This window comes from Sceloporus undulatus, chromosome 3 (genome assembly GCF_019175285.1).
Source record: "Sceloporus undulatus isolate JIND9_A2432 ecotype Alabama chromosome 3, SceUnd_v1.1, whole genome shotgun sequence".
Taxonomy (NCBI): domain Eukaryota; kingdom Metazoa; phylum Chordata; class Lepidosauria; order Squamata; family Phrynosomatidae; genus Sceloporus; species Sceloporus undulatus.
The window spans coordinates 196,460,924-196,528,289 of record NC_056524.1 but is presented as its reverse complement, the minus strand read 5'-3'; the positions used below and the strand labels follow the sequence as shown (position 1 = coordinate 196,528,289).

The window sequence follows — 67,366 nt, the reverse complement described above, 5'->3', positions numbered from 1 at the left end:
TCACTCCCAAGCCTTCTTAGGAATTCCCCCCTTCCTCCTTTTCCTTGCCCCCTCCAACCCCTCCCAAACCCCTCGCCCCCTCTTTTTTCCAGGTATGTCTCAACTTAGGAGGGATTTATGGGACAGATCCAAAGCCTTTTTTCTATTCTAATGGGGGCAAAGCCTTGAGAAGCCCTGGACCCCTGAGAAGAAGAGGAGGGGGCTTAGAGAGAGGAAGAAAGAGAAAAAGAAGATGAGGGGGGGAAGAAAGGAAGAAAAAGGAGAGGAGGAAGAGGAGGGGAAGAGGAGGAGAAGAAAAAAACAGAACAATAATAAGAGAAGGAGGGGAAAGAGAAAGAGAAAGAGGGGAAGAACAAAAAGCAACTTGCCTGCAAAGCCCTCTCCGCTTGGAAATTTGGAGCATGCCCAAATAAGGAAGCAGAGGGCTGGCCAATAGAGGCAGGGCAGTGCAGCAGACCCCGCCCCTGCTGGTTTCAGTCCTCCTGCTGCTGCTCCAGGCATGTTTCACAAGCAGCACTCTATAGAAGGCAGGCAGCAGCCCTGGGAGCTCAGAGTTGGGCAGCCACCCAGGGGCGGGGGCGGGACGGGACCGGGCACGCCGCCCAGGGGCGGGAAAGTCCCGCCCACCACCATGAAATAGCAACCCTACTTGGGTAGCGAAATGTTTTTAGACAGCCATTTTCAAGTTTCACTCAAAAGCCTGCTGTCCTTCCATATGTGTACAAGGTGTCAAGTCTGTGAGGCAAAACTACTGTGGAAATAAACTAAACTGTTGAACTAGATATTGAAGCATGGGCCAGAATATTCCAGAAGCAGCCAGGAATATTCTGCCCCCCAGATCTGCCCTCATGTCCCACCATTATCTGGGGTCATCCATTGTGATGCCAAGCAGCTATCTGCATGTGTGTCCCACTGTGCTGCCTGGTGCAGCTGGCGATGTCGTGAGTCACTTGATCTAAGGTCAGAATGAGGTATCCAGCATCAATGCCATGGCTGGGCACCTTGCTCTGATCTCAGAGTGAGTGACTCAGAGTGGTGGTCACAGTGGGCACAACAGCAGTATGCACTGTAAACTGCCATCCAGCATCACAACAGAGAGCTCTGTATCTTCCAGGAAGATCCAGAGTAAAAGATGAGTCATTTTATTCTGTTATAAGGGAGGTATACCCCAGGTTCAGAGTTGAACTGTCCAGATGTTATCAAGACTGTTTGCATTAGAAATGGGTTTTAAGCCATGCATCATGCAGACTGCCAAAAGGATGGCAGGAAGACATATTATTTGGTCCATGTAGACAGGGCCTAAAATGAGCATATAGATATGACTAATCATGCTGATATTGCAGTTCTGCCATTTCATACAGACTTCAGTATGTTAGAGGCTTTTGTATATTTGGTGTCAATGTTCATGTTTCATTGAGTTTTAGGATCATTTCTAGATGATAAACGATCTATGCTCCATTTTTATATTAAAGAGCCTTTTTAAAAGCTCTTCTGAAGTAAGCAACAAATAAAACCAATTTTTAATATATCCATGATGCTCAGAAAATTGCATCATTGTGGAAAAAGCTGTGACTTAAAGTTTTATCCCAGGTTGAGAACATTTATTAAAGTTTACAGCATTACTGGCTCAGCTATAAAGAATTGTTTCCTTTCTGCCTTTGCCCAGGACCTGATGATGATTCCAAAAACAACAAACCTCCTTGATGCTGGAAAGTTAAGTTCAAAGAGTTTTTATCCATTTATTGTAAATGATACACAAGTATTTTGCCAAAAGAATGGAAAATACTTGAATGGCCTAAGTGAGAACATGTGACATATAAGACAGACCAATCCTAAAATGGAAATAATGTACTAAATTCCCTGCAGGTCCTCCTGCACTGACACTTAACTTAACAAGTAGTCTATTTGTTTAGCCTCTTAGCAGCTCCAAGGGACTTTATAAAAACACAGACCAGAACCAGTTGTATATTGATTTCTCCTCTAGCAAGATAGCAAGATCATCACAGATGAATAGACAGTCCATTTATGGGTATGAAACAAAATGCCTTCATTTTTATTTATTTATTAAGAAAGAGAAGGATCTTCTTGATTAATCTACATAACAAAAGTTTTACTTTGGGTTTTTCCTTTTTAAAAATCTATTACACATAATAGAAAATATAGTTTAATGGCAGTTGTGCCAGGAAGAATTTACTGTATACTGACAATTGTCATATTTAAAAGAGGCTTTTAAATACTAAAGCTGTAACATTCTGGAATAGTTTTCTTGCAAAGGTGTCATGGCAAAGACAATTACTGGGCTCAGCTATTCAATTTGTGAAGGACACTAAGGGCAGGAAGTAAGTGTTCCCAACACAGAGAGAGTGAAGGTCTCTTACACACATACACATGCACATCTCTGCTAGGAATGCCATCTGGATGTGCTGGACTCAGGGACAGGATTTTGGCTGAAATGGGTGTGTATTCATTACATGTTTTGGTTAGGTGGTTTTTTTTCCCATTTGGCATCTGAATTATTATCATAGTTCAAATCAGGGAGGGAAATATCCAGCAGATTAAATCAGTATTGTGACTATGGTCCAAAAAACACTGCAGAACTAATCCAGTTTGCGACCACTTTAAATGCCCTGGCTCAGTGCTAAGGAATTCTGGGAAACTGTACTTTTGTACAGTTAAAGTGGTCTCAAACAGGATTATTTCTGCAGTGTGTTTTGGACCTATGAGATTTTTCTTATATTTCCTAGCTTTTTCTCTGTTTTTCCTATCTGTAGTTTTACTTGTTTGAGTGAGTTGTGGTAAACTACATATTTATTACTTACTTATTTTCTTGTACAGTTTATGGAGGTTGCTCATCAGTGTAAGTTCTCTAAATGTTCACAGAGCCAAGACATTTCTGTACACATCACTTTGGCTTTTCTCTGCTTAAGCTGAAATAGTGTGTTTATCTGAGACTGGTGGATCAATGGGCCTCCTATGAGGCACTGAAGTGTACTCCCTGCTCTCCTATGATTCCCTGATAGAGAGATTAAGACCTCAGTTCAAAAGCCAACTCTATTGTGGTTTATCTTTATCAATCAAAACTGCCATGGACAAATGAAACTGTGCTGAATCCAAAACCGTACCAGCCTAGGCATGCTAGGAATTACTTAAGACAACTCTATCCTGCCCTACACTTGCACTGGCATTGTGGCTTCATGCCTGGGCTACAGGAGGTTTGGATTTGGCATACCTATCTCTTCTCTCATCTCACCCTTTCTTTGCTGCTATTTTGGCTGTTCCAACCAGCAGAGCAGTTGTGCTGACACTTTCCTGTCAACAGCCCTCTGGGATCTGTCAGCCGAAATGCATTCCTACCAACAAAAAAGGCTTGTGCCTAATTCCAATTCTTTAGAACTGGCAATTTTTTTATTTAGGGTTGTGCTGCCTATTCCTCATCTCTAAAATAAAGATGATCTATCAACATTACTTGATCCTGAAAGCTGTCTTAGGAATTGTAGGACTTTGCCCAAGAATATAAGAAGAAATATTTATTTATTTCACAGCTTTATATTCCACCTTTCTCTCAGAATGGGAGATGACTTTAACTTTTGCAGCATGCAGAAGCTAAAGTCCGTACAGAGTATGAACACATTTTGAGTTTATGGGCAGAATCTCCAAGACAGACATTAATAGTTAAAAACAGGTAGGACTACCCCACCCCAAGCATACCACTTTGTTTAGAACACAACCTCTGCATATTTCATAGGGCTGACAACTCTTCTGAACTCTGAGCATCTCTGTGAATTTAGTAGGGCATATTTGTAGCCCCTGTATGTGATGTAGTTATTATTGTCTTTTCTCTAGAACCTTGGGAACTTTGTGTTTCGAATCACCAGCTTCTTACTGATCACCCCCATCTGGTGCTTTCTGCAATTCTTTCAATGCAAATAGTATTATCATGGGTATCCATGCTTGTGAATTGTATACCAAAAGTCAGCCTAGACATTACCTAAATCAGGAGTGTTCAAAGGATGGCTCACTCAGTGTTGTTGTACTGAAACTCCCATCCACCTTAGCTAACACAACAAATGGTGAAAAATGATGGAAGTTGCAGTCATGATGGCTCACCATGAATTACATGGACAGATGGTTGCATGTGTTACAAAGATCATTAGTAGGCAAAGCTTTTCCTACCACTAGCTGGATCTCAAGTTGCTGTTAAAGATACATGAGCAGAGGACAAAATCTTGCTTGCGAATATTTTTCTTTTGTGATTCAAATGTATTAATATGTAAGCTTAGCTCTTATTTTTACTATACCACTCTTACTTGTATGCTCTTTAAAGTATGCTCTCAGGGCAGTTCTTCCCAGGGTTTGTGTGCAAAGTAGGAAGTGATATTTCAAATACCCTACAAATACATTGTTAAAGAGATGTTTGAGAATCCATCTGAATATGTTTTATGTGAAACAATAAAATGCTTTTCTCTGCACAAGTAATTGTGGAAAATGTTTCTATTTTTATTTCTCAGTTCTCTGGAGCTGTTTTTCACTAAGGTTTAGGCAAGGAACTAAAGGGAATTGCTTCATACAGAAATGCTTTGGTCACTTCCTTACCAAAGTGTGTATTTGATTAAGAAAATGTAATTTTTTAATGTAATACATGATCAAGAAAATATAACTTGCAATTTTGGCAGTAGCACATGGGACTTGTAAGCCAAAACATCTGGTGGACCAAAAGCTCCCCACATCTCACATAAATCCTGTAATCTATAGATCTGGATCTTCCAGAAGATAATTTACCATTGGGCTCTGGTTAAAAAGTAGTAGATCAAGATAAGAGAAATATAACAGAGGGAAGATGAGTGCACTCAGGCATGCAAATGAAATGGATAGAATGAATTCTGTCCACGTAAGCTTATGGGAAATGTTCTACTTCCCAGTTAGTTTCAAAGGTGCTACTAGATTCCTATATGTCTTTTTATGGATACAGAGAAAGGGAAGAGGCAGGTGACACATTCCAGAGACTGACTGCACAGGATTCACTGAAATGAGGGTGTCCCCCAGATCCCAGTCAAAGCAATGCCTTAAGCAAGAAATGTAACTACAACCTTTTCTGTAAAGAAATACCTAGGGGAGTTGTGGAATGAAAGTAGTATTTATTTTTGTTTTTGTTTTCATCTTCACTCGTGGACCTACAAAAGAGAAATCTTTTGCTGACTTAATTGATATCAAAGTGTTAGTTCCTGTCACTACACACATACAAAAAGCAAAGGGCGCTGTAAATGGTTAAGATTTTAAAAGTGAGTATCATTTTTACTTGAAACTTTTATCTTTTTCATTCTTTAGGTAATCAGTAGGGGGTGCTGTTCAATTTGTAAATGCATTCCATAAATTCATCTACAGTACTTCTTTCTTCCATAGAACATGATTCTGGCATCCTTCAGGTCTGTGTCTGGTATTTACCAAAATTAAGATCTAGTCTGATACGATCTATCAACTGATAGCAATATGCTGACACACAACCAGTCTGACTAAGGCTTCAAGTTTCACTTAGCAACTGGGATTAACTGAGGCCATCAAATTTTAATTAATGGCACTGAAATATGTATATCTATACATTCATACGATTCAGGAGTGTTACTTTTATAAGGAATAAACAGAAAAGATATGTTAAGAATGGAAGGAACAGATGGAAACTCAGCAGTTCTGAATACATGATTTTAATTTGTTTTTGTGTGAATGCTGTATTGTTGTGTGTTTTCAAGTTGTTACCAGCTTATGGCAACCCTAAGGTGAACTTATCTTTGCAAGATTTTTTGTCTAGATTTGTTCAGAGGAGGTTTGCCATTGCCTTCCCCTTAGTGGGTTTCATGACCAAGCTGGGAAGTGAACGCTGGTCTCTGGACTCAAACCACAAACCAATGCAGACTTGGAATATTTTCCCTTTTCTAAAAATTAGATATAATTTTCTGGTGCCTTTTCAACACAGCAATAGTTATTGGTGATAAAGAGAATAAACAAGATGTGTAATATGAACCATCTGTGTATGCAAACATGCCTTCAAACTGGAATCACCCTATTCTCCCCCAACCCCCATGGCAATCCCAGAACATTGGATGTGTATAGAAACCGTTGGCCCTCTGTATCCACAGACCTTGCATCCATGGATTCAACCATCCACAGCTTGAAAATATTTCCCCCTCTGAAAAAATTCCCAAAAGCAAATTTTGACTTTGCCATGTTATATAAAGGACAACATTTTACTACCTCATTGTATATAATGGGACTTGAGCATCCATGGATTTTGGTATCCACAGAACAGAGGGTATCCTGGAACTAAACCTTAGGAGAAACCAAGGGCCCATTGTAATAAGCCATGCTGAATTAATCGATCTTCCCCTACCTTCTATTTCATGTTGGCTGTCCATCTTTTTTAAAATTAAATGCTACATATGGGTGTGATATTTAAAGGAAAACCCACTTGCAAAACCCTGTGAGCTGGGGTAGAGGAGTAGGTTTGTGGTGTTGCAGGTACCAGCCCATCAATACTGTGCACAGTTTATTTCTATGATTTTAAAAGAGCCTTATCACACTACATTGTTGATAAGCACTATATTCCACTTTAATTGCCATGGGAACATCCTATTGAATTGCCATGGCTGAGAATTCTAAATGCTCCTCTAAAGACTGGAAGTCCCATAATTCCATAGGGTGTTGCCATGGCCGTTAAAATGGAATATAGCAGTACAACAGTGCACTATAGTTTGAAAAGGGACAAAGTGGACAACCAGTATCCAAGAACTACAACCAGAGCTTAGGAACATTCCTTTTGAGGAAAGGGGCTTTATTTTTTTGGACATATTTTGGATATATATATATATATCCCCCAGCCACCATATGGTGGCTGGGGGGCTCTGTCCGAAAATGTAACCTTTCCAAGTTCTGAACACAACCTTAGAGTTGTATCTGGACAGTGTATGGGCAATGCACTTCCACAGCAACTCAAATACATGCACATTATAATCCTACTAATGGAATTTGCAATACGAAGTGATGGTGACCACCTTAGATGGCTTCTTAAAAGGATTACAGCACACATGTTTACAGAGCATTAGTCTGCTAAAGACTGTCCAGCTACACTTCCAATGGAGGTTCCATGTTCCAAGTCACAACTTATCTGAATACTGTGTATTGTAATAGGACCTAGGACAGTGATTTCATGGATATACACTTCATGCTTTGTTTGGAAACCTTCTAGAGGCATCTGGCAGGCGACAGCTGAAAAAACATCTCTGGATTTTGAGGTTATCCAGCATGACCATTTTTAATTTCTGGAACATTTTAGTATTAAAATTGTCAACCAATCTAAAGAATTCACGTGTTGAGTCATGCGTTGGCCAAGTGAGTGTTTAGTAAGCCAGGAACTTTATGGAGAAGTGCATGCTGCTATATGTGTAAATATTTAGGTTACATTTGTTATTTCAAAAGAAATGTAACAAAGCATATTCCTTATTAAAGTAACACTTTGGAATCATATGAATTTATAAATATCCAAGTTTCAGTGCCATTAATTAAAATATGATGGCCTCAATTAATCCCAGTTGCTGTCTTAAAGATGCAGCGCAAAGGTCCCTTCTCCATCTCATTTAAGGTTTCAGCATGGTTCACAGAAGGAACTTGGTCAAAATGTTACATTATAAACCTTGCTTCTTGCACTATGAAACAACTAAAAGAATTTAGTAGGGTTACTGCTGTTGCTTGTCAGACTTTTGCACAACATGAAAAAAGGCACCTAATCTGGCTATTTTTTTGTGCACACATCCATCATAATCATACAGAATAAAGCATACAGTGTTTTATTCTGTGTTAGTCTGTAGACTCAGTATGTAGAGAGACTTTGTTTCAATTAGTCTCAAAGGTACTACAAGATCTCTCTATATACAGAATAAGACATGTATGTGATGAGGATATCACAGACTTCATGGATTTACAGGAAAATTGCAGTTTATACAAATGCTGCTGGTGGTGTGGAATAATAATAATACTCTGGGCAAACAGAGTATGAGCACAGAAACTCTTTGCTGGCTCCACTGCAATGCTCTTATATATGTAAAAATCAATATGAAAGTATTAATTTTTGTATTTGTAGGAGTGGCTGGGGGACTTTGGGAGTTGTAGTCCAGAAACAATTTTTAAAGCTCTGGCATGTATAAGGGAAGGGGAAAGCAGTGTCCCATCTGTTATATTTTACACAGCAGGTTGCTGTAATGATCCAGTTAGATTTATGGACCTTCTCCCAGCTAATCAAACCAACACTGAGATTTTCAGAAATACTGCCAGAAAGAAAAATGTATGAATACAATTGGCCTTGCAGGTAAACAGACTTTTCAAATATTTAAAAACTAAATTTGGCAATGAATAACCCCACATGTGGAAGAAGAAAAGAGGAAATGAGAAAATGAGAGGCAGAGTTACATTTCACATGGCAAAACTTATAAACAAAGTATTCAAGCCAATCTGCTTTGCTCATGTTTAACAACAGTGTAGTCATTTGGCATCAGACTAATGAGTTTTAAAAATAAACACATGAAAGAATTGCTCCAAGAAAAGCCTTTCTTCCCACAAGCAACTTTAGCTTAAGGAGGATGAGATATATAACCAGGACTTACTTTCCTCTACTTCACTGTTTTTGTTGTTAACTGCCCTCAAGCTGATCTCGACCCATGGCAGCCCTATGGATGAGACATCTGCAAGAACTCTATCCTCTACTGCTCTGCTTAATTCCTGCAAGCCCATACCCATGTCCTCTTTAACAGAGCCCATCCATCTAGCACGTGGCCTTCCTCTTTTTCAGCTTCCTTCCCCTTTTCCTAGCATTATTGTTTTTTCCAGTGAGTCCTCCCTTCTCATGATGTGCCCAAAGTACAACAGCTTCAATTTTGTCGGCTTCCAGGGAGATTTCTAGCTTGATCTGCTCTAGGACCCATTTGTTTGTCCTTTTTGGTGTCCATGGGGTCCTCAACACTCTTCTCCAGCGCCACTTCTCATATGCATTGATTTTCTACTTATCTTATTTCTTAATTGTCCAGCTCTCATATCTATATATGGTAATAGGGAAATGATGGCTTGTATGATTCTAACTTTTGTGCTCAGTTGTATATCTTTGCATTTTAGATTTTTTTCTAGTTCTTTCATAGCCACCCTAATCATTCTTAATCTTCTGATTTCCTGGCTGCAGTCCCTGTTCCTATCAATGTTTGATCCCAGGTATGTGAATTCTTTTACGATTTCTATTTCTTCATTGTCTTGGTTAAATTTGTGTAGGTTCTCCATGGTCATTATTTTTGTTTTATTTATGTTCAACAGTAGGCCTGCCTTTGCACTTTCTTCCTTGATCTTCCTTAGTAGGTGTTGCAGGTCTGTGAGTTTTCTGCTAGTACTATGGTGTCATCTGTGTTTGTTGTTACATGCCTTCAATCTCCAACCTATGGTGACCTATCCTAGGATTTTCTTAGTGAAATGTGGTCAAAAGAGGTTCTCTTCTTCCCAGCCTGAAAGAGTGTATCTTGCCCACAGTCATCCAATGGGTTTCTATGCCTGAAGGGGGCATTAGGTAGAAGCCTAATTCTAAAGAGCTCTGAGCAGAGGATTTCCAGACCATTCTCTTGGGGAAAGGGAAAGCTAGTTCTCTGTGTTCATTTTGCTGGGCTGTTTTCAAACTTTTCAAATTTTCCTTACATTTTTTCCTTCTAGAATTTTCCTTCTATTTTTATAGTCGAGAAGGTTTTTAAGTACAGAGCAAAAGGTGACCTGTGAAGAGTGTTGGAGAGGGGCTCCTTTAAATTTTCAATTTTGCAATAAACTGTTTTAAGGGGCTTGTGGGGACTTGTATTTAGAGGAAGTGAGTCAGAAACTTACCTCTGGAAGAAGCTAGTAGCCAGGAGCTCTCTACATAACTATAGTCGCAGTTGATTGAGCTCTTTAACAGAGCTTGGGGACAAAGGCCAAGCCAGTAAGGGTTCTTTACACTTGTGTTTAGCAGGAGAAGTCCACTGTCTTATTTCAGTGCCTCCTTAAGACTTCTCAGTATGAACACTGAAGGACCTGCTGCAGTCACTTGCAGCACTTGTGGGATGTTTGTCTTCTTGCCTACAGATGTGGGGAACTTCACCTGCACTAAGTGTAAGTTGGTGGCCCTCTTAGAAGAAGAGAAATGTAAGGTACTGCACTTAGGGTGGAAAAATGAAATGCACAGATATAGGATGGCAGACACCTGGCTGAATGAGACTATGTGTGAAAGGGATCTACGAGTACTAGTAGAGCACAAACTGAACATGAATCAACAGTGCGATGTGGCAGCTAACAAGGCCAATGTGATTTTAGGCTGCATCAATAAAAGTATAGTGTCTACATCAAGAGAAGTAGTAGTCCCACTCTATTCTGCCCTGGTCAGGCCCCACCTGGAATATTGTGTCCAGTTCTGGGCACCACAATTCAAAAAGGACATTGAGAAACTGGAGCATGTCCAAAGGAGGACAACTAAAATGGTGAAGGGTCTGGAAGCCCATGCCCTATGAGGAGAGACTTAGGGAGCTGGGGATGTTTAGCCTGGAGAAGAGAAGGTTAAGGTGTGATATGATAGCTCTGCTTAAATACTTGAAGGGATGTCACATTGAGGAGGGAGCTAGCTTGTTTTCTGCTGCTCCAGAGACAAGGACTTGGAGCAATGGATGCAAGCTACAGGAAAAGAGATTCCACCTCAACATTAGGAGGAACTGACAATAAAGGCTGTTCGACAGTGGAACACACTCCCTCAGAATGTGGTGGAATCTCCTTCCTTAGAGATTTTTAAACAGAGACTGGATGGCCATCTGTCAGGGATGCTTTGATTGAGATTTCCTGCATGGCAGGGGGATGGGCTGGATGGCCCTTGCAGTCTCTTCCAACTCTATGATTACACATCAGATCAGTTACTATTATATTCCCAAACAATGGCAGGTTGAAAAATATATTTAATTCAAAGATGGTGGAGGATTGTCTCCACAGACCACTTTAAAGCATTGAGGCCTCTACCAGAGATTTTTTCTAAATGTGGCTGAAAGTTGTCTTCCGCTAATGTAACACATTATCTTCATCAGTTCCCTACTTCTCTAAAGTTCTTACCATATTTGGCTCTCCATACCCAATGCTTTTTGCCTCTACTGATCCAAGCACCCACAGCTTGTAAATATTCCAAAACAAAAATTCCATAAAGCAAAAGTTGACTTTGCCATTTTATATCATAGAATCGGAAAATCCTAGAGTTCAAAGAGACCACAAGAGCCATCCAGTCCAACCCCCTGCTATGCAGGAATATAGAATCAAAGCACCCCTGACAGATGGTCATCCAGCCTGTTTAAGAACCCCCCAAGAAGGAAACTCCACCACTCTCCAAGGCAGGATGTTGCACTGTTGAATAGTGGGATACTATTTTACCACCCCATTGTATATAATAGGATTTGAGCAGTCACAAATTTTGGTATCCATGGGTCCTGAAACTTCAGCAGATACCACTGTACGCTCCATTCAAAGCATACAGCAAAATTTCTCCACATTATTTCCAAGACTGATCAGCTGATAATTTAGCATTAAAGTGTTCTCTTTCATAATGCAAAGGGATTTTGTGACACCTTTGAGACCAACTTTGTGAAATAAGTTGTAGCACAAGCTTTCATAGACTTGGTCTGCTTCCTAAGATGGATGGAGTGAACTGGTGCCTAGAAAGGACCTTTATAATCAGACTGTATGAAAAGCCATAGCAATACAAAAACTGTGGGTATGGTGATAAGTTTTAACTATGGTTACTGAAGGACAAAGACAGGGGGAAAGATGTTGCCTAATCTTGAGCAATGTTTATTTGACATACCAATATATCTCAGAGTCTGCTGCAACTTCTTTTTTCTTTATTCTTAAGCAGAATCTATGCTTGAAATGCTACAAAACTGGTCCAGGAAGGAAGTTTGGTTTGTAAGATCAGAAACACCAAGCCTGGCTGGTGGATCTGTTACAAAGAGATGGCAAACCCATTCATAGTTGTATGGATATTTAGTCAGCAGCTACCCTGGAATCCACGAGAGTTTTCCTGTTGCCAAATTCCAAGTGATGGAAACAAAATCCAGAATATGTATGATTCATATATAACAGAAAAGCTGCATTAGAAACAGTCATTAAAATGAAGGATTGATTCACCACCTATAAAAAACAAAACAGAATCACTGGCTGCTCCTGAGAAGCAACAGCCAAGCATCTCTATACACAAAGATATAGCTGTGTTAGCCTGGGAAATTTGTATGCAAAGGAATATTATAGCATCTTTGAGATAAACTGAAAGAAAGACGTTGGTAGCATGAGCTTTTGTAGACTTCAGCCTACTTCCTCAAATGTATGTTTCTGAAGAAATTGACTGAAGTCTACGAAAGCTCATGCTACCAACTTCTTTCTCAAAGGTGCTACAAGTCTCAAGAGAGCTACAAGATCCTTTTGCATCTCTGTACACAGCTTGACTTCCCATGCTGCTACAAAGTACCAGAAGTTATTTATCATGAGTACAACTCTGCAAGGGCTTAGATCAGGGGTAGGCAACCTGCGGCCCGTGGGCCGAATGTGGCCCGGCAAGGCCTTGGGACCGGCCCCAGCCCGGTCCTGCCACCGATTGCCACCGGGGCCTTTGGCGTCTCACACGAGGGGCATGGTGGGGCAATTGTCTCTAGAAGCTTCAGAAACATGCATTTATCTTAACATTTTTTTAAAAATCAGCAAATTTTTTCGCATGTCCTCCATTTTTTATTTTAAAAAGTGCCCTCCATTTGAAAATTTTGTCCTACATTTGTCCCGGTTTATTTATTTATTTAATTTTTTTAAAAAAATTATTTAATTATTTATTTTCTGGCTTCGGCCCCCCAGTTGTCTGAGGGACAGCAACCCGGCCCCCGGCTCAAAAGGGTTGCCTACCCCTGGCTTAGATTCTTGTGGCAATCTGATGAAAGTGCTTCTAATATGCAACAATACCTCTTTTTCTTATATCTGTATGCATGGGCTGTCAATTACACTAATGGCTGAATGATACTCAGTTGCTAGATACTCTCCTATGGAATTGAGATAAAAACATTACATCACAAGGAATCATTTGTTTGAAAATATGAACAGCAGTACTTATAATAATATTAAAACTAGAAGGCAATTGAGCTCTCCAGGCTCTGATATTCTGTTTTCTAATTACAAAGCAAACAGGAATCACTAATTTATGTTCTGAGTCAAACTCAGTTTGAACAAAGTGTATGATGGGAATATCAATTTTGATTTCATTGGTGGAATAGCCTGTTGCAACATATGAAAACAATTTTAGCATGAAAGCAGGTGAAAATAAAGCCTAACTAGAATATAATCTGAAAGGGGGGGGGATGTTGGTAACCAAGAAGAAATTTCTTTAAACGAGCATGGAAAGCTTAGAGCTTGTTCATACTTGCTATTGAACTGGAAACACATATTCACTGGGTGTGCATTAGCTGTACATCTCACCCATCTGGATAAACTGACACATCAGGCTGCAGCTGGAAAATTTCTACATGTATTTGGAATGCAGAGAAACGAACTGGTTGGAGTTTCATGGCATAGGTTTGCTATAGCAGTAAACCACATTTTAGTTGCTGCTCAGTGAAAAAGTTTACTTTAGCTTGCAAAGCAGGGACAAGCAACAATGGCCTTCTAGATGTTTTTGGACTGTAACTCCCATCAGTCATAGCCAACATAGCCAATGGTGACAGATTATGGGAAGTAAAAAGGCCACACCTGCCCCTTCCCCAAGCAAAACAAGCCTATGGTTCCCTAAATAAAAACAATACTAATTTTCAAAGTCACTGGCATGGAAGCTCAATTTCAAAACAAAACACATGGTTAAAAGACCCCTGAAAAATAAGTATGCTGGGGAAATATTTGATATATTTATTATAAAGAGAGGACAAAAGGATTTTGTAATTATTTTGATTACCTATTGAAAACGTGTATTTCTAAAAGTTGAGTTAAATTAATATTTCATTCATGAATTCTTGGCTGAGGTCTCAACATTTCTAGGTAGCAGTGGTGGGGGAGTTCAGCTCTTTTTTAATTCAGCTTTGTCATTCAACTATGGAAAATTTAGTGAGAATATAAATTATCTCAGGTAGCTTGAAAAATGTGCATTTGTAGAAAATTTGTGTTTAGGGTTATGAGGGTTTCAAAACAGACATCCTGCCTTTCCTTACATGATGGAAAATGTATAACAGTTTTTATGCTACATTCCAATAATTCACTAGGAATGTTTTTTTTAAATATAGCAAGATAAAAGCATCCTAGTCTGTTTGTAGATTATTCACAAACTCCTCACTCCTTGTAAGGGTTTAGTATAACCATGTTAGGCAAGGAATTTGGTAGTAGCCATTGTACAAAAACAATTAGTCATTCAGACAAGTTAAACAATGGTCTATCAGAGTTCGTTTTTCAAGATTTAATTACAACTGTGTTACCCTCAAAGACTATTCTTGAGAACTCATTTGCTTTTCATTATACAGTCTCAGTAGGAGCTAATGTTTGTTGTTATTTGGATCACGTGTTGTAAATTCTTGATGCTCTTTTTGGTACACTTTGAGGATCTGGTGAATTTTCTTCCTGTTCTTCTGTCTGCTTTAGTTTAAGAAACATGTCTGACTTTAAAAAGCGGCTGTAGCTGTCATACTTCATGAGGCTGAAAATCTGAATGGAAAAGGGAAACAGTTAATTAAATGAACTCTTCCTCCACAAACACACAGTAATAGCAAGAACATCTTAACAATGGAGAGTGTCCATGATTTCAACTGTTAGAACATAATCCAGCACAGTAACTCAAGTAATAAAGTTGTGTAAAAAATGTATAACTAAGAGGAATACTCCATTACTATGGAAGACCTCTCAGACTCAGCCCAAATAAAATATTATCAGTTCAAGGGCTAAGTGTAATATGAGTGAAGAAAAGCAGTACACTATCATAGCTACATTTATTTTCCCAGTTGCATCAGTGGGAGCTCATTTGTTCTTGTGGAAGTATGCTATCACTTCTGCAAATGGCTGTGCAACCAGCTGTACAGTTGCCTGTGTAACTGCAGTTAGATGAACAGGTGGAAATTATGTTCAATTCTTCCTCTGCACATAGTCCAGAACTAGATGTCCATAAGTGCAATGTTAATTATGTTTGCAGATGTTACTGTTGGCTGTTGGATAGCTGCCTATGAATTTCCCAGACAAACCAAATATATTTAAAATCTATTGAGATCATATTTTAAAAATAAATCAATGATGGACTGACATCTTGAATACCTTGTACAATGCTATTCATTCCATCTGTATTTGTTACTGCTTTTATTTCTTCCAGCAACCGGATTCACTCATTATTAAATAAATAGTGAGATAACATTATGACACAACAGTGAGTGATTTTATGTCATTATATTTTATTCCATCACTGTAACATAACTTAGCAAGGGAAAGATATGCCGAAATACAACAAAAATAACTGCTAATTAATCCACAAGACAGATAATGGATGGTTGGGAAATTTACTAGGATACACACACACACACAAACACACACAAACACACAAACCCCACCCTTCCTAAGGACTGCATTATATTAATACACTAACTAAATTTTGTTTATTATCCAGTTGCTTTTCCATTACTGGCTCATTCCTTGTTAAAACCACCTTAGCAAACTGTCTTTGTCAATCAGTAAGCAACTGACAACATTTCTGCAGCTCACTGTTAAGTCCAAATCTATCAGTGAGATACAACATGGGATGGGGATGTACAAACAAAAACAATAATGAGAAGTAGCTTTGATTCACTGTCTAGCCACAAGTAGCCCTGTTGTGTCAATATAAAATTTATTATTGCTTAACTAAACATTTTGGATGTGCCAATTATATTTGTAATATATGCTCTTGTAATGTACTTCTCTTACACTAAATGAGTTGGAGAAAAAAGATAATCAGTTTGCATAGAAGGCATAAACTGTCAAAGTGTGTGCAAGAAATTTTGGATTCAAGGAGATAAATAAATATCATGTTTGTTGTTGCATGTCTTCCAGTTACTTCTAACTCATGGAGACCCTAAAGCATATTATGGGTTTTTCTTGGCAAGTTTCTTCAGATGGGGTTTCCCATTGCCATCCTCTGAGACTGAGCAAGTGCGACTTGCCCAAGGTCACCAAGTGGGTTTAAACTGGGATTCTAACCCTGGTCTCCAGAGTCCTAATCCAAAGCTCAAACCAGTACCTCATGCCGTCTCTTTCACTGCTACGCTGAGTCTTAAATGCTACGTACATGAGTAAAATAAATAGATTTTTATCTAAGAATTGTATATGGCCATTGGAATCCTATATGACCTATTACATTATGTAACTTTACATATAGCTAGCTACACAACAAAGATATTAAGAAACCACTTTACTAAACTGCAAAGATGCATAATAGGACAGCAGCAAGAGTGCCTGGTGTGTACTGGTGCCCACTGTACATTGGGACCACTGTGATGTGCACTGGAACCAAGGCACATTATTCCCACTGTTTATCAGGCACCAATGGGCATCGGGGACTTTGCTGTCTCTGCTACGTAGCAACAAAACAGCAGCCTTCTCTTGAATATGGATGCTACAGAACTGTGCAGTTCTAATTCCTACATACACGTAAGTCCATAAAGACATAAGTCCCCAGCAGGATTCTGACCATTCTTTCTAAACATGCTGATTTGTTTGCATATCCCCAAGACTCCTAGATATTCCCTCAGAACATTATACGCATTACAAGTATTTCAGCAGTAAAGAACACAGAACAAAAACTTCAATTCTGACAAGAGAAGAATAAGAATAACTTTTTTTGCTGGATTGCAATGTTAATGATGTCTAAGAGATCTTGTAGCACTTTTGAGACTAACTGACAGAAAGAACTTTGTAGCATGAGCTTTCATAGACTTCAGCCTACTTCCTCCAATGCATTGGGAGAAAGTAGGCTGAAGTCTACAAAAACTCATGCTATCAAGTTAGTCTCAAAAGTGCTACAAGATCACTTTACATACAGTACTGATTTTCTAGACTAACCTGGCTATGCCTTTGAATTCTACTACAGTGGTCAAAGTCAGTGAAATACTAAGAGCTGCTTTGTATTCTCAAGTGAAGGAGGGTAACAAATCTCACGTACAGAAAACTGAAACAGTAGTTTCTGAGGTCTATTTCTAAAATATATCATATGTCCAGTGTAACGGGAAGCTTTAGTTTGAGGGTTTTAAGCATCTGTTTTCCTTTTCTCTCTGCATCTGCAGGAACTCAACACAGCTATGTTGCAACAACTTTTATATTAACATGCATCATTGTGTGACAGCTACTACATCATGTTTACTGGATAAGGAACCTGTGAATTTTCAAACCAGCAATGTGTTTTCCAAGCTTTGAGTAACTTTAAACAAAAGCAAATGTTTCTGACCTGCAACATGCAGACTGTCAAACAAAGGTATGTTAAGGAATTAGTCTATTACATCACATTTCATCAATATAATATTTTTGTATAAAATGTGTTTCAGAAACTTTAATCATCACACCAAGAAAATGTGTTAAGATCCTAATGTTTTCACGAGAGAGATATGTATTTAGCAAAGCCACATAGCAGTCATTTGGTGACTGCAGATGTGAAATAATGTTTTTGAACACTCCTGTAATGCAATGAGTTTTCTATACATTAAAAAAGAAAAACATAGTGCAATGGGAAGCAGGGTGAATGTTGAGCCCCTAGATTTCTCCCAATCAGATAAACAGCATGAGCCTCACCTGCACTACAGAAATAATACAGATTTCACATTTTAACTGTTATGGCTCAATGCTAGGGAATCCTGGGATTTGTAGTCTTTTGTAGCAGCAGAGCATTCTAGCAGAGAAAGCTAAATATCTCATAAAACTACAATCCCAGAATGTTATTCATAACTAACAGTATGTATAGGTAAAATGAAACAACTAGGTCAGGTAAGCCTTGCATAAATAAAGAAATGCCTTTATTTCACCAGCCTCTGCTTTCCTTATGATTTCCATTTCAGTGGCCAGACTTGTAGATCTATGCTTTTTTAATTTGTTGGAGTAGCTAGTAAACAAGGCTTATATGTTCTTCTCCTTTCCCTCTTGTTTGCTCAGTGAGGAATTCTGGGGTCAGCTGAATTTGCCTTGCCTGCTGTTGGGTGCACACACAGGTACACAAAGCTAAGCAGGATCAGCTACAGTAGAATCCCATTCTTTCCCAGCTCAAGCTTTATTACATTGTTTACTGCACAATGGTGCTGCAATCCAACACTGAAGTGTGTGTCACCAGCACTCCTTCACCATCTTCCCAATGCCAGTGCTGCTAAAAACTTTCCAGCTAGACAAAGGCCAAAGAGGAAAATGGGGGTTGGGCAGGCTTACAAAGATTTCATAAAAAGGACTTTTTTTGTCAGAGGCTTTGTTGACTGGGGTATGCCTGCACAGAGGAAGAGTGGCAGGACAGGTAAAATATATACTTTTATCTGTCCTGCTTTAATTATGGGGAAGAACAGGCCTTCATTTTTAAAAGTTGAAAAGTTTTCTCTAGATCAAACCAAGGATGGGGAGAATATGATGATATTTAATTCAGAAAAAAAATCTGAAAAGCAATCATATATATTAATTGAATTACCTCAAGGGTTGTCACAGAGAGGGGGGTGGTCTGTTCTCTGATGATTGGTCATGATAGGACCAAGTCTAATGATCTGAAGTTACAGGAGAGTAGATTCTGACTGAAAATTACAAGGAACATCTTAACAATGAGAGCAGTTTGGCAGTGGAACCAATTCCCTGGAGAGGTGGTGGGTCATTACCTGTTTTAGTTAGAGATCCTGCATTGAGCAGGAGGTTGAACTAGGTGGCCCTTGAGGCCCCCTTCCAACTCTATGATTCTGACTCTGACTTTAAGTGGTGAAAGATTCTCTAGTCATAAGAAAACCTCTTTAAAAGGCATGTGATTTTTGCCTTGAGTTTTTTTGTTTGTTTGTTTTTTTAAAATACTGCTTGGAAAAGAGCTCATGATAGAACAGCAAGTCCTTAACTACCCTTCTGGCCTGAGGATGTAATACATTAAGGAGCAATAAGTAATATTTGTCTCTATATACCGTAATACTACAACTTCTGTCCTTTCCCTTACTGTTACAAACACTTTACTAAATTCCCTGTGGTTTAGATTGGTTACTGGCTTTGCATAAATATTTTATAAAAGAAATTTGATTGTGGTTCCCTTTAAAGAGAAAAGGAGACAAGAGAGAGAGAGAGAATGTGAAGGGTTAAAAATTAATTAAACTAAAAGGGAACCAGAATTCAATTTCTTAAAAATATTAAATCTTAAAGGACTTGCTTCCATGTCTTTTCCCACTCCTCTAGATACAGTAGGGATACATTTGGCAGGACTGGGTGCTGAATTTTTGTGGCTCCCACAGGCTGCACAAAGCCCCAAAATACTATGTTAATGGAAAGGCGGGATATAAATAAAATAAATAAAATTACCCCCAAAATGTTAAAGCAAAATGAAGAAATTCAAACTGGAGGGGACTGGACATGCACCTCTAGTTTTGTTCTGTGGGGAGGGCTGGACGCAATAGGTTTAGGGGGATTCTGAACTGCTAAAAAGCAAAACAAATGTTTTGCAGATATTTTTCAGCAGTGGCATTCAGGGTTGCAGCTCAAAAAAAAAAAGATCCTGGCCACTTGCACACTGCTGGTCTAGTCTGTTTATTGCCAAGATGTTGCTGACTTGGGGTATTAATCCTACACGTGGATTGTTGGTTTAGTACACATTCTTACTATTAAAATACTATTTACTATACTAAATACTATTTACTATTAAAATATTTTAGATTGTCCAAGATCCAATTAAACTGACCAATTTCCAACTACAAATTCTGATTCTGCAAGATATGCTTCTAAGATTGAAGTTCCATGTTACACTTGCACACTAGTAAGCATCATTAAAACCCAGCTGAAGTAACTTCTGAGTAAATGTGCATAGCAGTAGACTTAAAAGTACATAGCACATTCTGTCAGGAGCTGATTTGACATTCAAAACATCTGGTATGTACCAGTTTGGGGAAGTCTAGGAAGCATTGCTACAAAGAACAGCTGCATTTCCTAAACTTGGTCTTCTAATTTTAAAGTGTTAGCCTGACTCAGGAACCTAACAAAGAAAGAAATACAACACTGTCTTGCACAATGATTTTCTTCATTTACACTTTGATATGTTATTATTTGTTTTGATACTGAACTTCTCAAAGTTCAGGTTAAGAGTTTATTATATAGGAAGTATTTTGCTCAAATCTAAACTGAGAGGTGGAGCAAAGTGTGCAACATATCTTCCCTTTTTGTTGTTTTTATTCTGGAAGGTGTGATAGCTCTGATTAGCAAAAAATGAGATAACTGACACTATTACCCACCCACAATTTCAGAGGGACAGATCAGCTCCTGAGATATCTGAATGTTTAGAATTGGGATGATATGTGCAAACCAATTTCAGCCCCTTCCTGATTCCCATGTTATTGTTACATTCACTTGAGTCAGACAGAAGGGAAGTGAAATTCACCAGAATAGGGGAAACAGTCTTCATGATCTTGGTGATTTATGGATGGCTTGAAATCTAGTTTTTTAAATGGAGTTGATAATTGCTTACATGGAATTCTTTACCATTTGCCATTTGCACATAAGGCAGTCTACACAGATTGACTGTCATGTAGTTAGTGCAGTAAAACAAAAGAGAACCAAACACAGTGTGACTGAAAGCACATTCGTGGCTGATGAGAAACATTTTGAGTGCATAATCAAGGCAAGGTTTGTGTCTTCTTCACAAAGGGCATTCTCCATCGTGGCCCCGCAGACCTGGAACTCTTTGCCCGACGAGCTCCGCTCAGCAACCTCTCTAGATCTTTTTAGGAAGAATCTGAAGACCTTTTTCTTCCGTCAAGCCTTCCCCCATGTGCCTTGATGTTATCCCTTTCTCTCTATGCATTTTATCAACCCAGCTAATTTGTTATATGTGTTTTAATGTGTTTTAATTCTTTTTTATATTGAATGATTGTTTAGAATGTTTTTAGAATTGTTGTATTTTTTTAAGTGGTACGTGTGGGTTTTTTATTGTTGGGTTATGGGCTTTCACTTTGTATTCTTTTGATGTTAAATTTTGTAAATCGCTATGATCTCTAAGGAATAGCGGTCTAGAAATAAACTTTCATTCATTCATTCATATCTATACAGGATTATGTTAAATGAGATTTACTTCTAGGTAAAGGTATATATAAGAATAACTGTGGTGTAGTGTGGTGGATGAGTGCTGAACTAGGACATTGGGAGATCAGGGTTGGCAAAGATTATGACATTAGTCAGGCTTTTGGGATTGCATGTCTGTATAATCTCACAGGTTTAAATTACACTGCTCCCTCGGGTTACGAAATTAATTCGTTCCGCGGCCGCTTTCGTAACCCGAAAAGCCTTCGTAAGCCGAAATGCCATAGGCGCTAATGGGGAAAAGCCGCGATTCCGTGCGAAAAAGCCGAAAAAAGCACCAAAATTTTTTTCGTAACCCGAAAAACATTCGTAACCCGGAACAATTATTTCCTGTGGGATTTTTTCGTATCCCGGAAATTTCGTAACCTGGGTATTTCGTATCCCGAGGTACCACTGTAGTTCCCAAATGGTGAAAAGGCACAATTTGTAAGTAGCATGTGAGATAAGAGAGACATTATAATTCTTGAGTTGGAAGGATTTTAGTGACTTTCACACCTCACAAAACTTACTGTAAGTCAAAGTGCAGCTTGTCAGATGTGTGGTTTATTTTGAGAAAATAAAAAATACACTAAATCATCCATACATTGTAAAAATGCAAATTGAAAATAATGTCAGTGGGGAAAATATGTACCAAAATATGTAATTTAAGAAAAGTACATATATAATTGCCTGTCATATGGGAAACACATATGGAAAATGTGAACAAATTTCCACACAGGAAGCAAAAGCAAAGTCTTCCAACATTATACAAAGAGAGATGGAAATACAGAGGTGGAATATGAAGAAATTCAACAAAATCTAGACTAAGCATGTTGGTGGTGCAGTGGTTTTCGTGTTGGATTAGAACCAGGACTTAAAATCCAAATCAGACATGGAAACCACTGAGTTATCTTAGGCAAGTCATACCCACTCAGCCTAGGAGGAATGCCATCCATATAAGCTCAAGTCAGCGGATGGCAAGCCCACCTATGGCACAGGTGGACTCTATTCAGTTCAAAGACTAAATAATTCTGACTAAACATGCTTCAGCAAGGACTATGAATCTTACTCAAGAAAATGAAAGCATGTATAGTAGAGCTCTGATATTGCATTATACCAGAAAATCATGCTTCCTAGCTTGGCACCTGCAGATTCAAACTGAAAGTACAACAATACTACCACAGAGGCACACATGCATAATGTGGCAAGCCCAGCAATCCATAGGCATGCTGCTTAATAACTAAATAAACCAGACAGACACACACACTCCACAGTTTATTTTCAGTTGTTGTTTTTTTTCCTTTTGGGAGGGAACAAATCAGAGAATATAAGCTGCCCACTACCAGATAGCATGGTAATTGAACTGTGGAGAGAAGTTCTGTGGTTTGTCTAGCCTTTTCCATTGCATGTGACAGAGAATGAGAACTATGTATGCTGCTCCTTCATGACAAGCCACAGTTTTCATAGAACCATGTTGTAGGAACACATCCAATAGGAAAGATTCTTATCCTCATGTTTGGGGTGAAAATCATGTCAAGCGTCCTTTACTGTTTCATAGATATGAATGTAGAAACATCCTTGAGACCACTGTCTTTGGTGGAGTTTCTTTTAAAGGATACAGATCATTCATCAACATAAACTGGCACATAAACCAGTATATTTAATTTTATGTAGACAAAATATTCAACCTGCTGAAGATGGTGAAAAGTGTGTGGTAAAGCTATACCGTATATAAATATTTAACAAACAACAGAGAGTATATTGATGCTTTTCTGGTTCTAAATCAAACTCTTTCAGGGAGTTTTTGGATTAATTCTCTACCATTACAATTCTGTTAACAGTTTTTTGACAAATGTTATAAAATATGATCCTTCTATAAGAGATTTTGTTCTCCCGACATTTAAGTTGTGTTTGTAATTACTTAACACTTTTCATATAAATTCTATAAACAGTTATTTTTAGGAGATAGCTTCTTCCCTCACATCTATGACAAGCCCATTTACATTAGCTCTTTCAGAAACAGCCATGCTGTTTTCACAGATCTGGCTTCAAGATTTGCAGGAAGGCAGGAAAGCAACACACCACACTGCTCCCTCCTCAGCTATAGGCCTTACATGGTGTAAAAATGCAGCTTGTCGTTTGGTCAGGTTGGAGCTAGTCATTTACCTTTCCAAGATTGTTGAGAAACGTTTAGCACTGTACCTGATCTTGAAGTTTTTGAAACATTAGTTGGTGAGGTTCTTCCAATATTGACTCATCCAGACGGGACTGCCCTTCAACATTGACTTGAGAAGAAGCTTTACTTGACAAGAATGTTGTGTAAATTTCATTCGCTTTTGCTTTCATCTGTGAAGGGAAATACACATTTACTAAGCAAGCTTTTTTTCTTATTGTATAGACTGGGCTGGGATCTTAAGGTGCTCTGGCTTATTCTGTTTAAGCACAGGGCAACTGGTTGTCATCAATATCATCCTTTCCTGCTGTTTGTACCCCACATCACATATCATCTTGTTCTGGAAGGTCCCACTAGTCCTGAGAAACAATCATGGAAAGGTGCAGTTGAAGTGGGCAACAGAGGGAGAAAGGAAAGCCTCACTCCATGGACAAAACTCTGTTATGTAAGTGGAATGGATGGCAGGATCGAAGCACATCTATGGATTCAGAATGGTCTTTTACACATCCTATCTTAACTGTATTTTTCAGTGGTTATCTCATTGACTACAAGTGAGTTGCAGATAAGGCACACAATAACAGTACAGCAACTACAACACATAGCATATGCACAGAAAGTTTGCCTTTGTAAGTTAAAAGTACCATGTGGAGCAGCAGAGTCAAAGGCATGCACTCTTGCTTATGGCAAACCTAACGAGACTTCAAGTATCCTAACAGATACTCATCTATTTCCATCTTATCCAAAACAAGCAAAAGTATAATTTTTCTACCAGATTTTTCCCATTTGTAGATAAGATGCTTCTAACAATATTCAGTTTACATGTCCTACATCTTCATTTTGTTAACTTTTGCTTCCATTCACCACCTACCAACACCCTCATTTTTTCCCTTAGCACTGTTCAGAAACTGTTCTTTTTTCTTGTATCTGATACCTATACAGGTTAGAAAAAACTTATATTTAGCTCACCTTAACTTTTTATCAGTCTTACACTAAATATAGCTTCTTGGACTTCTCAGACCTTTGCTATACAATATCATAAAATTAAAATAATTCTCAACTACCTTCATGTCTGATGTAAGCTGAATATAATAAAACCATTTTAAAGTATAATACAGCAAAATATAAACTAAGGGATCAAGCAGATGGGCAAGAAAGAGCAGCCCAAAGCTGCCTCTTCCAAGAGTGGGCAGAAAGTCCGTTGACCATGCCACCTGCCACCAAGGCAGCCCACATGCACATGCCACGACCACACGGCATGGCCTTAAGCCATGCTGCTGAGGTTTTTGTTTTGTTTTGTTTTTTTACTTTTGCCCCCCCCCCCCCCCATCCATCCGCACCATTGCAGGAACACAATGCCAGTGACCGCCTCCTGTCTACATGCCATCTCATTGGATGGCTGCCCCCTTTGATCATGTACGCAGTCACACCTATGACCCTCCACTGGGCAGCAAAGGTGTGCCCAGTAAAACACTGGCAATGCACAATCCTGCCCCCCCCCCGTGTCCCTTCACCACCACCCCTTCACCCCATGCCCCATCTTGGACTGTCTGGTTTGTATATGTTTACTTATCGCCATTAGAGATGACACGTTTTCCGTTTTTTCCATTGCTTCCCCAACTGCCAGCTCCATTCTTTTTAAACGTGCACCTGCACCAGTGCATTTATACACCGCTTTAGGGTTAGGGTCAGGATGGAGTGCTCCTTTGGGACCAGTCTAGCATTAGGGTGTTTATATGCAGGGTTGAAGGTTTTGTGGAAGGAGCAGTAACCTTCAGCTTCTTTTTAGTCCAGCTTTTTCCCCCTTAGCATGGCCACAGCAGTTTCCAACTGCTCTGGGAGTGTGCATCATCTAAACGCCATACCTGCAAAGTGGCCTGACACTGTTTCCTTTGGCCTGTCTGTTTAAGGCCTAAGTCCCACTGAGTGAAGAAGACCTAAATTTTATTCCATTCTTTTCAATTTCACTTAGTAACAACTAATGTTTGCTGTACTATTCTGAGTAACTAAATTGGTTCATATTATATTAAATGAACAAAAGTGGATATAGTAATTTAAGCCTAACAGTATAATATATATGAAATAGAAATGAAGAGTAAATTTACATTCTTAGATATGGACAAATACTGTGACAACTTTATAATGTTTCATTAGGTTGAACAAGGGTGGGAATCAAATATCCCTCAAGACACCGGGCTACAAGTCTCAGTAGCATTAGCTAGCATAGCCAATAGTGAAGAATGCTGGGAGTTTCAGCATGAGAGCCAGCATGGCCTAGTGGTTTGAGTGTTAGACTATGACTGTGGAGACCAGAATTTGATTCTCAGCTTGGCCATGTAAACCCACTGTGTGATCGTGGGCAAGTCCCATGCTCCCAGCCTCATGGGAAGGCAATGACAAACCTTCTCTGAAAAATCTTGCCAAGAAAACTCAATGACAGATTCATCTTATGGCTGTGATATGTCAGAAATGATTTGAAGGCACACCAAGTATCTGAAGTATCATCAGCAACAAGTATCTGAAGGGCCACATGGTCTCCAACCTTGAGTTAGATAGACTACAATCATAAACACATAAAATCTCTGGCACCACTGAATACAATGGAATTTAGGACTTTATCACATGGGGAAAAGTGACAGGAGCATAACGAGATGCTCCCACATCACTATCGTCTAGTGTGCTAAGATTATCAGACAATGTCATGTGATACTGCCATAATCCTATAATTATTGGGTGAATAAAGAGGAACTCTAGCACCACTTTTCATTTACCGGAAAGTCCCATGAATGAAAAATGGCACTAGAGTTCCTCTTTATTCATCTGATAATGATGGATTATGGTGATGTCACGCAATGTCATCTGATAATCTTAGCACACTAATGCAATAGTGACAGAAACATTCTGCTATGCTCCCGTCACTTTTCCCCGTGTGATAAAGTCATTACTTCTGAGTAAACATGTACAGGATAGTAGTGTAAGCACATCTGAAAAAAGAATCAGCCAGCTACAGAGGATTTCATGCTAAATATAGCAACTCTTCCACTGCTTTTATATTACTCATTTTAAAAAACTGATACTTTTTGATAGCACAAACAGATCAGACTGAAAGGAGATCCTGATGAACTACAAGATGCAAGGCAAGTGACATCATTCACTAAATCCTCTTTATACTTATTGATACCAGTGAAAAAGCCTCAGAAATGAGCAGCAAAAGAATGACAGACTTAGCCAACTCTGGGAATAGTTATACTGCTGTTCTGAATTTCAGCACAATTTCTTGATAGTGACAAAAGCAAGTAGAAACAATCACATGTAAAGTTTTTGTGGGTTTTTCGGACTATGTGCCTATATTCTAGAAGAGTTTATTTCCAAGGTTTCGCCAGCATCTGTGGCTGGCTTCTTCAGAGAATGTTGGCATAGAAGAAAGCTGGATACACACACACACACAGTGTGACCCTGGGTCTGGAGGAATCACATGTAAAGCTCTCACAGTATATGTTCAAGTAGGAAAAAGAGTAAGTTGTGATATGGCTAACCATATTTTTAGCATCACTTTTGGAAAATGTGCATGTCAAATGCTTCTTTGTAGAATGAATCATGTATTAAAAGACAGAGACTGAATCCTCACTGGGACAGGATAATTACAGTCAAATTACAGCTTGGTTAACTTTCACATCTCCTTTTGGTATATAGCCACCAGAGACAGCACTATGTTCTCAACCTGAGCAAGCAGATTTGCTTCCATGTTATTTTCACACTCCATCAAGCTATTTCTTTTAGCACCCTTATCGTGTTTATTCCCAGTTCCTGTCTCACACACAGATGTAAGTAGGGTGACTGTAGTACCAGTTGTAGTCCCAAGTAATCATTAGTAAAGGGTAATTGCTCTGTCACCAGTCAACCTAGTGTGATCCCATTACTTTCATTGTGTTTTCTTAGGCAAGGTCCTTTGTACATGTTCACAAGATGTGAACCTGTACAGAAGTTTTTATATAAACAATGTAGGAACTATTTCTTATAACTATATTGCAAGAAAAGTCTTTATCATTTTTTCCAGACAACCAGTTAGTAGGGTTACAAATTCTCGCTTCACAAAAATGATACACTTATTTGCCAACCAAAATATGTAAAATACATCATGCAGGCTTTCAAAGCTCCACTTTCTTCTTCATAAGGCAAAAGATGTTAAAAATCCACAGCTATTTCTCATTTACAGCAGGGGATCCAGATGTTTTTCCTTGAGGCAATGTTTCCAAAGCAATGATATAACTTTTTAAATCACTTTTTAAAACCTTTGAAATATTTTTAAAACAATAAACAATAACATAATGTAATTTGTACTTGTTAAGTCTTATTTCATTGTTTATAAGGATTATGTGTGATGCTGTCTAGACAGAATAGACTCTTTAAAATTCAGTTCATAAGAAGACTTTGGAGATAACAAACAAGAATTAATAGGAATGATGTATAGGAATCTTTGAGTTAACTGTATTTCTGTAAGTAGAAATAAAAAGGTTGTGACCGTCTCACATTTACCATATTTTGTGTAAAAAAATAAAAACTATGTCATATTGGACCAAGAAAAGGCATCTGGTTTTGATTGCTCTGTATTCAACGCTTATCAGATAAGTTAAAAATTTCTGGCTAAAGCAACGTACCATAATTTTTTATTCTATATTTCTTAGCTCAGATTTGCTTTACTTTTCCAGAACTTTTCTGTTACAAATCTTGCACCTACTAGCCAACAGCATAGAGACAGCTCTTTTATGTTGTCCCTCAAATAAGTTTAACAATGCAACTTTTAGTTCCTTTATTAGATTTTTATCTTGCAATCCTATTTATGTCTTCTAAAGTCTCATCCCAGGAAATGAGCACCAACATACCTCATACACCCATGGACACTGAGGTGGGAATCTAACCCAAGAAACATATAGGCCACCACAGATTATAGGACCATTACTATTACTATTCTATAATTCAGGCTAGTACTATGCACCAGAAGCACTAAGCAGGAAAACCAGAATTATATGTAATTCATCCACAGACTAAGTCACAAAATATGTAACATGAAAATGTATAACATATTATCAGGGAACTAAGGAGCCAGTATGGTGTAGTGGTCTGAGCACTATGATTCTGGAGACCAGGGTTCAAATCCTAGCTCAGCCATAGGAAAAAAAATATCCTTCTGTCAAGAAACTTTCTTGCTACCCTAATACAGAGTGTAGTGTAGTAGTTTGAGTATTGGGCTATGACTCTAGAGAGCAGGGTTCTATTACCCACTTGACTGTCATACCCCACTTGGGTAAGACACACACTCTCAGCCCCAGAAATCCCTATGATAGGTTCCCCTTAGATTTACCATGTCAGAAACAAGTGGAAGGCACACAACAACAACAACAACAACAACAACAACAACAACCTAAATACAAATAAAAGGTTAATTCTGAGGAGGTCTTTGTCTGAAATAACTAGGTAGGCTATTGTATTGTATGGATATAGAATAGAACAGGGAAAGAAGTCCAGCGGCCTTCCATACCCTGGTATCAAGATGTGAACTACATCTTCCATAATTCCCAACCACTATGGATATCTTGAGCCAGCATGGTATAGTGGGTTCAGTGGTGGACTAAGACACTCAGAAACCAGGGTTCCAATCTCTCCTCACCCAGAGAAACCTTTGGGTGAACTTGGAAAAGTCACATTCTCTTAACCTTAGATGAAGGCAATGGCAAAATTTCTCTGAATAATAAATCATGCCAAGAAAACCCTATGATAGTCAGCTTGAAGGCACACAACCACAACAATGGACATCTTGCTGGATGATGATGATGATGATGATGATGATGATGGGAGTTATACAGTAGTACAAAACATTTAGAGGACATGAGGAAATGTGAGATCTTTTCAGACTGAATTTTAAAAAATTACCTGTTTCTTATCATGTATCTTCTTAAATTCTTCACATGCTAGCCAAAACAAAACATTTTCTTCACTAAATTCTCTCTTTAAAAACTCCTGAAGGGAAAAAAGAGAACTGTTAGGGGTATTTAAAAGTGTCATAACCTAGTCAAATGTTAGCAGTCTCATCCAGGGTGGCCAGTGTGTTTTGGCCTCAACAGGTTGTCTTTGTCAACATGCCTATCCAGACAGTTAACTCACATCCAGCCATTCTGAGGTCAATGACATCTATACTTGATCCCAGAACTCATTAATAGCAAGTAAAAATTGAATCAGAGAATGGTGAGGCTATTAGTGAGATGTGTAGGAGAGTAAGTGGAAGGAAGAGAGGCAGGATGAAGTTTTTTTTTTAAGGTAGATGAGATTATAAGACACTTCACTCAAAGGGGGGGGGGGGGGGGACAGGACTGTGGTGAAGCAAACCAGCCAGCTGAGATCTGCTAGGGACAACCAATCAAATCCAACACAAAGTCAGGCCCGACTGATCAGTTTCCATATAAAAATAGCAATACATTTATAATTTCAACTTAAGGCAATAGAATATATGATGGAAATGCCATGTTGATGCAGTAAACAATGGATCAATAGGAACAGAAAAATTGGGCCCCTTTCACATTACACTGTTATAGCACTATGACTCTGCTTTAGCTGCCATGTTTCTGTCCTAAAGAATTCTAGGACTTGTAGTTTGGGGAAGAGGCCTTCCTTAAATTGCAAACTCCAGGAGGATCCCATAGAATGTTGCCATGACAGTAAAAGAGGAAACATAGCACTATAAAGTCATAGTGTGTAATGTCTCATGTGAATCCATTCTGGATTTTGTCATCCTCCCACATCTGCTCTGAAATAAATGGCAGCTCTGCAGTGGCAGAGAGACTGTTCAATTTAGAGCAGCTGTGGCAAGAGCCATGGCAAAATACTGAGTTCATTCGCCAGTCCCATGACTGTAAATCCACCAGCCACCTCCTAGTGTCATCTTAATTGGAAGCTCTTAGCAATAATAAAAAAGTTTTGCTAAACATTTTATAAATTTAAGGAGCAGAAGTAGTTAATTTTGTTCTGTATGTCTGGGCTATAATGAAATAATATAACAATATACCAGCTGTGAGTTTATAATTTTCGTTTTCTACAGTGAAGGAAAAATGAGAAGATTCTGAACTGTTCAAATGATTTTGACAATTATATTTACTCAAGATAACTGATTATAATAATTTAAGTAGTGAGAAAACGTCATTTTTTTCTTTAACTACACTGCAAGAAAATGCAACAGATTCAAATAGAAACTTATAAGATCAGCTTTTATTATTATTTGGAAAACATTTGTATGTCTAGTCCATATCACCTTGCCAAATTTTTTAATTCATAAAACTATGACTCCTCCAAAATTATTTATTTAAATAAGACTGTATTTTCTAGTAAATTAAGGCCCGGTACAGACAGGCCAAAAGTGGTGTGGTGCCACCGATACCAGGGTTCGGGAGCGTGCAGCAACCACATGCCCTGAACCCTAGGACGTATGGGCACTGCCATGGCTGTGCGGCCCCACCTACATGGGGCGCATGTCCATGATGCAAGTGGTGCGCAACATCCATATGTTGCTGTGCTGGTGTCACTGATGCGCCACAGTGCGCTAATGGTGCACATGTGGTGTCGGGTACACACTCCTAAAAGAACCTGGTTTTTATGGGTTCTTTTAGGAGCAGAGGGACGCTGTGCATTTGGCTGCTGCGACGTCCCTTGGGAGCAGAAAGGGGTGGCTGCAGACTGCCCTTTCAGGCTGGTCTGTACAGCCCCAAAGTTAAACCAAAAGGAAAGATTTAAAAAGATATATCCGTATTTAATAATATATATAAAACCAAGAGGAACTGTTACTTTAATTTTGAAATGTCATTCAAAGTAGTGAACAGACACACTTTCACAATGATATGAAACCCACACATAACACTGAGATGTAATACAGTTCAGCTTCTTAACGACCACATTCTCTTGCTCAAAAAACCTTTTAGAATATCAGCTGCTAATACCTAGGTTCCCAATAACACAAGGTAATTGAATTCTACTGGAATTCTACATTTGAGGATACACTTTGACTAGGATCTATTGGATTCCACTTGTTCCAGTGGCAGACCCCCTCTCATGTGTCCTAAAAACCTACTCCAGGGAGCTAGGAGCAGGGTTTCAATAACATGGAAGGTTGTAGACAGGAGTGAGTTAAGTCCCAGTTCCACTTGCAGAAGCAACTGAATCCTGCAAAAGTAAATCATATTCAGCCTTGGATTTCAATATCAATAGGCATATAATAAAGCAAAGCACAGGAAGTCTAAAAGTAGAGTGGTAATCATTTGATCCACCAGATGTTGTTGGACTGCAACTCTCAGCAGACCTAGCTAGTATGGTCAAGCTTCCAGGGTGACTCTTGGAGTTGTAAAACAAAAAGTGCCCTTTCTACACTTTAAAGAAATGCTACAATTTGTCACACCACCCATCTGTCGTGAATACAGAGCTCTAGTAATAGTTCAAGGGCCATACTGGTTAGCATCTTACTGTACCAGCTCAAGAGTAAGGAAAATCTTCATGCCAGTGCCAATAAGCACACTAAAAATGTAGAAGTAAATATTCTATGGAAGTGGATTTCAGCATCTTTTGCATTAAAAAAAAAACAGCATAGTTGTGTGTTTTAAGTTCTGAATGATCAAAGCCCTACATATCTTCTCACATAAGTTCAATATCTCTCATCAGACATAAACCAGTCTAGAAAGAAGCATCTCCTCAATTCTTTTGGTTGGGATCCTCACACACCATGTACTCCTTGGAATACAATACTGTATTTACAGAATTTTGTTTAAAACAGTATTTAAGCTTAAGTGCACTGTAAGAGTTAAAATACCAACCCTAAATCTCTTGACACCTTCATGGTCTTCCAATAAATTTTCTAGGGATGTAGCCCATCTTCTGGTGCCATTCAGATTTTGTTGGCTGCTGCCTGGCTTGCTGTCACTATCATTTATTTCTGAAAAATATAAAGTTAATTAAAATTAAAAAGTTCTATGCATCTCTGTCCTACCCCTAACTGCTGAATTTTCCCCCTGCCATGGTCAACACGCTCTGAGATTTTCAATCCACCTGTATTAATGAGAACATTGCAGAATAAAGAAAATTAAAAAATGCCTTATACAAGACGAGACTGTTGTTCCATTTAGCCTAGCACTGTTTGTTCTGATTGACAAGTGCTCTGCAGCATTTCCAACATAAACCTTTCCTATCAGAGGTTGTCTGATTGTGTTAACTGAGGCCAGAAATCAAACAAGGGACATTCTTAAGGCAAATCTTGTGCTGTGACTCATAGTTCTTCTCCTAAAGAAACTGAGTCAGCAGAGCTGTGTAGAGGGGATAAAATCTGGAGATCCTCCTGCAAATCTAGGCAAACCTATTTTACTTGTAAGACAGATGTTTACTGAGATACCAGACCAGAACAGACTGTTGCATCAGGAAAGGTAAAGACGGCTGCAGTGTTATTGAGAGAGGGTCAACAATTCTTACAGCCTGTTATACTGATACAGCATCAACTTATGAAGATATAATTTCTGTTAAGGACTGCAAAAATGCCGTGCATTTTTTAAAATGAGTATCCAATTTCTAGAAGCTGAGAAGAAGAAAAATTAAACCTATCACTGAGAACCAAATATTAGACAGCCTAGCTACTAGGATTTTCTAGTTCCATTTTAGTTTTTCATATATTTTCCTGATCAATAAAATTTTCTTCTTCAGTTGCAATGGGATCTGCTAAATAGCATGAGATCAGCTGCACATAAGCAAACAGAAAAATATTTTCATTTTTGCATTTTTTAATGTACAATCTGTACAAGAATTAGTAATTAACCAAAAAGCAGAACAAAACAAAACCAGGCACTGGCTTCTTAATCAGTTCTTTTTAAAATTAACAGTGCAGAGAAGTGTGGTCTTCCAGATGTCGCTGTTAGACTGCAACGCCCATGAACCCCAGCCAGCACAGCCAGTTAAGGAAAATGCTGGAAGCTGCAGTCCAGGAACCTTGGGAGGGCTATACTTTTGTATATTTCTGCTATGAAGCAAAGGTACTACAAGCTATATACTAATTGTTTCTGGAAATGTTAACACTGCTTAGGTTATGACACAACTCTTGGTGAGATTCAGGGATCCTTTTCAAAATTAAGATTTTGTAAGCAAGATGGGGGGGTGTGAATGTGGCCCACTTAGTTGAGAAGGATAAAAATATATTTGAAGCCTAAACATGAAGTTGCTTTAATGGTTAAGTTGACTGAATACAGTTACAGAAATTGAAAATGCTGCTGGACTCAAAACATTTTTCTTGTAATTTTATGCCATTTGTGACATTACTTAAATAATGTCCCCATATGTCCTAACTAATGTAGCATCAAGCAGGATGAAATGGGATAATATTTAAGAGATTAGAACTGTGTATATCAGATCACAGGCTGGAAAACAAATACGCATGTGTCATGCTCTTTTTTGGCTACTCTTCTCTTGCCTGTTAGAATCTGCACATTAATTTTTTACAAATGTGAATGACTGAACACTGTGTAAAATAAAATAAGTATGCACTCAAAAATCAGTACTAAATAGTGCTCAAGTTTGTAGCATTAAACTTCATTTTTAAAAGTGAGGTATGCAATAAACTGTTGCAATGTGAATGTTCCTGCTGCAGATTCTGTCAGAACCTTTTGCACAATACACCATTCCATCCCCACATCCAGTGGACACTCAGCAATCTTTGGCCATGGAACATGTTCACTTCTCATTTGGCATGTATGGGCTTGTTTGCTTTTGTCTCTTTAAAGGATTGTGTGGGGTTTGTTCTTTTGTATTGTTTGTTTTAGTGCTTTCTACAATACTTTCTATAAATCTTTGGCTTTGCACAAATGTAGTGATATTTTCTTCCTGCTTCCTATGCTACATTAAACACACAATATATCACCTAGAGGATAAATCCAACTGGAGTAGACCCATTGCATAAATATAGATTTACCATTCAGCAGCTGATTCAATGGATCTAGTCTAGTTGAGACTAACAACTACAGTGAGCCCTCCACATTTGCTGGGGTTAGGAGAACAGGGCCCCTGGAAAAGTGGAAAAACACAAATAAAAAGACACTATTTTTTTTTTACTGGAGAACTTGTGTCTAGGAATCTCTATGGCCTCCAGCACAACTCTATGGTCAACATCTGTCAGAAGCTGACCACAGAATCATACTGGAGAACCAGTACCTACAAATGCCTAGAGAAGTGTTTTCTCTAGGAATTGCTCAGTCCACCAGCACAACTCTGTGATCAGCTTCCAACAGACTTGTGCTGGAGGACGTAGAGATTACTAGAGAGAACATATTAATCAAACCCACAAATAATCAAAGCTGCAAATGTGGAGAGCCTATTGTAATATTTTTTACTCTTCAGTAAGTGACAATGGCTCAAAATCAAAGCACAGTTTACACATTCCAGTATGCGAGATTTAAACTATCCCTCCCTTATTTACATTTTTAAAGAGATAGTTACATTAGACTGCACTCTGTCTGTTTATTACAGAGCCTGGAACACTAGTTTTTTGAACTCAAAATGCAGCATACTAGGACTGCATCTGCACTGCATAATTAATACAGTTTGACACCACTTTAACTGCCATGGCTCAGTGCTATGGAATTCTGGGGTTTGTAGTTTTGTGAGATATTTAGCCTTCTCTGGTATCACAACAAATTACAATTCCCATTGAGCTATGGCATTTAAAGCAGTATCACACTGCATTATTTCTACAGCACAGATGCAGCCTAGAGATGAAGTATTCCAGGAGTTATTTTAAAAGTAACATTTCCAGGCTCTCCTTTAATGTGTAGTTTGGCCCTCAGTGGTCATGTTTTGACTACAATCCCATTAGCTACTCAACATAGTTCATTTATTAGAAGGAATGATGATAGTTTTTGATCCAAGGGCCTCCTATACAGTACATGTCTAGCACCTTAAAATACAATAAGAACAGTAAAACAACACAACCAAAAAATATATATATATGAAAATCTATAAATCAAAGAAAGTCAGCTCTGTCCATCAAAATTGGGAACAGAAAATATACTCTCATTAATCATTTATTTACAAAAACATATTCATTTATTTACAATAAATAGATTTTACAAAATGTAACAAACAAAAACAAGGAAAGAATTAGATATACATCACAAAGAAGGGAATTATAGAGCATGGTATTACTGCAAACAAACTGGGGCTCATTCCCATTTGCAGTTTAAATCGATTCCTGATTCGCCTTAGCTTTGTGTTGGAAATTGATTCCAAAAGATCCCTGATTCCCACTATGAAAGCATTTTTTTTCTTACCCCAATTTTTTTGTTTCTTTTTTGGCATGGTTGTCATCCCCACTAGTTGCACCACTTCAAAATGCATGTCAGTCATCCATGACGTAAGCGGCAGCCCGGACTTTTGACAAGCCTGTGCAGGGGGAGGGGCAGAGGAGGAGGAGGAACATGCTACAGAAGGCTGAAATGATCAAAAAGCTGAAATGGAGGGCATGTCCTGGAGAAGGAGGACCAAGCCTGAGGGCAAAGGACCCACGGGCAGAGGTGGGTTTCCCTTGCCATCCCTTCCTCCCTTCCTCCGTGGGGTACTGGGTGGGTTTCCTCCCCCACCGCCTTCCGGCAACCCGGATGGACTCTTCTTCACCTCTCCCTCCTCTCCTTCCTCCTTGGAGGTGACAGTCAGCTGTGGGATGACCTGCTGGAGCACCCCATTGTGGGGCCGGCAGCCATTCTTTGTGGCCAGTTATGGCCCCTGGTGGCTCCCAACAACTCTGGCCAAGGTGCAGTGAGCCTCGAAGATCCCCAACACTGTGTTGCTTGGCCCGGCCTGACTCTGGGCTACTGCTACACCCCTTGCCTAGGGAGCTGGGCTACTCCATGGAGGGACTAGGGCTGTGTGAGGAAGACTAAGAGAAGAGGAAGGCAAGGGATTGTGGGGGCACTGAGGAAGAAGATGAGGATGAGGAGGAGAGGGAGCCAAGGAAAGGCTCGGGCACTGAAGAAAAGGAAGAGGAGGAGGAAGAGGAGAGGAAGGCAAGGAAAGGTGAGAGTCCTGATGAGGAGGAGAAAGAGGAAGAGAGGGAAGCAGGGAAGAGTGAAGGTCCTGAGAAAAAGGAAGAGAAGGAGGAGGAAGATGAGAGGAAGGCAAGGCAAATTGGTGTGATCAATAGGTGATTTTTATTTTTAAAAAATCGATCGCAGAATTGATAGAACAGTTTAGCAACTACTTGCCTTTGCTAGTAGTTGTGAAATCATTCAATCGATTCATCAATTACTTTTTTAAAAAAGCACCCATAGGTCACACCAACAAGTAAAAAGGCAGCACTGGGGGAGGGGATGTGTGACATCTCCAAAAAACTGGCGAGGAATGGTAAACACCCCTCTGCAGTTCATCCCTCCCGTCCAGAATGATGCTATTCAGATCTGTCATTCCCATTTGCTGAACACTCTTTGGAATCTATTATTTTCAAAAGAACCACTTTGAAACTACTGTCAGAAAAAAGCGGGGGGGTGGGGGGTTTGCATTTGCCTCACTTCATTGAGATTGCAATCAATCGCACCAGCATCATAACCGTTTTCAAATGGGAACAACGGTCATATAATTTGATTGGAAATTTGCTTTTTTTCGTAGTGGGAATGAGCCTGGGAGTCAATGTAGATGGAAGAATAATCGGGTCCAAGATCTAATACTCTAAAGTCCTGCCTGATCTTGGAAGCCAAGAAGGATCATCCCTGGTTAGTACTTGGATGGGAGAGTGCCAATGAATATCAGGTGCTGTAGGCTATATTTCAAAGAAAGGAACTGGCAAAACCACCTAAGAAAATCCTATATAAATCAGGCAATCACCATAAATCAAACAGGCAACTTGAAGACACATACACACAATGTGTCCCAAAATAACTGGTCCATTATATTATCCTAGAGCTGCATTTCTCAGTAGATGCAGTTTCTGAACACTATTATTATTATTATTAACCTTTATTTATAAAGCGCTGTAAATTTACACAGCGCTGTACATACAATCTATTTAATTGGACGGTTCCCTGCCCTCAGTTACAACCTAAAAAGACACGACACAGAAGGGAATGGTGGTGGGAAGGGCCTCTCTAGTAGGATAATACATATAAATACATAGCAATACAGGAATGATTCAATAAAACAGACAACAAAAGAACATCAAATAGCAAGTGACAATAAGCAATGCCTGGGACACTTCTCGAACAGGATGGTCTTCAGCTCCGTTTTGAAGCTGGTTAAGGAAGTGATGGCTCTTGCTCGCGGGGAAGAAGGTTCCAGGAGTGAGGGGCAGCAAGTGAAAGGGGGCGAATCCGAGATGGGGCAGAGGAAATCCTGGGCTGGGACAGCAGAACTTGACTACCAGAATGGAGGGCCCGTGGGAAGGTGAGGGGAAATAAGGTCTGATAAGTAAGGAGGGGCCAGCCCATGGAGGGCTTTAAACGTTGACAGTAGGAGCTTATACTGAATGCAGAAAGGGAGTGGGAGCCAGTGAAGGGATACCACACAGGAGAGAGTGGTCAGAGCGGTGGGTGGATGTGATAATGCGTGCAGCTGAATGCTGGACAGAAATTAAAGGGAGGTGAGAAAGAGGAAGCCCAGCCAGGACGACATTACAGTAATCAAGTCGTGAGATCACTAGGGCAGGGACCAGGATTTAGCAGTAGAGGCGGAGAGATATGGTTGGATTTTGGCAATATTGTACAAAAAGAATCTACAAGCCTGGCTGTGTGTCTGGATCTGAGGGATACACGACAGAGAAGAGTCAAAGATAAAACCAAGACTGCGGGCTTGCTGGACTGGGTTGAATAGAAGGTTGTCCACAGAGACAGAAAAGGAGTGTTGAAGGGTGGGCTTAGGAGGAAAGACAAGAAGCCCGTCTTGGACATGTTGAGCTTCAAACGCCGAGTGGCGCATCCACTGCGAGACAGCTGTGAGACATGATGAAACTTGCTGTCGTTGGGTGGTGGAGAAAGGTCAGGGGTGGAAAGATACAACTGGGTGTCATCGGCATACAGATGGTAGGAAAAACCAAAGAGCTAATGAGTTTTCCTAAGGACAGTGTGTAGATAGAAAACAGAAGGGGACCCAGAACAGAGCCCTGGGGAACTCCAACAGATAAGGGAACAGGAGATGAAGTCTGACCTCCTGCAACCACGCAAAAGATCTGGGCCGACAAATAAGATCGAAACCAGTCGAGAACAGAGACAATGGTATGTACAGCATGCTGCTGTAACCTAATCTAGGTGTGAACAAAACATGTGTGATAGACACCAGGTCTGCCTTCTCCAGAAAACATTGAAATCAATGTACAGTAGTCAATGCCAGCTAACCAATGCAAAATCATTCTAGCCACAGCCATAAATGGGACACCTAGGAACAGGGTTGGGTTCTGGATGACTACAAAAATATGCTGCTGATCCTTCATATCATCAACCTTGCATTTAGGAAGAAAAACATAGGAGCAAACAAATTGAAATCACCACCTTCCAGAATATCATGAGGTTTCCATAAAATCTTCAAGTTCCATGATGCAAATTCTAAAGCATTTACTTTAACTCTGTCCAAACCAGTCATAACATATTCTCATTCTTGACAGTGGTGCTTTTTCTGAATCTATATCATTCTGTCTGTTACACCATGTATTGTGTTGCTGTATTACTACAAATATTGTACAGGTGAGAGAAACAGTATCTTAAGATATCACAAAAGAGTCACAAAACAGTGTGTCATTTGAGGCTGAATCTTTTTTAACGGAAAGGATGCGACTACTGAGATTGCTATTCGTTAGTTATCTTCTGCATATGCTGGATATATTGTTAATACCACTGGAAAACATGAATTAATATTTTATAAACCAAATAAAATATACTTGAGGGGAAATACAAACCATAAAGTACAGCTTGTGCCATTGTGCAACATTGTGACTTGAAAACAGAGACAGCGCCTTATGCCTTGAGATTTAAGCATTAAAGTTTAAACTTTAAGTTTTGAAATTTTAAGTTACAGGATCTCTCTCATAGCCTGAATTAAGTGGTCTTAAACTCTGGGTCTGATGCATTAGCTCTAATCTAGGAGGAAAAATACAAAACGGGTCTCATAAAATAGGATTACAAAGATATATAGGAGTTGGCCTATTATTGCTTAGAATCAAAGCAGACACGATATTAAATAGGTCACTGACAAACATATTTGGATGTTTTTAAAATTTGATATTGGCAATATATTATCCCTCTGAACCGGAGTCCTGAAATTCTTACCCCAGTTGTAAATGGCTTTGGAGAAAATGCTAAGATTTAGAGAAAAAGCTTTTTCTAAGACTAAATGCCATGGGGTTTGGGTGGGATTTTATTAGAATCATGGCTAGCGATGAAAGCTTTCACACCTCCCACCCACCCGCTGAAACTGTGATGAAAGTCTTTCCTCTCCCATTCTTAGCATATACAGTATTTAAAAACACAGCAGAAGTAGTTATGAACATATTTAGTATCATGCCTAATTCATCCATCTTCTCTTTTTTGTTCCTTTTCGCAACACCCTCTCTCATTTAAATTTTAAAGCTAGATAGTGGATCAAAGAATTTCCTTGAGGCTTGATAATTCCCCTTGTTTGGCTATTGAAGACTTATTGAATCCCAATAACAGGGAAGTGGTTCATAGTTTCACCAAGATTTAGCTTTTGATCTTCTTGTGGAAGTACTTGTTTTAGTTGATGTATCTCAGGAAGCTGTTTATTCTTTTTTGGAAGCTGTTTAGTAGGAAAAACTGACACAGAAGCAACACTGGATTTGTGTTTGCTTGATTCTGCTAGAATGGCAGATGTCACATTTATAGTTGGGCCTTTATCCAACTGAAATGCTGAATGTAAAGATGCATTTCTTCTTGTGTAAATACAAGATAGCCGAAATTTTTCTGTCAGTGTGTTGCAGTAGAACATTCCCTGATTACACGACTGTTTGGTGTGTTTGAAACATCTTAAGACTTGGATCTTGGACTTTTGGTGCGCATAAGAAACCACAAGATAGTTTATGTTGAAACTATGTTGTGGTTTATTAATGGCACCAGCAATTCACATATCTACTGTAATTCTTAAGATGTTTTCAAATACATTTTTAAAAAAATATCTATGTCATGTACATGTTTACCAAAATAGGTTCTATTTAATGTGACTTATTCTCAGATAAGTGCACACTGCACACAGGAGTGCAGTACTTGGGTTGCTACATCTGCATTCAGCAGTAATAGATCTCAGTCCAGCTGTAGTTTCGATGGGACTTAAGTTATTCATAACAAACTCATGTAATTGCTTCCAATGATTCTGCGTTAGGATTAGCTTTACCCTGATGAGGATCATGGTGTTTCCAACTACATAAATATTATGGCAACAGTCTAGTATCAACAATGAGACACCTGCACATGACTCTCACGCACCAATCCACTCCTCCTCCCCTTAGCCTGCTCATGTTGCATGAGAACTCACGTAGAGAGCAAAATACGCATATGACAGATCCACACATACTTTCCATTCAACAGAAACACCCACTATGCTTTCTCATGTGTATCTATATGAGTGGACCCAGGACTAGTAGCACATCAGACCTCTGTTACGACTCCTCCCTCTACACATGGCCTCTGCATTTGATACCTAAAGGGTTAAAAGAAAACTTAATTGTTCAGAATGCATGGGGAGGGATGCTGACAAGTAATTACATTCTGAAACATACACCTTTTTTTCTTATTGACTACAAAATGCTATCAGAAGCAGAATGCACATTATCCATTAAATTTGCTAAAATTACGGTGTAAAAAGTAAGCCCCTAAGAGTTTAGACAGGACTGACTAAGAGCCTGTGCAATTGGCATGTTCCCATCTCTGCCTTGCCAGTTTTAAAACACTGACAATCCAATCATATAAATCTCTAGTCTGAAGGAAGGCCCACAGGTGTGTATAGTGAGAGTATGATATTAAGTACACATTCTTGGAAGCAAATCCCATGAATATTAGATTCAGGCAAAATGTTTAGGATTCACAGAAAAAGGAATTTGTTAGGTTCTACCAGCAACCAGGGGCTTCCAGGCAGAGCTCTTCAAGCACTACTGTTTACTTACTAACGTTTATAGACTACTTATATCTGATGATTTTAAAGCAGTGTACAAAAATATAGAATAAATGTAGTGCACAAGAGTAAAATACAGTATATGGTTTACATTCTCATTAAAAGATGGGAAATTTGATTAAGTATGGAAGATTTACGCCTATAGGTTTATTTCTAATGCATGCTTAAAACTCAACAATACTGGAGCATGTCAAATCCTAAGAGGATATTAGCAGATGTTAGAATATTAAATGCATATCTAGTCTTCCTAACAACAATAAAGGAGGGATTAATTTTTTAAAAAAGCATTGCACTGCAATTCTGTCTTTCCTCCCGCCAATGGATTTGCCATGGTAAGAAAATAATACAAAAAAGAAGCAGTGGGAAAACATGGGTTATATGTGTAATATGTCATCTGACACACACTTGCACAATATTATGTATGAAGCAATGCAACTGCATAATAAAAGACTTGTCTGGAAACACCATTAGATTACCTTCTCTCATAACTTACTTATTTCCCTGACCAAATATCAATTAAAAAGCAACAGATGTACAACCACCTAACACTACTGGGCTGGATCCAGGCCAAACTGAATTTAAGTCCCATTGATTTCAATGTGAACTATACGTAGCTAATTTTGCTTGGATCAACCCAATGATCATAAATAGCTTTATCTCTTTGCCTCCTCTGTCTAAACAGCATGTCTGCTGAAATGTTAAAAAATTATCTGTTTTTAACTCCTGTTAGATGGCACATTATTATTTTAATTTTTAAACTGCACATTAATATTTTCATTCTTCATTCACAGTCATATCTGTATTCTGTAAAAAGCTGATAAGACAGCACCAACATAATCTCTGATGAAAATCTTTCATAACTGTACAGCTAAAGAAGTAGTCTCCTTACTTTCCATGTAGCCAAATGTCACTGGAGAAGTTTCAAACATGTGCTTTCTTGTGATAGCTGTTGGTCCTGAAAGGACTCTTGGGCCCCAACAGCTTATACTTCTGAATGTGTATGTTTGCTCAAATTACAACACCAAACATCCCTTTTAAACTACTGCTAATTATTTTTAACTCTAAGGAAGAGAACTTAAAAAGATATTTGCTCATGCAGCACATCTGCTATCATTCAGCAGCAACACACGCAATGTTTGAAAACAATAACATGAGGTTTAAACCACATAGTTCTCTCACAAATGCAGCAGTGAATTACAGTGATACCCCTCCCTTACACATATCAGTCCCAGACTCTTAGGTCCAAAACACACTGCAGAAATAATCCAGTTTGAGACTGCTTTAACTGCTGTGGCTCAGTGCTAGGGAATCCTGGGAATTGTAGTTTATTTTCATTCCAGAGCTTTCTGACAGAGAAGGCTAAATGTCTCACAAAACTACTGTACCCAAACCCCCCTAGGATTGAACCTACAGTACAATTCCCAGAATTCCCTAGCACTGAATTAAAGGGGTCTCAAAAGGGATTATTTCTGCATTGTGTTTTGGACCTGAGTTTAAATTGTTTGACCTATTGAATTTGTCACACAAATGAAATACCAAGTGCATTTTGTATGAAATAAAAGTATTCATTAGCAATGGCATGCTTAATTTGAACATCAGATTTCAGATAACATGTTAGCAAACGGGTAAATATTCAGAAAACAGCAAAAAGAATTATGAAAAATTTGAAGAAAAGATCTGTTGTTGTAGAGGATTAGAAGGAAGATAAGACCCTTCATACATATGAAAAAGCTTCAGCAGAACAGTTAGAAAACAAGCATAGGAAAGAATAGAGTCCTATTTTTCTGAGAGTTTCAGATAAAACCATTGAGACCTGTAGTATTTTTAGTGAGTTTAATACCTTTTGAATTATAAGAACAGCATATCGGTGGATCTCATGGTTCATGTAAGCAATACATCAATGGAAATCCTCATCAAGGAAAGATTTTTCAAACAGGCGAAAAGATTCCAAAAGCAACATATAAATTCCTGCCTGTTGACAAGATAACAGTGAACTCTGTGACCTATCTGGTCATATACATACTGTTTCATCTTTTCTAAGCTTATATCATTTTCTGCAATAATAGAAAAAAAGAAAAGACAACCTGGATCTTTAACGCCAAATCATATTCTTTCTGCCCTAAGCATAATAATCTTCAAAGACACTGATGACAAGCAATGCAGAAAAGAATTCTGAAATTTGAATTGTGGAACAGAAACATTTCATTCTATAATGTATAAAAGAATAAGAGATCATTAAATCCCTCTTAGCAATTGGCATCCAGATTAAGGAATAATTTACCTAGTGCAGGGTATGATTTTTGGAAGCATTCAAAACAAATGAAGATCCAAATAACGTAAATTGTTTGCCACCTTCTTCCTCATTGCATTCAGGTAAAAATATGAACGTTTCTCAGTCTTTGAAAAATTCAATCTGACTCTTGACTAAAAGCTACAGTGTGCCCTTGGTATCCACTGGAGTTTTGTTCCAGGACACCTTGTGGATACCAAAACCTGTGGATACTCAGCTCCTATTATATATAATGATGCAGTGAAATGGTGTTCCTTATATAAAATGGCAAAATCAAGGCTTGCTTTTGGGAATTTTTAAAAAACTATTTTCAAGCCATGGATGGTTGACTCCATGGATAAAGAATCTGTGGATACAAATGGCCAACTGTATTTTAATAGAAAGAATCTGCTCTAGGTATAGGACATTCAAATAACGTATTTCAATTTGCTTTTACCTCATACTTTTACAATACAGCAGTCAGCAAAAATACTTGAAAACAAAAAAACTGTAAATACTAATTCTAAAATACTAAAAAGTCACCTATTCACAGCATGTCATTTAGGTTTTGTCACAACACAAAGTATTGTACTGAATACAAAGTACTATAAAATCACAGCTCAAATTTCAGAAGCTGTAAAATGCTATGTAAGTAGGTTTTCAAGTAGGCAGGTGATCCTAAATATGTAGCTAAGTTTTTTGCTTTTGGGGAAGACATGTTTTTCCAGATGGATGCCGGCACAGTGCCCAAAGCTGCTACTGAATCAGCATGTGGATATTTATTTTTACAAGTAGACTATGGTTTCATAATCCTCCCAGCAATTTCTTCATACCTAAATATTTCCTTACTGCACAGTTGATTTTTCACATACTCTGAGCCCGCGGATTCAAGCGGAAGTCAATCTGAGCTTGGGATGGCTCTGCATGAGCTCCTGCTGGTTTTGGGCCTATTCTATTATTATTTATTAAATTTATGACCTGCACTTTCTATTGGGAGAAACAAATTAGTTAATTGCAAACTGGCAGCAGCCTTTCTCCCTGGCATTTGTTACAAGGCTTCTTTTGATGCTCTTTCTTGTCATAAAACTAACAGCAGAAGGAAAAGCTCGGCAAGTCTGACTCACAGGCGAAGAAGAAAAAGAGTGGGCGGGTTGATAAACACATCTGGAAGCAAACGTTGAAACCCCCATTTTAGAGTTCCAGATGCATTTTAACGCTCTCACTCCATAGATGAAATTTATAAAAAAGAACCAAAATAATTAAATAAAAAGAGAGGGGAGCGAATGCCCCTGTTCTTCATCGCTCCAAAATATTGAGCAAGTACAGTGTATCGCTTTACGGGACAGCCTATGTGGTACAGTGGCTTGAATATTGGACTATGACTCTGGAGATTAGGTTTTGAATCCGGAGCCATGAAACCCACTGGTTGACCTTGGCAAGTCACACTCTCTCAGCCTCAGAGGATGGCAATGACAAACCCCCTCTGAAGAACCTTGTCAAGGAAACCTCATGACAGATTTGCCTTAGGGTCACCGTAAGTCCCAAACAACTTGCAGGCACAAAACAACAACAAATCTCTTTATATCGCTGGAGCCGGCATGGCATAGTGGTTTGAGTGCTGACCTATGAATCTGAAGAACAGGATTGGAATCCCAACTGGGTCATGGAAACCCACTGGGTGAGCTTGAGCAAGTCACACTCTCTCAGGAGTTTATCACACAGGGAAGACTGGAAGTTTAAACGGGGATTATCATGGGAAAATTGTGCATTCACGATTAAGATTTTCATACATCACCATTGAACTGCCATTATCCCAGGAATATCCCAGTCACATCGCACAAGAGCGATAAAGGTTTTCACACGACATCATAATGAAAAGAGATTAAAGTGTCATTATCCCTGGAATAACCAGGCAATAAACAGCAAAAAATCATTTCTGGGAAAATCCCGTGAATGATTTGCTGCTGTTTATTGCCTGGTTCTTCCCTGGTTATGTCTGGGATAATAACTTCTTTGTGTGAAAATCTCAATCACGTCTTAATAGCAATTGTGCAATTTTCACAGGATAATCCCCATTTAAAGTTCCAATTTTCCCCTGTATGATAAACTCCTCGGCCTCCGAGGATGGCAATGGCATCCCTTCTGAAGATACTTGCTAAGAAAACCTCACAACAGATTTGCCTTTGGGTCGCCCTAAATTGGAAAACGACTTGAAGTCACACAACAACAAATTCAAAGATATAGCCATGTTAGTCTGCAGAATCAGTATGTAGAGACATTTTGTAGCCCATTTGAGACAAAGTGCTAGTCTCAAAGGGGCTACTAACAACAAATCTCTCTTTGTATTTATATCTCTGTGGCCAGCCACGGCAAACCCTCTTCTGAAGAAACTTGCCAAGAAAATCCCATGATAAAGTCTCCATAAGTCGGAAATGACTTGAAGGCACACCACAAGAGAAACCACCTCTCTTTCTTTCTTTTGGAGGAGAGTGAGCTGGCAATGGCCTGAGTCAGACAGTCCCAAAGCAAGCAAGCCACCTTCCTCTTTCCACTAGACACTTCCTCTGGCTTCTTTTGTAGCTTCAATGGAGCAAAGGAGAAGTTGTCCTCTCTGCCTTCTTTGATCAATCCAGAAAAGGAACATCACTTGATCAAAGAAGGCAGAGAGGGCAACTTGGACTGACTCAGGATGATCAGATGTCCTCACTGCCAAGGAGGACAAGCCACCCCAAAAGGTAGGGCATCCAAGAAAAATGGAGGGCAAGACCAAATAAAAGCTAAAAAGGCTACTATCAATCAAAAGTAATGCTTCTGAGTCCAAATGGAGGACGTTTTGGAATCCCTCCTGGACAGAAGGCAGGAAATGTAGGACACATCCTAGGAAAGGAAGACATGTCTGGCTCCCCCTGAACTGTCTGTGAAGGAGAAGCAGCAGCAATCAAAGCTGCTAACTATAACTTAGTTAACCATGCAAATAACCACACACACACACACACACAGTTTCTTCAACTCGTCTGTGAGGCTGAGAGAGTGTGACTTGCTCAAGGCCATCCAGTGGGTTTCCGTGGCCAAGTCAGGACTCGAACCCTGGTCTCCAGAGTCATAATCCAAGTCTTGTTGCCTTCGAGGACGAAGCAGCTTCTCCCTGAAGTCCAGCCCTGGATGAGCAGATGTCCTCATAACTGTCAAGGAGGACCAGGCACTGCGAAATGGAGGACGTTTCCAGACTAAAAGGGAGGAGCTGAACAAAGAAAAGTGCAAAACACTCCTATAGAAATGTAAAGTCTTGGTTCCCAGCCATGCTCCAAAGGGAGGCCCTTTGGGGATTCCCTTCTGGACAGAACCAGGGGGCAGTCCTGAGAAAGGAGCAGGACTTCTGCTCGCCCTGAAGACACCACCAACACGGAGCACCTTCCAGAAAAGTGAGGGAGCTGGGCAGAGAAAAGCTGGCAAACCTGGCTGCTTTGGAAGCGTCAAAGTCCTGCTCCAAAGGGAGGGCTTTGGGGACTCCGTCCTGAATAGAAATGGAGGACAGGAGGTCCTCCTGGGACTCTGCTCACCCTGAAGACACCACAAAATGGAGGACCTTCCAGCAGCATGGAGGGCTTTGGGGGAGCCCCTGTGTCCTGGCCAGGGATGGAGGACAGGAGGAGAGACCGGGGGGCCCTTACCTGAGGGGGGCCGCTTCCTGCTGAGCCTGCTGACCGCTCGGGTGAACATTTCTGGGGGAGGTCCGGGGGGAGGGAGGGTCCAGCCCCTGTCCTTCTGCCTGTCCCTCTGGCCGCCTTTCCCTCCTTCTTCTCCCCTTCCTAGCTCCCTGGGAGGCGCCTCAGCCCTGGAACTTAGTTAGGGATGGACTGCAGAGAGAGAGAGAGAGAGAGAGCCTAGGGCCCTGGTTTGGGGGTTTTTGTCTTTACCCCGCCTCAAATTTTGGCGGGAAGGAAGGAAAGAAGGAAGGAGCAGCCAAGGACTCCTCTGCCTGGGCTTGCAAAGGGCTTGGCGCCCTGCTTGGCGGCTGCTTTTTTTGGAGGGGGGGGGAGGTAGTTGTGTGCTGTCTATGTGACTTTCAGTCCTTCCTGACCAGGGTGATCATCAGACATCATGTCCTCCTTTTCCAGGACCTGCCCTACATCCCCACCTTCTGTCCAGGAGGAGGAGGAATCCCACCATGTCCTCTGAACATGAGTTTTAAGAAGCATGCATTTATCTTTCTATTTCGAGCTTTTGATTTTAGAACGCCCTCAATTTTTTCTCGGGTGCCCTACATTTTTGGCAGTGCCTGGTCCTCCTTTGCAGTTAGAACATCTGGCAGGGTGACCTTGTCCTCCTTTTCCAGGACTCACCCTACGCCTCCACTTTCTGTCCAGGAGGTATTCTGCAATGTCCTCCATTCTGAGCATGACTAAGAAGCATGCATTTACATTTCTAGGAGTGTTTTGAGCTTTCCTTGGGTCAGATCCCTACTTTTTTTCTTCTTGAAGGTCCTCCATTTTGCCAGGAAGCCATCTTTTCCAGGACTTGCCTTACACACCCACCTCCTGTCCTGGGAGTTTATCACACTAGGAGAGCTCCCACAGGAAACCAGGAGTTAAACACAATTTAAAGTACAGTGGTACCCCGGGATACGAAATACCCACGTTACGAAATTTCCGGGATACGAAAAAATCCCATAGGAAATAACTGTTCCGGGTTACGAAGGTTATTTCGGGTTACGAAGAAAATTTTGGTGCTTTTCGGCGCTATTTCACACGAAATCGCGGCTTTTCCCCATTAGCGCCTATGGGTTTTCGGCTTGCGAAGGCTTTTTGGGTTACGAAAGCGGCAGCGGAACGAATTAATTTCGTAACCCGAGGTACCACTGTACATTTGAATTTAAACCAAGCTTGCATATTCGGTTAGTTTATCACACTAATGTGTGATAAACATCAGGCATTTCCTGGTTTTCTCTAGTTTAACTCTCATTTAAACCATGTTTGCCCCTAGTGTGATAAAGCAGTAGGGGACTCCCCAAGTGAAATAATGCAGAGTTAATTCAAATGCAAAGCAGAGAAAACCAGCAGCTTTCTTTTTTACTTTTGGGTTATTCTGAAAGTAAAAAGCTGCTGGTTTTCTCTGCTTTCCTTTATTTCACGTTAACTGTGAGACTGTGTGATAAACTTTGGGCATTTCCAGGTTTTCTTTGCTTTAAATCTCAATTGGGGAATATGATTGTTTGGACGACCCTCAGTGGTAAATTTTTGCTTTTTATGAATTTGTCTATTTCTTTCATAGCTGCCCTTCCCAGTCCTAACCTTCTGATATCTTGACTACAGTCTCCATTCTGGTCAATGACGGATCCAAGCTTTTCCCAGCATTCTTTTCTTTTCCAGTGAGTCATGTATTCTCATGATGGGGGTGAAGTACGACAGCCTCGGTTTAGTCATCTTGGCTTCCAGGGAATGCTCAGGTTTGATCTGTTCCAGGATCCATTTGTTTGTCTTCCTGTCCATCCACAGTATCCTTTGCACTCTTCTCCAGCACCACATTTCAAATGAGTTGATTTTCTTGTCAGCTTTCTTCGCTGTCGAACTCTCACATCTTTCATGGGGGATGAGGAATATGATGGTTTGCACAATCCTCTCTTTGGTGTTCAGTCTTATATCTTTGTTTTGTATGAACTTGTGTAGTTCTTTAATAGCTGCCCTTCCCAGTCCCCATCTTCTGATTTCTTGACTGCAATCTGATCTACTGTTTCCTAAATTAATCTCGCTGACTCTTCCAACCACTTTTCCTTCTTTGTTTATCCACAAGTTTTTCTGTGGCCCAATTGCTATCCTTTGCTATTCTATTTCATCCTACTTACCCTCTGTTTGGCTTGCAGTCATAGATCTGTACTCTTCTGTGCTGTTTACCTACCTGTGTCTATCTGTTGTGTGAGATCAACAGAGGTGACAAGCATGGGTAGATTTTGAGCCAAACCATTCTGCTTCTAATCTGCCTGCTTCAGAAATGCAACAAGTAGCTTTTGTAGACATAATGCCCAATATGCATTTGGTATATGATTTGTATACTGTTTGTTTTAAAAGAAATTATTTTTGTTGCTACATTAGAAGATGCCCTTCTCTCTCCTTGACAATGCACCCCTATGTCTGTTTATTACGGGTGTTTCCATATGGGGATTTTTAAATCATGAAACTGCACCGCCTCATTCACGGAACTCTGTAGAGGGTCTAGATTACATTATCTTCCTTGTAATTCTTTCATGTTTTCTTATCCTTTTTCTATTTTTATTCTTTTCACACACACACACACACACACACACACACACACACACACACGTCTGTTCCAAAGGAAAAAGTTAAATACACGCCAAATAATGCCTTTGATGGAGCAACCTAAGGAATTTGTCAGACTGATCTCAATGATACTTAAATTGTACAAAAACTGTAGCCTAAGTTACTAACATTCTAAGGGCTCATTCCCACTTACCATTTAAACTGGTTCGCAATGAGGTTCCGATCCCGATCGTTGATTCGATTCCACCATGGTGTTGTTCCCACTATGAAACAGGATCTTGTGGATCTGGGGGGGGGGCTGGACCCACTGTCATCCCCACTTGTATTTGCGCCACAACATCCCCCCCTTGGCCTTTTTAAAAAAAATGCCAATCAAACTGATCACATTGTTGCATCATTGGTGACATGGCCAGGCACAATGTCAGCAACACAGCCAACCGTAATTTAGGCTACATGAGGATACTTTGTGGTGCTCCCCCGCACCAACTTTCTTTCTCTTCACTTTTTAGTCTCATAGCCATATGGTGATGATAAGAAAGCCCTTGCTCACTTTGGTGCTTCTATGGGATAATGAGAAATCGCATTTCCAAGTCTAAAAATTATTAAACACACACACACACACACACACAAAACAGATTCCCCTCCAAAAGACAAGCAAAAATACATTTAACATCTTACAGTGGAGAAGTATCATGGCCAGATTCAGAAGGAATTGATCAGTGTAAAGACAGGAAGTTAAAAAGCCACCGCAGACAAAGGGCAGTGCTTTAAAAAATGGCAGATTTCAAGCAGCCAAGGCTGGATGGGTGACACCCCCTGCCAACTGCTCTGCCATAGTCTCTCACTTCCAGTGAGATGCGATTCTGATCTGAAGGTCATTCCCACTTGTTGAGCATGTTTGTGATTCGGTTCTTCTCAAAAGAACCTCTTGAAAAGTACTGTCAAATAAAAGTGGGTTTTCTGCATTTACTCCACTTTCATGGGACTCTAAGGGAACAGAATCAGATCAAAACCAGTGACAAGCAGGGATGACAGACATTTAACCTGATCTGCAAGTTGAAGTAAATCATAGTGGGAATGCAGCCTATCTTGGGTTTGTGCACATTCCTTTCCACGATTAGCCTATTGGGGTACAAATCATTGATGTCTTGCATCTCAATTTTGGGGAAAATGCAGCTTGTAAATAAATATAACAACAACCAATCAACTTTATTATAATTATAAATCAGTCATAAAAGGACAAAAGCAAAATATAGTGGTAAAAACAGCTCTCAAGAATTTCTTTAGCTATATGTAAGTGGCAGTTCAACAACCAGCCTCTAAATCAATACCAGATAGCATTCATTAGGGTCATGAGATTTGACCAATTTACTCTTAGTGGAATATGCTGGTAGCATACAAAACTTTGCAAAGCTCCAACAATAGCAACAACAGCCAAGTGGATGGGCAGAAAAGCTCAGCAAACATTAGTTCTTCTTTCCCCTTCTGTTAAACCAAAAATGATTATGGTACGTTTGAGCAAGAATCCTAGTACCCTTACCACATTAATTTGCAATACTGAAACACTAATCTGCCCAGAGAGGGAGCCACAGAACAAGCCCAAAGAGCAGCTAAGATAAAAAGGTTTTAAAATAGGTAAAGGCAGTCCTTTAACATGAATGTCTAGTCAAAACTGATTGTAGGGGGTGGTGCTCATCTCCGTTCCTAAGCCGAAGAGTCAGTGTTGTCCAAGGACTGCTTTGGTGGTAATGAGGCCAGCATGACTGCACCAAATGCTGTTACCTTCCCACCGAAGTGGTACCTACCATATCTATGTACTGGCATTTGCATGCTTTCAAACTGCTAGGTTGGTAGAAGCTGGGACTAGTGACACAAGGTCACCCTATCATGCAACACTTGGGCCTCAAACTGCCAACCTTCCAATTGTCAGAACTGGCAAATGTAGCACTAAGCCATGGCATCCCTAGCTAAAATAAAGCCATTCAATATTTTGACCCAGCTGCTGAATAATTTGTTCATAGCATACAATGGTTTCTTCCCTCAGATTTGTATTTCCAAATAAACCACAAGGCATTCCACGGTGAGCAGCTTAAAATCCAATAGTTGGTAATGTATTTTTCTATTGAGGCTTAAATCTTAATTCAGTATTCAATGTGCTCAGAAATATTTATATTTTGCAGAAGTCTCCCAATTAAAATTGTTCTTAAATTTCTTATACTGTCTCCATAAAATGCTGGTATGAACAGGTGAGTTAACATTTCTGTTTTGTGACTGCACAATAGAGAGAGACGGGGGGAGAGAGAGTTTAGATTTAAAGTATTAATTAAATTTAGAAATTAAAGCTATTTTTTTATTAAGCTCTCTGTTATCAAAAGTATGTTGTCTTGTGCCCAACCCCGCTCACTCCCCCCCATCCCCTGCAGGCATAGTATTCTATTTATCAAATACTAGGGAAACACACAACATCATCCAGTACTTCTCCATTCCAGCCAGAGCCACACATCATTTTGTGTAGCAGCTTTCTAAGTTGCAGAGTCCTTTTTTCACTTCTCTCTTTTCTTCACTTCTCCCTTCCTTCTGCAAACTTTGAAGCTGCTGAGCCAGACTTTCCACTTTGGCTAACTTTAGCCCAACCGTGATATTTTGTGACCGAGTAATATGTTACCCTGGAAAAATCTAGAAGGTAGTCAGCAAAGATGACAAGCTTTCACAAAACACTGGCTGTTTTCCCCCATCATAGTTCATGGCACAAAGCAACAGGTTAATTGATGAAATAATTAATCCCCCAAAGGATTTTAAAAGCCATGTTTTAACTGGAATGAAGTCAACAGTAATGCCGTTCCTTGCCAACTCCACCATGGATTTGTATTTTATTGTTGTCCCCTACATCTCTATCGCCGAGATTCCTAAGATAGCAACATTTATAATAATAAAATTGTAGCATTACATAATGAATATTATGTAACATAACATAATAAAATTGTAATATAATGTAGCATTGCAAAAGCTATGGAGAACAAAATATAGCATGTTCTGCTTGGTGAAGAGAACACTGAATGGTGACATGATTATATTCATTAAATACTTCAAGAGCTGTCATAGAGCCAGAATCAGAATCATAGAGCTGGAAGGGGTGAAGGATGCAGCTTTGTTCTCTTAGCAGCCTATTTCCATAAATTGTATCCTTCATATTAGCAAAATGTTTGTAATTAATATAGTTGCTGTCATTTCAAATGTATACATTGTACAGTCGGCCCTTCTTATACACGGATTTTTTATACACGGATTTAAGCATACACGGTTTGAAAATGTTCCAAAAAAGTATAAATTTACCTTGATGTTCCATTTTTTATTAGGGACACCATTTTGCTATGTCATTATACTTAATGGGACTTGAGCATACACGGATTTTGTTATACACGGGGGATCTTGGAACCAAACCCCAGCGTATAACAAGGATCCACTGTAACCATAAAGAGCCTAATAATGAGATTACAAAGCAATGGAATAATAAGGTGAACAGATAATGAATAAGAAACACACAACAAATATTTTATACCAAGAAAAGTTAAGTGCTATCGTTTAGCTTGTTTTGAGGCACATAATTTTTTAAAATCAGGTTCAACTGATGTAATATATGCTCTTAAATCTGAAACTGCATTCAGCTTACTACAGCATTTAATCTTTTATAAAGGTGTAAGAAGAGAAACCCCTCTCTACTAATTCTTTATTTGTAAATGGCAACAGAAACTTAAGTGACCTTGTGAGAAAGCTGTTCATTTTCACTGCTGATGTCTGCTCAAAAGTTAACAAGAGATTTTTCTTTGAATCCAGCTTTTAAAGTAATATCAGTTGAAAATTTGGTCAACTTCTCTTCTTCCTTGATTGATAATCTTGCAGTTTGGAAGTATTTTTCTTCAAAGGGATTTGTAATCCAGTTGTTCTCTTCCCAAGGCTTTGAGAAGTTCTTCCTGAAATATGCTTTTAGCCCTTGTAAGTACTGTATCCATTTGTTTTCTCACTCATTTCTTGGGAGAGCTGTAGCTAGCTCTCAGATAGGAAATTGTGTAACATTTCAAATACTTCAGGTTGGCCTTTTTCAGTCCATAACCTCCAAAAATCTATTTCTTATTAATAGATTCAATTTTGTCTGAAACTTTGAAGATCATTATTGAACTATTATGAAGTGTCAAATTTGAGTTGTTTATTTTTAAAAGAATATCTGATACATATGCAAGAGACTGAAGCCAAAGTCGTGTAACTTGGAAGCAAGTTGGAAAGGATGATCTTTAAAAAATAAAACAAAACTTCACATCTAAATTCAATAATCAGGATTTTATAGAAGAGCAACCTGTATGAAGGGTTGAATGAAGACTCATCATCTCTTCACACAGTGCTTTGAAAATCCTCTATTTTGTGGACTTTGACTTTATAAAATTAACCAATGTAACAGCTTTAGCAAGAATGACTTGTAATTCACCAAGGAGAATATGTACCCCATATGTATGTATTATTTTCTAGGTGCCCTGACATGATGCATTTTGTTGAAGCAGACATCTAGGCAAATTTGCTAAGAGATCAGGGGAGGAGGGGAGGATTCCTGTGACTCACACCTGAAAAATGGCCAAGCTAATTCAGCAGAAGGAAGACGGGTAAAAGAGCAGTCGCTGCCAGGTTCACAGCCTGGGGAAGAAACCAGAAATAACGGTTTGATTGTTAACAGCCTTCCTTCTCTTTCAGAATCCTGAAACTATACTGAATGAGCAACCTTTGCTTTCTTTCCATTTCAGAACAATTCATATAATTTCCATCTATATTCCTACAACGCACCGGGACAGCAAATGTATGTGAAATCTGCAATATTCAAGAGGATCAAATGTTAACCAATCAACTACTCCCTATTAAAGAAAGAAAATAACTGAAGTGATACTGTAGTGGGGAAGGTTAAAGTGCAGCGAAGTCAGCTATGTGAACAGACCCAGAGGCTCATGGCAGTGCTTGTGCCTTGTGGTCTGGACTCAGACGAATCTTCAAAAGTGCTGGTTGAACCCCCTTCAACTGTACCTTAACTGTCTAGTATGGAAAAGGTGTGAATCTACCTTATCTGAGGTGTCAGCTAAAGGATAAACATTCCTCCCGGTAGCTGTGACTGAAAAAAAAGGAGAAAATGCAGTAAGCATATAAGAGGGCTGAAACCGAAGAGGGAGACAAAATGCTTTGCTGTCCCGTTCCCTGATATTATCTGGGCCAGGAACTGTGGGAATTCTCCTCTTGTCTTCCACAGTTCCGTATCCCTGAGGTACAAGATCAACCTGGAGTTGGATAATCACAGCAGTCATCTAAAAATGAGCAAGGAAAGAATTACAGAGGCACAAGTAAAAGAATATAGGCATCTATGCCATAGTTGTTGCATGGCTTCATGTCATTTCTGACTTATGGCAATAAGGCAAAAGTATCATGTGGTTTTCATGGGAGATATCTTCAGAGGGGCATCCTCCGAAGGCTGAGAGAGTGTGACTTGCCCAAGGTCACCCAGTGGGTTTACATGGCTGAGCCAAGATTCACACCCTGCTCCCCAGTGTCATAGTCCAACACTTAAATCACTACACCATGTCTACATCAGACAGGCCCATTACACTGCACCCGCATCATACATGATCGTGATATATGCGGCTTTCAGAATACGCTGAAAGCTGCACAAGAAGCCATGGTGTGCCCCAGAAGAAATAATGGGGTGTGTACCCATGGCATGTGTGCGCTACACCACAGCGCAGGCACGAGTCCTATTATTTTTAATGGGGCTCCACCATACGTGGGATTTCCCTTACATGGGGAGGGGGGGTGTCTGAAACAGATCCCTCACTTAAGAGAAGGGACCACTGTATTACCATAGATGTTATACTTATAGGATAATTTAAATTTCCAAAAGCGTCAGCCTTTATTAAGCAAACAAAAAATATTAAATGCCAAAAATATCAACAGCAGTAAACTTTTTGTGACATAGGAATTATGTGCAGGTGCTGCACTAGTTTTGCAAACAATTCAAGTTATGTTCCTGGAAAGGGTATTCACCTACAATGAATTAGTTGTGAGAACTCAATACCAAGAGTTTAAAATTAATCTTGATAATGTTATATACTTATTAAGTTGGTACCTGAATTTGTCCATTTGGCTCCATAACATGCGATGGATGAGAACTTACCTACAAAAAATTCTAATTCCATCTTCCGCAACCTGCCACGATGTCCACAGATATGTTGGTTAATATCCATCATAATATGGATATCCAACAGATATATTGTGTAATATCCATCATCCCAGCTGACTTGGGACAATGGAAGTTGTAATCCAAATCATTTGTAGGATGGTGGATCCTGCTGACCTAATTCAGCAAGCCTTTGAGTAACCTGACTCTATTTATGTGGTAGCTCACTTTTCAAAGACCCATATAATTTAGGTCAGAGATGGGCAGCTATGATGCATCAGATGGATTGCAACACCAATCAGTCCTAGCCATCATTAACTATTGGTGAGAAATGTCATGAGTTGCAGCCCAGGATCTGGAAGACCACAATTGCCCAACCATGAGATATATGTTTAATTTGCATGCACCTCAGTACTAAGTATGATTAGTCAGACCCTAGTCTCACAGAGTTAAGTTGGACTTATTCCCTTTACGTGTACACAGGACTGTAAACCACTCCCTTGAAGAACTGGCACTGTGAACCCACAGTATATATTGCCTGAAGGGCAGCATGCCAGCAGTGATCCATCACTGTTTGCTTTGTAAAAACTGAGAATAGACTCTTATTCTAAATATTTTTAAAAGTTTTTTTTTAAATTCATGGTCTCATACAAGTCAGCATGAATTTTCCTGGAAAGCTTATGTTTGCCCAAGCCATAATGAATACAAAGATACTTTTATTGCTGTACTGTACTGTAGTAAAATATAATGTTTGGAATTCAAGCCCAGAGCATTTTTTCTCCAAGACTTGCATCTACCAAAGCCAAATGTTGTCAAAGCATTAAATTAGAAAAAAGAGGATACTTCAGTTCTTTTTCACACATAAAATGTTCTATAATCTCTTGAGAAAATATGTCTTCTTCTAAAATCTTTCTAAATTCTGCTTTGGTCAGGCCCCACCTGGAATATTGTGTCCAGTTCTGGGCGCCACAATTCAAAAAGGACATTGAGAAACTGGAGCGTGTCCAAAGGAGGGCTACAAAAATGGTGAAGGGTCTGGAAACCATGCCCTATGAGGAACGACTTAGGGAGCTGGGGATGTTTAGCCTGGAGAAAAGAAGGTTAAGAGGTGATATGATAGCCCTGTTTAAATATTTGAAAGGATGTCATGTTGAATAGGGAGCAAGCTTGTTTTCTGCTGCTCCAGAGAACAGGACCCGGAACAATGGATGCAAGCTACAGGAAAAGAGATTCCACCTGAACATTAGGAGGAACTTCCTGACAGTAAGGGCTGTTCGACAGTGGAATGCACTCCCTCGGAGGGTGATAGAGTCTCCTTCCTTGGAGGTCTTTAAACAGAGGCTGTATGGCCATCTGTCAGGGATGCTTTGATTTGGATTTCCTGCATGGCAGGGGGTTGGACTGGATGGTCTTAGTGATCTCTTCCAACTCTATGATTCTATGATTCTTTGCCTTTTCATTTGGAGTTGTCAAATTGCAAGAGCAAGAGTATTCTGGAAGGGGGTGCAGGGGATTCTGGCTGCACCAGTGACACCTTAAAAGGGGGAGTGACACCACTGCTTCCCAAACATCTGTCAGAAATGGGCTGTGGTGTTTGCACAGTCAGAAATGGGCTGTGGTGTTTGCATGTGTCCCTTTAAAATGATGGAGAGATGGTATGAGTGGGGAGAGGTTCAGTGAGATGAGAAATGAGATACCCAACTTTTTTTAATTAAAATTATTTTTTAAAAATATATATTTTTAAAATTTTCCTTTAGAAACATCACATCTTACCAAATTTTCTCTTTAACCACATGAAACAATGTACACGTAAATGCATTTAGGCTGTGCATATGATATTGTAATTTACAAGGGTTTTTGTTTGTTTGTTTTTGCTAGTTATGTCACAACAAGACCCAGTGTGGTGAAGTTTGAGCTTAGCACTATGACTCTGGAGATAAGGAAAAGGTAAAAGTTGTCCCTTGACATGAATGTCTAGTCATGACCAACTGTAGGGGGTACTGCTCATCCCTGTTACTAAGCCAAAGAGCCAGCATTGTCCAAAGACTACTCTGGTGGTCATGTGGCCAGCATGACTACACCGAATGCTATTACTTTCCCACCGAAGTGGACTTGCATTTGCATGCTTTCAAACTGTTAGGTTGCCAGAAGCTGGGACTAATGACAGGGCCTCACCCCGCCCCCCATCATGCAGTACTCAGGCCTCAAACTGCCAACCTTCCGATCATCAGCATCTTAACAACTAAAGGGTGCTCAACCGGAGGATAATGGTGCAGAGGAAAGAATAGGGGAATTTCAGCACAGAATAAGTAAAAAGATAGTACAGGAATATCTGGTTAATCTAAACGAATATGAGTCTCTAGGGCCAGATGAACTACATCCAAGGGTATTAAAAGAACTGTCAAATGTTATATTGGAGCCATTGGCAATAATCTTTGAGAACTCCTGGAGAACAGAAGTCCCAGCAAACAGGAGGAGGGCAAATGTTGTCCCCATCTTCAAAAAGGGGGATCCCAACGATTATCGTCCAGTTACTCTGACATCAATACCAGGAAAGATTCTGGAGCAATCATTAAACAGAGTCTGTGACCATCTAGAAAGCAATGCCATAATCACAAAAAGTAAACACAGGTTTCAGAGAAAGACATCATGCCAGACAAATCTAATCTCTTTGATAAAATTACCAGCTTCTTAGATGAAGGGAATGCTGTGGATATAGTATATCTTGCTTTTAGTAAGGCCTTTGACAGGGTTCCTCATGACATTCTTGCAAACAAGTTAGTGAAATGTGGGCTTGACAAAGTAACTGTTACATGGATTTGTAAATGGTTGACTGACCAAACTCAAAGGTTGCTCAACAATGGCTTCTTTTCATCCAGGAGAGAAGTGATTAGTGGGGTCCCACAGGGTTCTGTCCTGGGCCCAGTACTATTCAACATCTTTATCAATGATCAAAATTCAAAATGACCTTAATGGATTAGAAAGCTGGGCCAAAGCTAACAAAATTAATTTCAACAGAAATGTAAGGTACTGCACTTAGGGCAGAAAAATGAAACGCACAGATATAGGATGGGGGGACACCTGGGGGGACACTACATGTGAAAGGGATCAGGGAGTCCAAGTAGACTACAAATTGAACATGAGTCAACAGTGTAATGAGGCAGCTAACAAGGCTAATGTGATTTTAGGCTGTATCAATAGAAGTATAGTGTCTAGATCAAGTGAAGTAACAGTGCCACTCTATTCTGCTCTGGTCAGGCCCCACCTGGAATATTGTGTCCAGTTCTGGGCACCACAAATTTAAAAAAGATGTTGAGAAACTAGAGCGTGTCCAAAGGAGGGCCACTAAAATGGTGAAAGGTCTGGAAACCAGGCCCTATGAAGAATGACTGAGGGAGCTGTGGATGTTTAGCATGCAGAAGAGATGGTTAAGAGGTGGTATGATAGCCCTCTTTAAATATTTGAAGGGATGTCACACTGAGGAGGGAGCCAGCTTGCTTTCTGTTGCTGCAGAGACTAGGACCCAGAGCAATGGATGCAAGCTCCAGGAAAAGAGATTCCACCTCAACATTAGGAGGAACTTCCTGAGTGAGGGCTGTTCGACAGTGGAACAAACTCCCTCGGAGTGTAGTGGAGTCTCCTTCCCTGGAAGTCTTTAAACAGAGGCTGGATGGCCATCTGTCGGGGATGCTTTGATTTAGATTTCCTGCAAGGCAATGGGTTGGACTGGATGGCTCTTGTGGTCTCCTCCAACTCTTTGATTCTATGATTCTAAGCCACCACATCCTGGTCTGACTCTTGAGACCAAGGTTCAAACCCCAGCTCAGCCATGTACACCCACTGGGTGACCTTGGGCAAGCCATACTCTCTCAGCCTTGGAGGATGGCAATGGCAAACCCCCTCTGAACAAATCTTGCTAAGAAAACCCAATGATATGTTTGCCTTAGGTTGGCCATAAGTCAGAAATGACTTGAAGACACACAACAACAAATTGCCATTACATTCAGCAATATATGGGAATTACGATCTATGAGTAACCTTAGTACAAAAAACAATGACTACAAGGCTGCATAATTGAAAGACATACCCATGCTAATCTGGGAAATTAGTATGCAAAGGGATCTTAAAGCAGCTTTGAGACTAAAAAAAAGAAGCTGGTAACATGAGTTTTCACAGACATGAGTCTACAGCTACATCAGCACTGCAGAAATAATCCAGTTTGACACCATTTTAACTGCCATGGCTCAATGCTGCGGAATTTGGGGAATTGTAGTTTTGTGAGACATTTAGCCATCTCTGTCGGAGAGCTCTTGTGCCACAACAGCATGAATCCCAAAAATCCATAGCATTGGACCATGGCAATTAAAGTGGTATCAAACTGGATCATTTTCGCAGTGTAGATGCAACCTGTGATGCATCTGAGATATTAGTCTGAAGTCTATGAAAGCTCATGCTACCAGCTTCTTTCTTTTCAGTTAGTCTCCAACGTGCCACAAGATCCCTTTGCATATAAGATTACATGTTGGCAAAGAACTCTGGTATCAAGCACAAAATCATAATCACTGTTTGTATAATAATTGATTCCAGTGTCATTTGATCTGTTTTTGTTAAGTTTTTTGAATGTCTCTGGGGAGGAAATTGCAGGGTAGAAATATTATAAATAAAAATATTAATGTAAATAATTCCATAGCTACTGGAACACAAAAACCACATCATGTCCTCACACCAACTCATTTAAACTTTGGCTCTGGAGCCCCACATGTATTGTAGCAACCAAGTATGGGGGGGGGGGGGGGAGATACTGTAATAGCATAGGAGAGGGTTGAGAGGGAAAAGGAAAACAAAAGGTTTTACTTGAGACCAGATTGTACACATATGTGTTTTGATTGCAGAACAAGACTGGGCAAGCTTACTACCCTTCAGTTAGCCTAATTTTTATTTTCCCATTTAATGTATCAGTCTGAGAGAGCCAATGTGGCATAGTGAGTGTTGGCCTAGGACTCTGGAAGTAAGGGTCCAATTCTGAGCTCAGCCATGAAACCCAATGGGTAATGTTGGGCAAGTCACAGTCTCTCAGCCTCAGGGGAAGGTGATGGCAAACCTCCTCTGAACAAATCTTGCCAAGAAAATCTCCTGACAGCATCGCCCCTGGTCACCCTAAGTCAGAAATGACACGAAGGCACAGAAGAACAAAGCCTGAACAAATAACTTCTCTGTGTACTTTCACAAATCTAAGTCACATGGTAGGTTTAGTTTATCTGTACTGTACTACTAAAATGGAATGCTTACGGATATGATTGGGGCAGTCTATACTTTTTTGCTTTATTAAGCTGATTCCTATTTTGACTTCCTTGTGAAAGATAGAACCCGATTCCTTCTCTTCTCTAAAATATTATATATTAGCCTCCCCCCTCCACAGGTTATCTCAGTAAATACTTCCAGTTACATTGAGCTCTTTTCTCCCTGTAGACTGAGCCATCAGATTTGGGCTTCTTATTCCTTCTGAATATATAATCAAGCCTAGTGTTCCCTTTATGTCTCCAGAATTCATTTATGCTTTACTCTGTCCCTTTCCTTTCATGCCCCACCTGCTCCTTTCTCTTCTCTTTCAAATCATATTGTGTAGGATCTGTTCATTTCTTTGCAAAGGATTCCGTCTCTACTCAAGTAGCACTAGCCTTGTGAAAACATTTTATGACTAGAAAAATAGCAAGGATTATGCACAGCCTGCTAGCTAGGTAAAATTGACTGGCTAGTAAATTCACTGAGATGGATCCAAGTTTATTTACATTTAGAGCAGACCTGAGACTTTAGTTGTTATTAATTTAATTTCCAGTGATTTCAGTGGTCACTTGTAAGCACAATTCGGCTGGGATTCAATCCACTGTCTTTTAAGATGGCCCTGAGATGCTGGTCTTCCAAAGGACATGTTTGTCATAGACCGCTAGGCCGTGATCAATCATGCCTTTGTTGCTCCAGTTCTGTGTCTAAATATAGAAAACATCTGGTTTGGATAACAGTTCCTGGGGGGGGGGGGGGTATCAGTAATGAATAGCAAGAAAAGGCATCCCTTAGATAAATTAGCTATGCTATTTTTTCCTTACCCAAAACACAGAGGACAAAACACTTCTGGACCAATACTTTAATGTAGTTGTTATTTTGCGCCTTCAAGTCATTTCCGACTTACAGTGACCATAAGGCAAGCCTATCATGGGACTTCCTTGTCAAGTTTTTTCAGAGGTTTGCCATTGTCATCCTCTGAGGCTGAGAAAGTGTGACTTGCCCAAGGTCAACCCAGTGGGTTTAGATGGCTGAGCCGGGATTTGAGCCCTGGTCTCCCAGTGTCCTAGTCCAGCATTCAAATGCTGGCTTTCAGTACACCATGCTGGCTCTTGTTTAATATCAATTATCAAATCTCATTGAAAGCATCCACTACTAAAAAGGTCTACCCTTAAAACTAATTTCACATGTTTTTGATGTCAATTAAGAGTTCCACAAGTTGACACATAAAATCATACTTGAGGCTCACACTGTGAAAATAACTACATGTAAAAAGCAGTAACAGTAGCAGATCAAATAACAATGTGCTGCCCCTTCATCTCATCCTAAAAATGTATTGTCAGGAATCTGCTTAATGGTAGGGCTGGTCCTGCTCTGCGAACAGTTATAGGTCACCTCTCCTGAGCCATTCCAGTCATCTTAATATGGCAGTTTAAGAGACCCTCTTAAACACTTGTACTATAAAAGTTGAAGCCAACTGGTAAACTACACAGACACTGAACACATATAAAAGGCATGCATTAGAGTAAGCTTTCCCACAGGAGCCAGGAGTTGGCCATCAGTAATATAAACAGGCCTCCCAGTTAAGTTTGCAATAGCTGTATTTACTATTTTAAAGCACCATACACTTGAGAGTCCAAGTATAGCAAAGGAAAATCCTATCCATTGTGTGACCATTGCTTGGACCATTGTACAAAATAGACAGTCTTTTTCATCTGAGATACTGCCCCTATAAAGCATTTGACCAGGAGTCTGCTCTACAGTTTACAACTTCCTGTCAGTACTCAAGCATGATAGGAATGGGCAGAGGAGGGCGAAGTAAAATAAAAACATATATACACAGTTACACCTGGAATATCTACACTCAGCCCTTCTCTTGACAGTTCAATTGTTTGCTGCTCTCAGAAAAGCTGCCAAAAGTAATTCAGCACCATTCATTGTTTTTTTAAGTCAAACACTTGATTTGAACTTGGCTATTTTTCATTTGCAGCACACACTTTACAGCAAATGGTGCTCCATATTTAAATTTGACAGCAGAAAACCTACTATTGTATTGATTACCAACATATAGTTAGAGACTGGAAAGTTACTTTTTAGGCTACAGCCCCCCGAATCCAAGATTCCATGCTGGTGGAGGATTTTGGGGGTTGTTAAAACCAAGCAAACATACACAAAATGGCGAGGGAAACATTTGAGTTCTCTACATACCGTGACTAGGCAAGAAAATGGTGAAAGAAAAGGTTTTCGACAGTAGAGAAAAGGAGTTAATAATGTTATGGTCATGTTGTTTGTATCATCAAAATGAAGATGGGACAGAGGGAGAAACAAAAACTTTGGGACAAACACATAATGATGGAATCTCTGCCCTGCAACATCTGGAATTTCAATTCAGTGATTCTGGAGAAATACTTATTTTCTTGCAACTGATTGGATTCTGTGTCTTGAGATAGGAAGCAACACTTTCTCCAGTTACAATCTTTCCTGTAGTTTCCATAGATTTGAAATCAAGGAATAAAAGTACGGTATCTATTTCAGAGTACAGCAACAGTACTGAAACTTTTTACCCTTGGGAACCCTACTTGCATCTACATGCGGACATTACGCCTTCCCCCACTTGATGCAGTATATGAATAAAAATATTTTATTTAGTGTGCATATTTTCATTTGCACATCATGTATATTCACATTTTAACATTTTATAAGGAAATAACATCCCTCAAATTAGAACAGTGTAAGTAAACTCAATATTGAACTCAACACAGTTATAAATTTTACAAGTTGAAGTGTCTGGGAAGAGGAGCGATCAGAGCTTACAAATCTCACATCCCCCTCTTGAGCAACTCTCATGCCCCCCCAGGGTGCCACCCCAGTATTTGAGAACTACTGGTTCAGTGGCGTAACTGGAGATGGCATCATCCCCTTCTCCCATACCACATTATACTGAATGTTTAGTTATGTTTTTTGTATTGGTACTCATAAATTGTAATTCCTGTATACAACTGAAAGTAATGGCAATAATTGTGACATGAACAGTTAGCAAAATTAAAATTATGCATTTACGTTACACTATCATACAGTTTTACATGTACATTGTTTCATGTGGCTACAGTGAAACTTTGGTAAGATGTGATATTTTTAAAGAAAATTTAAAACACATAATTTTGCCTAATGGGAAAAAATTTAAAAATTTTAATTTTAATTTTATGTTTTGAAAGACTGGGGGCCTCTTTCTCCTCCCACTAAGCCATGCCCCACTCAAACCATCTTTTCAGTGTTTAAAGGGATGCAGGCAAACACCACAGCCCATTTCTGCCAAAAGAAAGATGTTTGGGGAGCAATGGTGTCACTTTGCTTAGAGTGTTACCTGGTGTAGCCTGCACACCCCAAGTGACACCCCTACACCAGATTACAGTATTATAACATGAACAGTTAACTCAGCAAAATATATTGTCATTATTTTACTATTAGTGCATGGGATGAGAGAGCCCTCATTTTAATTTGAGCAAGAGCCCATTCCATGAGAATAAAAGCATCCAGTATAGGATAAGCAAGTCTGGTCACTGTTGCTATTTTCAAAAATAAACAATGCTTTTCTATTCCATGGCACTCTCATTAAACACCACTTAGATTTTCCATGTGTGTTTATATATTCATTCCTGCACAACTGTTTATGGGCTGATATTTTGGATGACTTTTCCATCAGTACTATTCCATGCATAAGAAGCTATGCTGAATACTGGGGACCAAACTTTAGTTGAAGTGACACTTACCTGTTACAGATTTCAGTAGTATTTTAATCACTCTGCAAAGATGTAAACCTCTTCAAAATGCTCTACTTAGAATACTTGAATAAAGCATTCAGTAAATGATATTGTCTTGATGCTACGAAGCCCTGTTACATTGAACTGCTCACTGCTTCCCTCTCCTCCTGTCTCCATAATGATAAAATATGAAAGCATATAATTCTCAGTGCTGAGGCCTATATGGATTAATAACATGTCAGTAGCACCTTTGAGGCTAACTGTGCAAAAGAAGGTGTAGCATACACTCCCTGGCACACTCCAGATATTATAACACTGGTTAACACCCCAGTCTAAGGAAGCTCTTAGACAATTTAGCATACATTTCCTGGCACACACCACATTCCAAAACTCCCTCCACTATTCATATGGTTGTCACCCACTCAGGCTGGCCTTAGGCAACATCTTTCTCTCAATGACCAAGTTAAAACTGAGCTTGTCACCTCATCACACCCAAAAAATTTGCATTTCTATGACTATCCATACACTCTTATTATAAATGTCCTTCCTGAACATCAGTTTACTCTATGCATATGAGACAGTCTGTCTCAAAGATGCTAAAGAACCACTCTGCATCCATTAATTCTTAAGGAAAATCTTGCTAATCTTTTTTTTAAAACAATCTTTTTAGCAAAACCAACTAGGATGATAAAAATGATGCTGCTTATTTTTAAATACAGAATGGATGTATGTCATTTGTTTTTGTGTATACAGTACTGTTCATTTTCCACAATGCTATCCTTTAAATCACCTCCTTTAAATCACCAGCATACAGAGAATGCAAGAGATCTTACCTAACATAAATAAGACATCTTTATCTCCTTTTCTGAGTGTTCTGGTAATGAATACACTTTGAGCATTCCTTACCCATAATGCAAGTGCAAAGAAAGATGTACAGCAACTGTTCTTCCAGCCCTTTCCTTCAGCTTTCAAACAGGGAAGAGAGCTTGTTTCTTTTCAATAGGTTCATCACATCCTACATTATATCCCTTTATTTCTCACCTGTGTGTTTACGTGTATCCCTAGATGTTGTCATGTTGTATAACAGGGCTGGGATTTGTCTGATTCTCCGTATATTGTTGAATTGCAGTGTTCAGAATTCTACTTCACCCCACCTTTCCTAGCATTATTGCCTTCTCTAATGAGCCATGCCTTCTCATGATGTGGCCAAAGTATGACAGTCTCAATTTGATCATCTTGGCTTCCAAGGAGATTTCAGGCTTGATCTTGTTCAAGGACCCATTTGTTTGACCTTTTGGCTGTCGAAGATATCCTCAGCAGTCTTCTCCAGCACCACATCCCAAACAACTTGATACTCTTCCTATCTGCTTTCTTCACTGTCCAGCTTTCCCATCCAAAGTATGACATCCAAAACACTTTGCTATAAAAAAAACCTCCAACTTTTTCGGTGCAACATTTAAGAAACCAACATTTAGTGCTCAAAGCATTTCACTGTCAACCAAGTCTCAATAGGCTGCAATGAAATATCAGTTTCTGATCAGAGTATATGACAACACTGCTTTTCTTACACAAAGGGCTGGATCCTGACACAAACCCATAGAAGAGGGCATGCAGAAGGTAATACCCTGCACCTTTTCTCCCTACCACACCCCTGAAAATGTTTTCTTGAAGGAAGAAGGAGCCTAGGGAAAATCAGAGCAAAGTAATCTTTGAAAGCAGTGCAGAAGAGGCCTCCATGTGATTTCCCCATGGTACAGCCCACTCCATTCAGCAAGGCCCTCAAACCCCTTGAGGGAGCATTTCCAAGACAACTGACAGAGATAGGAAGAAAAGGGACAATCAATTTCCACCCATCCCTTTTGCAGGTGAATATTTGGATCCAACCCTATCTATACTGAAACATAAAGAGAG

General features: G+C 39.6%; 1 protein-coding gene across 3 annotated transcripts; it reads right to left on the bottom strand.

Moving 5' to 3' along the window:
• Positions 1–12,982: 12,982 nt before the first annotated feature.
• On the bottom strand, positions 12,983–47,896 carry RGS10 (regulator of G protein signaling 10). Of its 3 annotated transcripts, none has more exons than XM_042458721.1 (6): positions 47,606–47,896; positions 35,836–35,947; positions 32,347–32,465; positions 29,426–29,512; positions 23,527–23,670; positions 12,983–14,745 (listed from the first exon to the last, which is right to left on the bottom strand). In XM_042458721.1, exons 2-6 carry the CDS (start codon positions 35,909–35,911, stop codon positions 14,599–14,601), a joined length of 573 nt encoding a protein of 190 aa, XP_042314655.1. In that variant the 5' UTR covers positions 35,912–35,947; positions 47,606–47,896; the 3' UTR covers positions 12,983–14,598. The 3 variants fall into 3 exon arrangements, with proteins under 3 accessions (XP_042314655.1, XP_042314656.1, XP_042314657.1); XM_042458722.1 differs by lacking the exon at positions 47,606–47,896 and adding an exon at positions 47,390–47,406; XM_042458723.1 differs by lacking the exon at positions 35,836–35,947 and having other exon boundaries at positions 47,606–47,895.
• Positions 47,897–67,366: the final 19,470 nt, after the last annotated feature.

Coding starts and splice junctions, on each gene's coding strand:
- RGS10 (XM_042458721.1), bottom strand. CDS start 35,911: ATGACTGACATGCATTTTGAAGTGGTGCAACTAGTGGGGATGACAACC. Junction 32,466..35,835: donor AAAGAAACAAAAAAATTGGG/GTAAGAAAAAAA, acceptor TATATTTTTCAG/AAATAAATGATAGTGACAGC. Junction 29,513..32,346: donor AAGGTGTCAAGAGATTTAGG/GTTGGTATTTTA, acceptor TTTTCCCTTCAG/GAGTTTTTAAAGAGAGAATT.